Genomic DNA, 52,441 nt, shown 5'->3' with positions numbered 1-52,441 from the left:
GTATACTTTTAGGAAGAGGTTGACATGATTTCAAGGCTTTAATGTCTATTATCAAGTATATGTTTCAAAAAGGTTTTATAGGTTTTAAAGGAAAAAGTACCAAAAGACAAAAGAAAATACGATTGAAGAAAGATTCAGAGCTTAACAGTACGTGACACCTTTGAAGAACTTCCGAACACACATTTCGACGAAATTGATGTCTTTGTAAAGAAGGAAGTGTCATCTTTCTCCACAATGTAGAATCAAGTTATTTAGTCCATCCATCTGGAAGATATAGCCGATTTACCAGAATGTGTCGCAAACCGATGAGAAGATAAGTTTAAAGCCAAGTGAACTTTAATTACTAGCCCGATTAGCAATCTTCACAGCTGCCTGGTCCAAAGGAGTCACGAAGGTCCAGAACCTTCCTTCACCGCCCCATTCCATGAACAGAACATCTAGAAATGCTTTTTACCCTTACAAAACCCTAAGCCTTAAACACCCTATAAATACTCATCTAAACCTAGGGTTTAGTGTGTGTCTTGAAGCAACCCCTATGAGTCGACCAGAAGTAAAGCAGCCACGACTAGAGACCTCTCTCGTTCCTCTTCTTGAAGCCTTGGAGATCACCAAATTCTTTTGTTTTCTATTTCATTTGTTTTTGTACCTGAAGGAAGAAGATCTTTACAACTTTGTACAATCATTGAAGTAATATTTAAAATCCTTTTCTCTATTTATTCTTTTATGTTTATGGGTTTATTCAACTTTGCTTTGATAATTCCCTTAAACATGCTAGCGTATTTTTCTAGTTGGGTTTAAAGGGATAATAAAAGGGCGGGGGGGGGGATGATCTTAGTTTTATGTGGCACTTTTTAGGATTTGTTAGATTTCTATTTTATTTATTTTATACTTTAATTCTAAGTTTTTGCTTAATGCTTTAAGTTAGCCTCATGAACTAACTATGATCCATATTGTGTATGCTTTGCTAACAGCTTTCATGTGTAATTGACCAGCTTAGATGTCAATCGTTTCATAGGAAGCATATACCACTTACCTATGGAACTTCATTGATTAGAATTGGATCTGTTTTAAATGTTTTGATTTATGCGTCGTTGCATGTGATAGTTGAGTAACGGAGTATACAAATTTTAGACGGTTATCATGTGACCTATAAGTTAAATGTTCTTTCGTGTTTCGTAGTTGATTTGTGTGAAAGACCACACGAATACTGCAAGTACACAGTTAATCAGTAGTAATATTTAAGGATCGATCTCGCAAAGACGAATAAATCACGTTAAGAATTTGTTTAGAGAGGACTATGGCTAAGACAATAATAAGATGTGGGTTTTTGGTTGGGCTTGTCACGAAAGAAAATGGTAAATAAATGCGAATAAACTAAGAAATATCGATGGACGGAATGCTGGGCTGTAGGGAGTTCTCAGGGTATCAAGCACCGATCAAAGCCTAAAGGGAAGAGGTATGGAAGTTTGTAAGGCCCCGACCACCACCTCTCAGTGGGCCCCGTATCCACTCGCAATTCATGGGTCCACCTTCCTTAATGGGCCTCACGTCCTCTCACTAGGCCCGTGAGCCCATCAATATCCGATAGTCGGTTTGCTACGTCTGGGAAGTTTTAAAGACTTGTTACCGTCCCTACAAATCACCACATGATCTTTTCCTGTGTTTTTTCCTCACTCGCATAGTTCCGACAGTCACTTCCCGGATGGTCAACCATCCTGAGACTACTCCAGCATAAGCACGCTTAACTCTGGAGTTCTCTCAAGACCATTGAACGAAAAGATAAGTATAATTTGGTGAGATAGGTGGCCAAATCAATTCTTTTAAACTTCTCCGCAAACTGGGGTGTCACAATTCACCCCCACTAATAGATCACAACGTCTTTGTTGCACTCTAAGACCGTCACTCCCGACAGTGTGAGCCCACTCGACTCCACACTTGTCTTGGTTTGGCTCTGATACCACTTAGAACGCCCCGACTGCCACCTCAGTGACCCCACGTCCACTCCTAGTCCATGGTTCTATCTTCCTTAATGGTCCTCACGTCCTCTCACTAGGTCTGTGAGCCCATCCATATCCGACGGTCGATTTGCTACGTCCGAGAGATTTTAAAGACTTGTTACCGTCTCTACAAATCACCACATGATATTTCCCTGTGTTTTGTCCTCACTCGCACAGTTAGAATTATATTATCTATCTAAACTAACATATGAAGTTGATATATGTTAATTTATAAAGGTTATATTGTATTGTATAACAGATTTAAACCATTTTTCAGCTATAACATATGTTGTTCACGGGAATACTTATTTAGTTTAGATAAGAGTTTTTCTTTACTGTTATTTAGTTTAAATAAAAGTTTTTTTTCCAACTGTAAAAAAATATTCATAGATTAGATAGATATTCGTAGTCTCCTTATATCAAAAACTTTTATTTATATGCCTAATTGAGTGTATCAAACCTGATTCAACAACCAATTTTGAAGGCTTTCTTGGGGTAAATTTATATGATGGTTGAGTGAATTAACTTGATCTACAGTGAATTTATCCAAGTTCATCATCGTATTTTTTAATTAGAATAGTTGGAACAGGAACATTTTTTTTTTTTGAATTGAATGTACAATTTTATTCAACCAAAAAACATTTTATACAATGAATGCTTCAGTATACTAGACTGGGATTTGAATATTGAATTAGAAAACATTGAAAAGTTAGAAAACTAGCGGAAGTTGTCTTTAAGGAGGAGGATGGGTGGAGAACCATAGCTGAAGGCCATCTGCATATCGGTGGTCTCCCAATAATGATATCGAGCTGAGACGGTTACGGATGTTCTTGTCAATGTACTTGATGAGCAGAGCCTGCGAGCTGGAGGGGTCGCCATGTCGACGAGCGTTCCGTTCTCGCCACATATGGTACATAGTGGTTTGGAGCAGGTAGCGAAACAGGAAGAGGTGGAGATGCTGAAGAGCCGGACTTGTGAGCAGTGCAATCAGTTGGTGCCAATCAGCAGAGTAGTTCGTAGTGAGGAGTGGTTGAGCGAGACTCCGCCAGACTCCTCCAGTGAACGAACATGAGAAGAATAGATGATTCCTGGATTCTTCTGCATTGTTGCAGAGACTGCAGGTCACCTGTTGTCCTGAGTTCCATTTTTTGATTCTGTCACCTGTGGATAGACGATTGTGTAACGCAAGCCACATCATAAAAGAGTATTTTGGGGTAGAGTAGGGGAACCATACTCCCTTATACCAAGCCACTCGCATGTTTGGCCGCCGAACATTCTGCCATGTGTGCTTTGTGGAGAAAGGTTTTCTGTATTGATCACCTGAGGACCGCCAAAGATGAATGTCCGCTATCCCTGAATCAAAACTGGTCTGAAGAGTTTGAATCTCAGTCTCAATCACATTAAGGCAGTTAGTGCGATGCCTCCTAACCCTATGCGATTGCAAAACCTCACCCACTGTTGTCTGAAGTGGGATTCCCAAGTCTATAACACCTCGTGACCCCATAACATCAATGAGGCGACCCACTGTTGACCAGGAGTCATACCAAAAAGATGTGAGGGTCCCATTTCGGACATCCACTCTATGTAATGACTGTGCAACAGCCCTATACTTTAAAAGCTTCTTCCACATCCAAGACCCTGCAACAGACTGCTCGCGGACAGACCACAAGGAACCTGTTCTTATTAGGTACTGCCATATCCAAGAGACCCACAATGAAGGTTGATGCGATACTATCCGCCAGATTAGTTTCAAACAGCTAACCTTATTGGATTCCAAAAGAGACTTTACACCCAAGCCACCTTCCTGCTTCGGCTTACACACATCCGTCCATGCAATTTTTGCCTTATGCGTGTTCAAATCAGGTCCAGACCATAAGAAGGCCGCACAAAGCTTCTCAATCTCTTTGATACAGCCAGATGGAAGTCGATACGCAGAGGTCCAAAAATTGGAGATGCTAACAATGACTGAATTAATGAGAGCCAAACGACCAGCGTAGGAGAGAGCTCGTGTCGTCCAAGAACTCATTTTTGATCTGATCTTTTCCAACAATGGACCGTAGTCAGCAGTTGTCATTTGTTTAGTGAGTAGAGGTAAACCCAAGTAACGAACCGGAAGTTGACCTAGCGCAAACGGGAATGTAGTTGCAAGCTCCACACGAACCTCATCAGAGACACCAGCGAGATATAAAGTGGATTTCTCAAGACTGATCCGCAGACCCGACCGGATGGCAAAGGAACGAAAAAGTTCAATAACCCCCTCAATAGACTGTCTTTCCCCATCGACAAAGATCATTAGATCGTCAGCAAAACAGAGATGTGTTAAACCAATGGTTTGGCATTTGGGGTGATAGCCAATATGATGATCCACGGCTGCTTTATCGATCATGTGGGATAAGACATTCATGCAGATGACGAACAGGTATGGTGAGAGCGCACATCCCTGTCTCAAACCTCGAGAGCTATTAAAGAAACCAGCTAATTCACCATTAACTTGTACCGAGAATGTGGCCGTTGTGATGCAGAGCTTGATCCAGTGGATAAACTGTTCTGGAAAGTTCAAAGCTGCAAGTGTGTTCAACAAGAAATCCCATTGAACTGAATCAAAGGCCTTAGATATGTCAATCTTCATTGAGCATCGAGGCGAGACAGATTCTTTGTGATAATCTTTGACTATTTCAGTCGCTAGAAGAACGTTTTCCATCAACAATCGCTCCTTGACAAAGGCTGACTGATTCTGTGCAATGAAACGTGGAAGCAAGCTTTTAAGTCGATTTGCTAATATCTTAGAAATCACCTTGTATAAAACATTACAGCAAGAGATAGGTCGGTAATCCTTCATCTCTCCTGCATCATGTTTCTTTGGTATTAGGGCCAATATTGTTGTATTCAAAACACGTGGGAGGAAGCCTTTTAGGAAGAAAGATTGGACTGCAGCGACAAAATCTTTCCCAACAATGGACCAGGAGGCTTTGAAGAATTCACTTGTGAAGCCATCAGGACCAGGTGATTTGTTATTAGGCATGGTGAATAGTACCTTAGTGATTTCATCCTCTGTCACCACCTTCGTAAGCATGTCCTGATCAGCAGAAGAACAACGAAAATGCAGCAGCTCAGCCAGCGCCTCTGTGGACATACCGACAAAATCATTTGGTGTGTGACCAAGAAACTCCTTAAAAAAACGCTCTGCCTCATCCTTAATATCCGCTGGTTCCCTCAAAATCTCCCCAGAAGGACTGAGTAGCTCACAAATAGTATTAACTTGTTGTCGTTGCTGCACTGCTCTGTGAAAATAGGAATTATTCATATCCCCAACATTAAAGCAGTGAAGCTTTGATTTCTGCTTCAAGTAACCCTCTTCCAACTCTGAAAGATGCTTCCATCGCGTGTAAGCTTGAGTCTCATCCGCCATCGCTTGGGGTGAGGGAGTAGTAAGCGTAGCCATTTGTTTCTGACAAAGAGTCTCGTGAGCCTCACGGGTGCGAGCAGAGAGATTACTCAAACGTTCCTTCCCAAGAAGACGCAGAGCAGGCTTCAGTCCTTTAAGTTTTTTAGATAGACGATGTAAAGCTGAAGTAGAGGGGAAAAGGGGCGTAGTACTGTCCCAGTGATCCACCACAACAGAGGAGAACTGAGGCAACTTGGTGAGCACATTAACAAATTTGAAAGGCCTTCGACCCCCCAGAATAGGCGCTTCAAAGTTAATCCGGCAACGAGAGTGATCCGAGCATCCTCCTGAGTCAAAAACACTGTAGGAGCGGGGAAAAACACGGCACCAAGCATCATTAACAAGAACCCGATCCAACTTCTTACAAACCAGACCATTATCCCGCTTATTACACCAAGTGAAACAGGGGCCATGGTAGCCAAGATCCATGAACGAGCAGTGTCTTATCACGTCCTGGAACTCCCTCATACCCTGATAGTTAAGTTGTGTGCTATCAAAATTGGAGTGCTCACTACCATCAAGTATTTCATTGAAATCACCACAAAGGAACCAGGGGCGATTATGAAACAGGGGAGAATCATGATGATTGCAAATATCTTCCCACAACTCTCGACGCTCTTCAACCGTGTTAAAAGCATAAATGAATGAGCAAAAGAACTCCTCCTCTTGCCCTGGTAACAAGACTGAACAGGTGATCATTTGTGCACTCGTGAATACAGGGGTTAGACGCACATTCTCCCTCCAGACCACCCAAATGCGTCCTAACCGATGCGAACTATAGTTAGCTAAAGCAGACCAACCACGAAAAATAGAGGAAACGATAGACGATGCTCTTCTTTCCTTGACCTTCGTCTCCAGAAGACACCCGAATAGCATAGAACTGTTATTTATCCAACTACGAATAATGGAATGTTTGGAAGATTTGTTTAGACCACGGACATTCCAAGCGAAACTCGACATCTAATTTCGGCGAGGGGGACCCTTCTTACTCGAAACACCAGATTTAGTGTTCTGAGTACCTGAGTTAGGGATGACCTTATGCAACGTTTTGGAGTTTCGCGGAAGAGAGGGGCGAGTTCCCTGCTCTGCCAGTTTAGAAGGCTGATCACTCTCGGTAGACCCCGCAGCCTGCACAATTTCCCCCTCTTCTGCGGCCACTTCCTCGTCAACTGCCAAGACAGCGAACCGAGAAGGTGAAACAAGAGCTTTCTCCGATCCTGCCGGAGAAGGAACTCGAGCTTTGTTGGTCTTCATTGGAGAAACCTCCTGCCAAGATGCACCCAAGAGGTCACCAGTTGCCCCTGGGTTCGAGATAGTTCCACTGATTGTAGCCTCCTCTAAGTTCAAGACAGTTGACACTACCAAGACTGATGAAGGCAGAGTAGATACGGTTGGAGAAGGAGCTTGTTGAACGACCACAGAATCCTTTGGAGGAACAGTCACAACACTATTGAGCAGAACATCAGATTGTTCCAGTACTGGTTTTGTGGCCAAACAGTGGTAATCTGCATGACCCCACTTAGTGCAAATACAACATTTTGGGGGCAACCAGGGGTAGGAATATTCGACAACAGCATCAACTCCTCGAGCAGATTTAAACCGGAAGGATTTCGGCAAGTCTTTGGAGAGATCGCCATCCACAAAAACTCGGGCCTCCTCAAAACTCTTACACAACTCTGTTTCAGGGTGCAACCTTTTTGGCTCACCTACTGGACTTGAAAGGAAACTAATTCCTTCCCAAGAAAACATTGAATGGGGCACATTCTTCAACGTGATCCACATTGGCATTGTTTTGATCTCTGGTTGAGCATCCTCAAGGATCGGAGACCATTTAGAAACTAACATGGGCATATTAGCAATGTTCCACATACCACGCCGTAAAACCCTAGATCGCACTGAGCTATCGCGAATTCGGAACTTGATAACATTAGAGCTTACCTCATATGCATCAATCTTAACAGTTTTGTCCCCAAGAGGCCAGATTTTATTCACGATAACATGAACCTTAGCGATATGTGGAGCATTAGATGGGAAACGGCGGATAATCAGATCTTCCCACAAAGGAGAGGAACCTTCAAGAATTGCATCAGGGATCTGAACAACTTGATCCCCATCAACAACCGTGACACTGAAATCATGTTTCTTCAAACTGGGGCGGTTTTGAACTATTGCAGAATACGTGAGACTTGGTGACGATGTGGTGTCACCTCGAGAGCTGGAGGAAGGAGGTACAGCCTCCACCGGAGCTGTCATCCGCGAAGAAGACGGCGGCCAAGCCACCTAGACGGCGTAGAGTGCACCCTACGAAAAAACCCTAAATCGCTTTCGAAATCGCCTTGCCACGTCAGCTATCTGGAACAGGAACATTAGCATAAACATATTCAAAAAATTTACAAGACATGAGCAAATTTCTTTACCCATCATAAATTTATGATGTTGCCTACGGCTACCTTAGTTCCAAAGACCTGAAACATTTTGTCAACCTCGTCTGAGAGTACTGATTTGTTTGTCATAGAACATTTTAAATGATTTCTCTACGTCAATGTAACTCATTCTGCCAGGTTTGGAAAATCAGAGTTTTTGGGATAAAAGTTTTAGCAATAGAAACATTTTGCTTTTAGTTTTAGAAGCATCAAAATGTTTTTAGATAATCAACTCATTCAGGCATAATTTTTTTTATCTTATATCTATTTATAATCAATTTTCATAAATTAGGTTCATATGACAAGCAAAAAAATATCGTAGGCTTGTTTATCCAAAACTAAATGTACATGTACAATGAAAAATTAATTAATAAGAAAATATATTATTTAATTTTGTATTGTATTTAATAATTTATACAACATATACAATATTGAAGAAATATTTCATACAAGTCTGCACCTATTGTTTAACATAATTCTTGTTAGAACTTCTATGTTTTAAAAAAAAATTTGTTAGTTATGATTTTATATAATTCATCTTGAGATGTAAATTGCAAATAATAACATGGAGCAATATATAACTAGATCCTAATATTTTATTTAAACCGTATTAAACACATGTTTTCAATTAGGTTCAGTTGCATACTTTTAGAGACAACAACAAATTACAAGTACCTTCCTTCCCAACGGTTCAAACAAATATTAAGTCAAACAATTTTTTTTTTTGACAAGAGTCAACCAAAAGTTTAAACCACTTATAAAATTAAGTAAATATTATCAAATTTTGTAAAACTGTAATTGACCTAATTAAGATTTTGTCAAAGATTTTTGTTAATAAAATCAATGTAATTTACGTTAAAAAAATCTTAAGTCAAACAAAATTTTATGGTATATATTAATTAGATTTAATGCAAAGTTGATATGGTATTATTAACATTTGAAACTCATCTATATAAGAACAATCAACTCTCTTTTTACTCACTAAGTGGTTTTACTTACTAAGTGGTTTTACAAAATATTTCATAGTAATTCTTTTGTAAACTTTTTTTTTATAGAAAGATGACCCTTCCAAAATCTCATTTTGTTGCTCTTCTCTTGATCATTTCTCTCATCGTAAATGTTCAATCTACTCGTAAGATTTTGTATACGTATAGTCAAAATATGCAAATTTTTCAGTATACATATAATTATCATCATTTTTATAATTAATGTAATTATTATATATAATTATTATATTTTTGTAATTTGATTAATCTTACAGGGATTATAGATGATTCAGACGACGACTGTAAATACAGAGGACCATGTCACAAAAGGGAAGATTGTTTCCAAAGATGTGGACTAAAAGCACCTTCTCATGGTGCTTTGTGCGTACCTTCAAAAGTCAATCTGGAACGTGTATGTTGTTGTCTCTATTAATACGCAACTGGATATGATTGACAATGTTCAATACGGTTTAAATAAGATATTATATCATCTCTACTTATATTGTTTCATATTGTTATTTTTCCAATTTACATGTCTCAATATAGGTTAAAAGATATTTCAATCATAAACTAACTCAAAGAATAGGAGATCTAACATAAGTTATACTAAACAATAGGAGAAAAAAATATGAATATATGTGTTTTATAACTTATAATTTGATTTTTTTTCTTTTGTAATTTCATGTTTAGTTTCAAATAAACAATTCTATGATATTTTTTTTGTGTGCATACGTACCCAATATATGAAAATCAAATATGAATATGACTTAATAAATGTCTAGCATATAGTGTTTGTAAAAATTGAAAGCCATACACGTCTGTTTACAATTCAACAGATAAAAAAAAAAGAAAAAATTTATAAAAAGAAGATAATATAGAAAAAAAGAGAGAGTAAAATCAGTCGATCATATTCGATTAATACATTTTTAAAGTAAGATTTCTGACTGATTTTGAAACCAGTTTTACTAAGAGTGTAAAACTGATGAGTCATATATGTTGATAGGCATAGCAATTTTACCGATGAGTCACACACAACCACATAATATATGTCGTACTTCTAAATTCCTTAAATCTTATTATGTAATATGGTATATATTATATATATAGTATTCACAACCTCCTTGTGTAGTTCAAGCGACGCGTAGCTTGTTTATTTGGTGTAAGTTGTAATAATATTAGCCTTGTATGCCCTTGAATACATCTCGCTTTGTATTACATATTTTTGAAACGCTCACTCTATTTATTTGGTTTGGATTTCTTCGAAAACAAAGTCATCTGCATCATTTTTTATTTTAAGGTGTGCCAGATTTGTCACTAATTCTTTAGCTGTTTGAATAAATGAATCTTCTTTTTCTATCAGACAGGGTAAAAAAATTAAAATTTCTTCTTTGGTGCACGTAGCTTACATCTATTACTGAAAGGAAATAGTCTCTAACTTCAGCTCTCGCTCTATTTATGTCGTAGAGGAGGGATTTGCATTCAAATATCCATTCGAGTAGTTTAATATTTTCTTTTTTGATTTTGGCTCGGATTTGGATATACATTAAACACTCATTATATTATATATGTGTAATTGTGGGTTATATCCAAAACCTTAAAAAGTTCGTACGGGTTTGATATATTTTTTTTTACCTGAATCAAAGTAAAAAAAAAAATTCCGAAATTAATCCGAGTTCAACCAAAAAATATATGAAATGAGTCCAAATTGATTGATTGTAATCAAAGTACCTAACTAAACATGATAACATCATTATTTTATCCATTTTAGCTTGTTTTAGTATACTTTTAGGAAGAGGTTGACATGTTTTCAAAACTTTAATGTCTATTATCAAGTATTTTATTTTTCAAAAAGGTTTTATAGGTTTTAAAAGAAAAAGTACCAAAAGACAAAAGAAAATACGTTTGAAGAAAGATTCAGAGCTTAACAGTACGTGATACCTTTGAAAAACTTCTGGAACGCAAATTTTGAAGAAATTGGTGTCTTTGTAAAGAAGGAAGAGTCATCTTTCTCCTCGACGTAGAATCAAGTTATTTAGTTCATCCATTTGGAAGATATAGCCGATTTACCAGAACGTGTCGCAAACGGGTGAAAAGATAAGTTTGAAGCCAAATGAACTTTAATTACTAGCCCGATTAGCAATCTTCACAGCGGCCTGGTCCAGAGGAGTCACGAAGGTCCAGAACATTCCTTTGCCGCCCCATTCCATGAACACAACATACCTTACCTATAAGTTAATTGTTCTTTCGTGTTTCGTAGTTGATTTGTTTGAAATTTCACTTCAATCTTTTATCTCAAAAGACCACACAAATACTGCAAGTACACAGTTAATCAGTAGTAATATCTAAGGATCGATTCCACAAAGACGAATAAATCACGTTAAGAGTTTGTTTAGAGAGGACTATGGCTAAGACAATAATAAGATGTGGGTTTTTGGTTAGGCTTGTCACGAAAGAAAACGGCAAATAAATGCGAATAAACTAAGAAATATCGATGGACGGAATGCTGGGCTGTAGGGAGTTCTCAGGGTATCAAGCACCGATCTAAGCCTAAAGGGAAGAGGTATGGAAGTTTATAACGCCCCGTCCGCCACCTCTAATTGGGCCCCGTATCCACTCGCAGTCCATGGGTCCACCTTCCTTAATGGGCCTCATGTCCTCTCACTAGGCCTGTGAGCCCATCCATATCCGATAGTCGGTTTGCTACGTCCGGGAAGTTTTAAAGACTTGTTACCGTCCCTACAAATCATCACATGATCTTTCCCTGTGTTTTTTCCTCACTCGTACAGTTCCGACAGTCACTTCCCGGAAGGTCAACCATCCTGAGACTACTCCAGCATAAGTATGCTTAACTCTGGAGTTCTCTCAAGACCATTGAACGGAAAGATAAGTATACTTTGGTGAGATAGGTGGCCAAATCAATTCTTTTAAACTTCTCCGCAAACTGGGGTGTCACAATTCACCTCCAGTAATAGATCGCAACGCCATTGTTGCGCTCCAAGACCGTCACCCCCGACGGTGTGAGCCCACTCGACTCCACAGTTGTCTTGGTTTGGCTCTGATACCACTCAGAACGCCCCGACCGCCACCTCAGTGGCCCCATGTCTGTAACGCCACCAAACCGCAACCGTCACTTGGCCAGACAAACCGCAGAAATGGCCCGGGTGAGCGATACATAGGACAACCGCCCGCAACCCAGCCGAGGTTCCACCAGCAAATTAAGATCCCCAGCCGGACCGTCGGCAGCCGCATATCCGCTGCGTACGTCCCTTAGGCTTTGCAACCCTCGGAGCGCACGCGGCGTTGTGCTGGTCCGGACTAGACCGTACCATTCCACTTGTCCGATTATATGTAAAATATCACGATTTAATACATATATACTTGCAAAGTTCATATTCAATAAAATCAATCAAGCAAGTAGTTGGATCCATTCGAATAAAACATCAAGATCATGAAACACGGATTTGCAACACAGCACGAAAACACCCTATCCGGTTTCTAAATCCAACTCTACCCACTTACTTTCCCTGCAAGAAAAACAATGGAGGAGGGGAGTGAGTAATCTACGATTACTCAGTGAGTTGGGCATCTATCTAACATGCTATCTCCACTAACATGCTAAGATCTCATCCAACTACCCCAAACAACCCCAAGCAAATCACGCAATGTGGAAGCTTAACAAGTAAGCAAACAATCAACAATCAAGCAATCAACAAGTAATCAATCAACAAGCAACCTAGACAACAATCAAGACACTTGGATCATCTAAATATTTCCTCTAGTTGGGCCTCCACGCCACTTCACCCGCAATAACTGCCAGGTGGAACTGCTAGCGGTGCACCAAGAATCACTTGACCACCGTAGACTTCTCATGCAATAGGACCATCAAACGGATATCCATATCAACGCTTAAGTCCTACCATGAACCATTCTCACATGCCATAGCACCATCAAACGGATATCAACATCAACGCTTGAGGTCTATCATGGAGCAACTCACATCCTAAGGAAATCACTTTCTAAGAAACCTCTTTGATAACTCTCTAATTTACATGTTTTAAGCATCCTTTTTTGTCCATAAATTGCATTATATATACCCTAACCTTAGCATTTTTAGGTCATTAACTGTAGAAATTCGCATTTGGGCCATTTAGGGTGTTGCATTCTTGAATTTGCACATTTTGGATTAAACAGGTGCTTTAGAGCCTAAAATGGAGAGAAACAAGGTCAAATCCGAGCATGTACCCAAAGGAGCTATTGAGCAGGAAGAACAGTCCAAACCTCAACCCGATCGAAGAGGATCTAAGGGCAGGAAGAACAACCCGAAGACCTATCCGAGGAGTAACCTGACCTCATCCTTGTGCATCTCATCGAGCAGACCCTCAAGCAGGATTGGGCAGCTAGGTTAAAAGGGTTTCCATATATAAACCCCCCTCTTCTTCCTCTCGCCGAGCACGCCGCAGATACTCTACACAGAGAGCGAGAGCTTCTGAGAGAGATTTTGAGGGACTCAAATACCTTTTCTACTTTGTTAGGATTTATTTTCATTTCTTTAGCTATACTTCTTAGTTTTTGATTCTGTACTCTTCAACTTTTATCTTATTTTCAATACAATGCAATTTTCGTTTATCTGTGTTTTTATGTTTCTGCAATGAGATCTGAGTAGTGAAACAAAATTTCTAGGGATGGGATAGACAAATATATGTGTTCTTGATCGGTTAGGATGTCTTAGCTTGGTTGTTTATGTTATATAAATTTCTTTCTAGATTGGTGTTCTTAATGCTATTTTCAGACCGAGAGGTTGAGATTAGATCTAGGGTGTTTTGCCATCGAGAGATGTAGTTAAAATGCTTGAATCAATCAATGCTAGAGATTTACTCACTTAGCCTAAGAGATTAGATGTGTAAGGAGTTTATTGACAATAATGAACGGTTTGTATTTCCTGCTTGGTCATGTTTCTCCAACGAGAGTTGGGTAGGGGAGTGATCAAGGTTGATTGTTTCTATCACGAGAGTGTTATAACAAGATTTTAGAGATTCATTGTCTAGGAAATATTTGCTTGAGGCATGTAGGACATCCATACTGGTCAGGATTACTTATGAGTCGATTATCCCATCCTTAGGAGCTTTCTTGTATCAATCGTTTACCTTTATTTAATAACTCGGCCACTTACCCGAACAGGTACTCGATCACTTGCTTTGTGTATACCTTCGAGCTGTTCATACTTTACTTCTTGACACGATCTCTCCACCTGATCATGTGCTCGAATGCTTGCATCGAGTGGTTCTTGCTTATTTATTGTCTTTTAATTATTTTCGGATTGTTAGATCAAACCCCAATCTTGCTTGGCTTGACTTGCTTGCTTCTGAACATATCTTATCTTCTAGCATAACAACCATTTGGATTGATAACCCTTTGTACTACAACTGCATAGGGAATTGATACCCTGGGTGAAAATCCTGTTATCACTCTTCTTTGGGGTATCCTCTTGACTGTTTGTCGTATCGTCCCCTATGATACCATTGTTGGAATCGCCTTTATTGCAACATTGTTCGATTGAATTGCATCATCAAGCTTCTTCATCTCCAGCATTCATTGGGTCCATCTGGATCCCTACCTCTCTTGGTTATGAGTTCACTCTCACCATACCTCTACTCAACCTATCACCGTCGAGTCTATTTGATTTCTTTCTGGTACGCTTTGCTCCCACCCTGAACCTTAGAGCCTTTTTGTGGTCGTTAACATGACTTGCTTCATCTGAACTTCACCTTGCCTTTGCCTGCCACAGCATCCTCTCTTTCCAAGTTGGATTGTCCCTCCCGGATCAATCATTTGACCATTTCACATTTTGCCCTTGCAAAAATGTCTTCTCTCTTTCCTCTCCACAACTGATTGTCCCTCCCGGATCAATCGTTCGACCATTTCCTAAGGATTGTCCTCACGGCAATTCTCCTTTCTTGTCTCAGTACTCCGAGTGTCCTCCCGATCACTCTCATGCTGTCTCGTTTGACAGATCGCGTTTTTACGGTGTTTAGGTGAATCTTCAATCCATCATGCCAAGTCAAAGCAAGCTCAAGCATTTGGTTAGTTTTGCAACCTATATGCAACCTATACCAACATGCAAGCTACCACAACAACTACCACAACAATCATGCAAGGGAGTTAGCAAGCAATCACACAAAAGGGGTTAGCAAGCAATCACACAACACACAACCACACAAGGCTACACTTAGCACTTCTCCCTTGGTATCTTACAACAAAAGATAAAAGGGTTCTACTTGCTATCGGGTTCTATATCTAGTCCTCACAACCTAGATATCATATTACACACCAAAAAGGTAAGTTCTAACCTTCTCCAAAAGGTTTTACACAACACCCTATAACATGGCTAACAGGTGCATAGGGTTCTCTCAAGAACTTACACATCCTACAGTTGCACTCGCATCTTTCAGGCGGCTCGTCGGCACTTGGTTCAGCAGGCGGGTTCACATAAGTCGAGGCTACAGGCTTTGGAGCTTCACTTTCACTGGGTCCACCTTCATCCGCCCTTGCGGGTCTGGTCGGACAGTTTTGAATTTAGTGCCCAATTGCACCACATTGCGAACACACGACAACATCCCCCGGTCCTAGGGTGACCAAAGCTGCTCTCAAGCAATGTCGAACTCGGTGTCCAATCTCACCACACACCGCACATTGGGCCGTGTTTCTTATCTGCACTCGGGAAGCATTGGACACTCGCTTCCTGGCTTGTGCCCGGGACTTTATCATTCCCCTCCGTGATCGTATCTCTTCACGTTCCACGGGTCCAATGATATCACTCATAAGCCTAGTCTGCTTCTCGCTTCCTTGACCATGCTCCAACCTCACAATCTCTTTCCTTAGCCTTCATTCGTCGGCTAACTTCTCCACTAACTCCATCATCGAGTCTCTCAATAGACGACTCGCTTCCTCCACTTCTTCACAACTTGGTTCTTGTTCAGGGACTTCTTCCGGGTCTCCTTTAGGTTCACTTCCGGTGATCTCCTGTTCCTCTTCGGGTTCACCCCCGACTTCTCTTGATTCACCTTTCACGTTCAAGTTCTCCACTTGTTCTTGACTCACTCTCGGTTCAGTCTCGGCCATCGGTACAGGGAAACTCTCAGGTTCCTCTTCAGCCTCACCCTCATGTTCAGGTACTGGAACTCTCTCACTTAGTCTCAACCGTCTCATCAAGTCCTCATTGTTGATATCCATCTCGAGCAGCATCGGATCCCATTGACCCATCATCCTAGCCGCATCTCTTTGGTTTCCACCTCTTGTGCCTCCGCACTTTGGTCTTGAACTTGGTTTGCCTTTGTTACTAGGTCAGCAACCGTCTCTCCTTGATCTGGGACTGATATTGGTACTGCCACTAGTTTGGGTTGAGTTCCCTCTCTAGCCGCTTCTCTTGGCCTCCTTTTTGTTTCGACAATGAGTGTTGGCACACCTTCCTCGTCGCTAGACAACAACTCAACCACCTCTAGGTACATCTCCTAATTATCATCACTCGATTTAGGGTCTCCACCACCCTCTACCTCACTCGTTCCAGCACCGGCCTCACCGCCTTCGTTGTGCTCAGTCTTGCCGTTGGTTTCAACCCCAACCGGCTCCTCACCGTCAATCTCATCCATTATTTCAGACAACATACCCATGACTCCGGTTCTCATCTCCTCTCTCCGATCTTCCGAAATTGTCATGGTCAAATCGCGTCTATCTATGGTGATCTGAATCTGCATTGGGACTCGACCCACACTGCAGCTGCTTGGTCATTCCACCAATCATTGACCTCCTCGTCATCTCCCAAGCACTCAGAAAGATCAGTCTCTACTGACTGGTTCACTTCCTCACCATTCTCCACACCCACATTCACATTACGGTTGGACTCAACACGTTGGTCCACCTTTTCCTCATATCCATCTAGCAACCCATCTAGACTCCAATTATCAGGATCGATGGTCGCATGAGTACTGTCCGACTCCATCGAGAGAAAGCCATTATGATGAATTGGCTCCTTCTACCCTGGACTCTGTCCCCCTGAACCAATGCCACCATCCACGCTACCTGAAGAAATCTGCAACACATTCACAATAACAACAAGGTCTTTGCTAATTAATATAAGGCTCACTTACAACTAAACAAGCAAAAACCGGTTTCTAAGTGTTGTGTGCGACTCATTTACTCAATAAAACATTTGAAAAGCCCAAGTGGACATGAATTTTGCAACCCGCTCTGATACCACTGTTGTAACACCCCCGAACCGCATCCGTCACTCGGCCAGATAAACCGCGGAAACCGCCTGGGTGAGCGATACGTAGGATAACCGCCTGCAACCCAGCCGATGTTCCACCAGCGAATTAATATCCCCAGCCGGACTGCCGGCAGCCGCATATCCGCTGCGTACGTCCCTTAGGTTTTGCAACCCTCGGAGCGCACGCGGCGTTGTGCTGGTCCGGACTAGACCGTACCATTCCACTTGTCCGATTATATGTAAAATATCATGATTTAATACATATATACCTGCAAATTTCACATTAAATAAAATCAATCAAGCAAGTAGTTAGATCCATTCGAATAAAACATCAAGATCATGAAACACGGATTTGCAACACAGCACGAAAACACCCATCCGGTTTCTAAATCCAACTCTACCCACTTACTTTTCCTGCAAGAAAAACAATGGAGGAGGGGAGTGAGTAATCTAGGATTACTCGTTGGGCATCTATCTAAAAATGCTATCTCCACTAACATGCTAACATCTCATCCAACTATCCCAAACAACCCCAAGCAAAGCACGTAATGCGGAAGCGTAACAAGCAAGCAAACAATCAACAATCAAGCAATTAACAAGCAACCTAGACAACAATCAAGACACTTGACGCATCTAGATATTTTCTCTAGCTTGGCCTCCACGCCACTTCACTGGGAGGTGAAACTGCTAAGGTGCACCAAGATTCACTTCACCACCCTAGACTTCACATGCAATAGGACCATCAAACGGATATCCACATCAACGCTTGAGTCCTACCATGAACCATTCTCACATGCCATAGAACCATCAAACGGATATCCACATCAACGCTTAAGGTCTATCATGGAGCAACTCACATCCTAAGGAAATCACTTCATAAGGAACAACAACACATCCTAGCCCCCCCCGATCTTCTGTCCCATCCCATCCACACACTCCGCGTTGAAACCACAAAGGTAACCAACCAGACTCACACAACGTCCGAGTTGAAACTACAAAGGTAACCAACTGGACTCACACAACTTCCAAGTTGAAACCACAAAGGTAACCAACCGGACTCACACAACTTCCGTGTTGAAACCACAAAGGTAACCAACAGGACTCACACAAGCCGCATCGTCATGCGGTTTGGGCTAGTAGCTAGCTAGACACCGAAAATCGTCCTGCCATGAGATCCCTCTGGATTAGCTCAACGGACAATTTACCACTCAACACATGATGGGACCAGAGATCGCCTTCTAGCTAAGAACTGAGACTCCGACTCAAGCACAAGCTAGAACACACACTCAATTCTATGTCTAACCACACTAGAATTAAGAACACAATCACATAAAGCAAGCAAGAAAACAAGCACACAAGCAAGTAATCAAGCAAGCAATCAATCACGCAATCACACAAAGCTTAGATGCAAGGAAAATGCACATGCAACTTAAGTTAACTACACATGCATGCAATCCTAACATGCACCCAACCCCAAATTAAGTTTTAGGTTCATTTCTCCACATTTTAACTCAATACTTTGTCCACTTTCACACATGCATGCGGCTATTTCCTTCCTGGAGATTCTCGCATGACTCACAAAAATAATTCACCATGACCGATCTCACATCAAGTCCATGGGAATATTTTCTCAAGTTTCAGGGCCCTCATGCGGCTCTTTCTATCCCGGAGATTCTCGCATGGCCTCACCAAAACAGCCCATCCCGTAGACTGGTCTCACATCCAAACTAATGAGGAACTAAACTCAATTTTGGGGCTTTCATGCGGCTCTTTCCATCTTGGAGATTCGCTTATGGCCTTACCAAAATTCTTCTTCTCATGAATCGATTTCTCACCCAGTCTACGAGGAATTAACCACCTCAACCAATCATGCAAAAATTAAAATAATTAATTTTAATTATGCATGACTCTTCTCTTACCTCAAACTAAACATGCAAGGCATTTCACACTTGCAGTTAGTTTAAAAATTAATTTCCTCCATTTTAAAAATTCTCAAACCCCAAAAATTAGGCATGCAAGGCATTTCACACTTGCAGCTAATTTTTAAAAATGTCATTCTTCCCCAAGAATGCATAAACCCCTTCAAACTTAGCATGCAAGGCATTTCACACTTGCATCTAGTTTGAGAAAAATGCAAATCTACCCCAAAATTGCATTAAAAAAACCCAAAAATCCCTCTTCTCTACATGCAATCATCTAGATCTACATGCAACAAGGAAATCAACCACTCCACAAGGCCGATGCAAGAGCTAGAGAGATAATGCACCTCCTTAAGCAAGATTCCCAACTTGCTCTTCACAAACACAACCACAACTCTCAACACATCTACAACCAAAGCCTCAACTCAGCATAGCTTGTAGATCTTGGCCGATTGAGCTTCACCACACCACACCACACCATGTCAATCTGACAGCACCTCCACTAGCTCTTAAGCTCCAACCTTCCTCTAGATCTCTTCTTTCTTCTTCTTTTTGGTCAAAAAACAAGAGATTTTCTCTTCAAAAGTTTGAAAGAAAATTTGGCAAGATTTTGGTGTCTTAGAAAGGGTTTGGTCGCAAATGAGAGAGTGAGGGAGTATTTATAGCCCTCTCTCTCGTTCTCTTGGCAGGACAGGTGGCGAGTCTTGAGTGACAAATGTAACAATTTCTGCATGTAATTAACACACACTCTCTGATGTGACTGCCGGACGCGGTCACGGTACGTTCGCGGTACGGACGCGGCTTGGACTTACGGCCAACTTTCAGTCGGTGAAGCTTTTCACGGCCGAGGTTCTGGGCTTCGGTTCTAGGGAAGAATCAAACGATGGAGACGGAGTTTGAAGGAATTCAAACGAGCCGTTCGGGGGATACTTCAGGAAGCCACGAACGGTTCAATCGGTCAGTACGGATGCGGGACGAGCGGGTGGACGTCTTTGAGGGAAACGATAGCGGAATGATTTGAGATGATTCGAGGGGACTCGAGAGAGATGAAATAGGACAGATGGAAACGTAGTGAGGGGAAAACACGGATGGATCGATTGACGACACAAGAGGTTTGGCTCTCCTCTTGATACGGTCGCTAACAAGGGCGAACCCGGTTCGCGTCTTGTTAGGGTTTTCTCAAGGTTCAATCCCGGATTGAAGAAAGAGAAGAGTGAGACAAGTTTCAAGAATCTCTCTTGAGAAAAGTTTTATTTTCATACAAGTCTAAGGAGGAACAAGGGCTTAAGAAGAGTTTAAATAGCTAGGTCTAGGTAGGAGCTTAAGGACACGCGGATTCATCTTGATCCGCACATCGTCCTTTTGACGTGTCCCCTTTACAAAGAGAACACATCGCCACCTTTTGACTAACACGCTTAGCCACAAACACTCTCCAACGTTCATAAACATAGGATCAAAAGAGAATATTCTCAAGTTCAAAATTAAACCAAAAATAAGAGGGAAAGAGAGATAACCGCCTTGGCCTTGCGCGTGAAGCAACTTAGCCTTTAGGCGTTTTGCGTTTAGCTCCATGCCTCGTTAAAACCTCCTCCGGTAAACCCCTTGGGACAAACCCGGAGTGAGGAAAAAGAGTACACTTCCTCGCTTAACGACTTGACCGTCTTCACTCTTGGGTAAGAGTGAAGACTAAGCGGACTGAGCCTTCGGAGTCTTCGTTGGGTGGCTGGTGTCGGACGTAGGTTCGGACAAATAGGTTGAGCCGCTGTTTGGCCGCCTTTGCTGAGCTCTTGGAACGTGTGGTGGCTCCGGGAAGGATCGTTGGAGCCTTGGCCACGTCTGAAGAGGTTGCCCTGGTCGCGTCCGATGCGTCTTGGTCAGGCGTCTCGGTCGCGTCTGGCGTGTCTTGGTCTTCTTACCTGAGGTCGCGTCCTACGATCACATCATTCCCTCCCCCTTGAAAAGGTTTTGTCCCCAAAACATCTTCGTCTTCACCTACATCAAACGGAATGAGGTCAGTGACATTGAATGAGGTGGACGTACCAAACTCACCTGGAAGCTCAAGTCGGTAGGCGTTATCGTTGATCTTCTCGATGACTCGGAATGGGCCATCTCCTCGCGGGCTGAGCTTGTCCTTGCGTTTCTCCTGGAACCTCTCCGGCCTTAAGTGTAACCAGACCCAATCACCAGGTTTGAACAGCATCGGTTTACGTCCTCGGTTGAGGAAGCGTGCATACTGCTCGTTCCTTCGCTCTATGTTGGCTCGGACCTCCTCGTGCAAAGCCTTGACCATTCTGCTCGTGCGACTCCGTCTTGATTCTCGGCTTCATTCGGTGGTATAGGGAGGAGATCCAGGGGCGTCAAAGGCTTGAATCCGTATGCGACCTCGAATGGCGACCTTTTCGTAGCTGAATGCACCGCTTGGTTGTATGCAAACTCGATGATCGGAATGCACTCGAGCCAGGAGCCTTTGTTGCTGGCGATAGCTGTGCGGAGTAAGGCGCCTATTGATCTGTTGACGACCTCCGTTTGGCCGTCGGTCTGAGGGTGAGCCGCGGTGGAGTACAGTAACTTCGTCCCGAGCTTGCGCCAAATAGTTCGCCAGAAGTGACCAAGGAACTTGGGATCCCGATCGGATATGATGGTGCGCGGAACGCCATGAAGCCTTACAACCTGACTAAAGAACAAGTTCGCCAATTGCACAGCATCATTGTTCTTATTGCATGGAATGAAGTGAGCCATCTTTGAGAACCTATCAACAACCACCATGATACTATCTTTATGCGCCAAGAGGGGTAGGCCGAGGATGAAATCCATGGAGAGATCGATCCATGGTGCGGTGGACACGGGCAAAGGCATGTAGAGGCCATGCGGGTGAGTTGTCGACTTGGAGGTGCGACAAGCTATGCAACGGCCGACGTGCTTCTCTACCATACTTCGCATCTTTGGCCAGTAAAAATGCTCCTTGAGCACGGCCAAGGTCTTGGTGATGCCAAAATGACCCGCTAAACCTCCACTATGGGCTTCCCGCACTAGCAACTCCCGGATAGAACCATTTGGTATACACAGCCTTCGACCTCTGAACAGGAAACCCTCGTGAATGTAGAACTCGGTGTAGATTCCTTTCCCATGGTTCTGGAAGCAATCTCCAAACTCAGCATCTCCAGCATAAGCATCCTTGATGCTTTCAAAACCCAATACGCGCGCGTCCATTGTAGTGATTAGTGCATGCCGTCTTGACAAGGCGTCGGCGACTACGTTCTCCTTGCCCTTCTTGTACTTAATGACGTATGGGAACGACTCAATGAACTCCAACCATTTTGCATGACGTCTCTTGAGGTTGGTCTGGCCGCGGAGGTGCTTGAGGGTTTCGTGATCAGTATGAATCACAAACTCTCTCGCCAATAGATAATGTTGCCAAACCTCCATGGCACGAACGAGGGCGTATAACTCCTTGTCATACGTAGGGTAATTAAGCGTAGCCCCACTAAGCTTCTCACTAAAGTACGCCACCGGTTTGCCTCCTGAGTCAGGACAGCTCCGACTCCAACTCCCGACGCATCGCACTCAACCTCAAAAGTTTTGTTGAAGTCGGGCAATGTAAGCAAGGGTGCTTGCGTGAGGCGTTTCTTGAGCTCGGTGAACGCCTTGTCTTGTTCCTCTCCCCATCGAAACTCGCTGTTCTTCTTGATCACGGAGGTGAGAGGCGCGGCGATCGTACTGAAATCTCGCACAAACCTCCGATAAAAACTGGCTAGGCCGTGGAACGACCGGACTTGAGTGATGCTCGTTGGCGTGGGCCACTCCTCTATTGCACGTATCTTCTCTCCATCGACCTTGAGGCCCTGTGAACTCACAACAAAGCCTAAAAAGACCAATTCATCAGCAGCAAACACGCACTTTTTCAAGTTTGCGTAGAGTTGCTCTTCGCGGAGGGTAAACAAGACAACCTCTAGGTGTTTTACATGATCAGTCAAACTAGAGCTATATACCAATATATCATCAAAATAGACCACTACGAATTTATTGATAAACGACCTCAAAACATGGTTCATAAGACGCATAAAGGTAGAGGGGGCGTTAGAAAGACCGAATGGCATTACCAGCCATTCGTACAAACCCTGTTTTGTCTTGAAGGCCGTTTTCCACTCGTCACCCTCCTTCATCCGAACTTGATGGTAGCCGCTCTTCAGATCGATCTTTGAGAAGACACTGGTGCCGCTAAGCTCGTCTAGCATGTCATCGAGGCGTGGAATGGGGTGGCGGTATTTGATAGTGATGTTGTTGACGGCTCGACAGTCAACGCACATCCTCCATGACCCGTCTTTCTTCGGGACTAGTAGCACTGGTACAGCACACGGACTCAAACTCTCTCGGACGTAACCTTGCGCCATGAGCTCTTTGACTTGTCGCTCAAGCTCCTTCGCCTCTTCGGGGTTGACACGGTAGGCCGGCCGGTTGGGAAGCTGCGCTCCTAGGACTAGATCGATCTGTTGTTCGATCCCTCTGATCGGTGGTAGGCCTTCGGGGAGTTCTTCGGGGAATACATCGGCGAATCGCTTGAGGACGCCGCGTATGACCTCCGGTAAGGCTTCTAGTGAACCATCAAGACCTGAAAGCAATGCATCTCGAAACAACATCAAAATCACTTGGGCTGAGTCCTTAAGGGACTTTCTAACATCACCATATTGAATCAGGAAATTCTTTTTATCGTTCGAGTCTTTAGACAACTTGTCTTGCATTTCATGTACTTGCGTGGGGCTCAAGGGTTTCAAGCAAATACGTTTGTTGTCATGAACGAAAAAGTATTGGTTAGTATGGCCGCAGTGTGTGGTGCGCTTGTCAAACTGCCATGGGCGCCCCAATAAGAGGTGGCTAGCTTGCATAGGCACCACATCACAAAGAACTTGATCCTTATACGGACCGATATTGAATGGGACCGTGACTTGTTCCTTTACTTGGATCACGGTCTTATCATTTAACCATCTCAAGCGATAAGGGCGAGGGTGGTTTGTGGTTTCAAGAGAAAGTTTCTTGACAAGACTGGAACTTGCCACATTAGTGCAAGAACCTCCATCTATGATCAAGCCACAAACGCGACCACTTACAGTGCATCTCGTGTGGAAAATGTTGTCACGTTGGTTGGTGTCATCCGTAGCTACACCGGCGTTCAGGATGCGGCGTATCATGAGCAGTTCTCCGACCTCGGGTTCCGCAACAGCTTCTTCCAGCTCGGTTTCTCCTCGCACCATTTCTTCAGTGGCCTCATCGTCGGACTCGATCTCGCCAGCCTCAGTCAGTATCATCGTCCGTGCGTTCGGACAATCACGAGCGTAATGGCCTCTCCCTTGGCACTTGAAACATACAATGTCGCGGCTCCGGACGTCGGTGGTGTTGCGTCGCGGATCTTGGCGCTCATTGGTGGCCGGCTCCCTAGGTTTGAACCTTGAGTCCGCGCTGGTCGCCTTTGGTTTTTCCGGCAATCGGTTTGATGGCGACGCGTTAGGAGTCCAATTGGTAGCTCCTTGGGTTCGGCCACGAGGCGCAGAGGCGCTCTTTTTCTTGATTTGAGTCTCTATTTGCACCGAGAGATGCAACAACTCCTCAAAAGTTTGATAGGGTTGGCGCTCGACCTTGCGTGCAATGCGTTCTTGCAATCCGTCCAAGAACTGAGCCATGAGTGACTCTTCGGAGTCATCGACTTGCAACCGGTCGCGCAAGTGTTCAAATTCTTTGTAATACTCCTCCACGTTCCGTGCGCCTTGCGTTAGTCGCCTAAACTTCTTCTGGAGCTCGCGGTGGTAGTAGGGAGGCACGTAGCGCCTTCGCATCTCTTCTTTCAAGACCTCCCAAACAGTGATAGGTCGGTCGCGATTGCGTCGTTGTTCAGCCTCCAGTCGATCCCACCAGGTAAGGGCGTGATCGGTGAATTATGCCACCGCATATTGGACCTTTCGTAGCTCCGGATAGGCATGGCATGAGTATAAGTGGTCCATGCGACTTTCCCATTCAAGATAGGCCTCGGGGTCTGACTTGCCTGCGAACGTTGGTGGGACCATCTTGTGGTTCGGCTCATAACGTCTCGGACCTTCGTCGTCTTGATCATCATAGCGGTGTCGTCGTCTAGGCCTCGGTTCAAATTCCTCATCGGACTGATCACTCGCTGGCTCGCGTCGTGGTCGCCTCGCGGGTAACGGATCTTCGCGAGGAGGATTCATAAGTTCAATCCTCGTGAGGCGATCAGCTAGTTGCTCTAGGCCGGCTCGTAATGCGGCGAGGGTGACACCAATCTCTGGTGGCGCTGGTGGAATTTCTTCGGCCATCGTACGGACTGGTTGATGGTGACGTGGCGTGGCTCCGCGGTATAGGTTTGAATTTAAACCTCGCAAAAAGAAAAACCACACGTGAGTCTCACACGCTCAAGAGGACCACACAAAGATTCGTTCCACTATCAATGATTGAGGACAGCTATGACACATGCAATCCTATGACTAAAACAAATAAAGCAAAAGCAAAAGTAAAAGTACTACGCGACAAGAATTGCTTTATGCCTAAGACCGGAAACACAAAAACTAATCGCGAAACTAGCTTTATGGATCTAAAAGTGAACTCGCAAGAACACAAAGGAACAGAGATATGAACACAAAGAACAAATGCGAATTCTAACAACCTAAGCGGACGAAAGACAAACCTAAGCATGCACCAAATTAAACCAAAAAGAACAAGCGAGTCCTATGGAGCTAAAAGATGCAAGCTTTAAACTCAAAGATGGAAACTTTAAAGGAACAGAGAGTTCTGGAAAGAAACAACCTCGTAGGAGCTTTGAAGCTCTGATACCAAGCTGATGTGACTGCCGGACGCGGTCACGGTACGTTCGCGGTACGGACGCGGCTTGGACTTACGGCCAACTTTCAGTCGGTGAAGCTTTTCACGGCCGAGGTTCTGGGCTTCGGTTCTAGGGAAGAATCAAACGATGGAGACGGAGTTTGAAGGAATTCAAACGAGCCGTTCGGGGGATACTTCAGGAAGCCACGAACGGTTCAATCGGTCAGTACGGATGCGGGACGAGCGGGTGGACGTCTTTGAGGGAAACGATAGCGGAATGATTTGAGATGATTCAAGGGGACTCGAGAGAGATGAAATAGGACAGATGGAAACGTAGTGAGGGGAAAACACGGATGGATCGATTGACGAAACAAGAGGTTTGGCTCTCCTCTTGATACGGTCGCTAACAAGGGCGAACCCGGTTCGCGTCTTGTTAGGGTTTTCTCAAGGTTCAATCCCGGATTGAAGAAAGAGAAGAGTGAGACAAGTTTCAAGAATCTCTCTTGAGAAAAGTTTTATTTTCATACAAGTCTAAGGAGGAACAAGGGCTTAAGAAGAGTTTAAATAGCTAGGTCTAGGTAGGAGCTTAAGGACACGCGGATTCATCTTGATCCGCACATTGTCCTTTTGACGTGTCCCCTTTACAAAGAGAACACATCGCCACCTTTTGACTAACACGCTTAGCCACAAACACTCTCCAACGTTCATAAACATAGGATCAAAAGAGAATATTCTCAAGTTCAAAATTAAACCAAAAATAAGAGGGAAAGAGAGATAACCGCCTTGGCCTTGCGCGTGAAGCAACTTAGCCTTTAGGCGTTTTGCGTTTAGCTCCATGCCTCGTTAAAACCTCCTCCGGTAAACCCCTTGGGACAAACCCGGAGTGAGGAAAAAGAGTACACTTCCTCGCTTAACGACTTGACCGTCTTCACTCTTGGGTAAGAGTGAAGACTAAGCGGACTGAGCCTTCGGAGTCTTCGTTGGGTGGCTGGTGTCGGACGTAGGTTCGGACAAATAGGTTGAGCCGCTGTTTGGCCGCCTTTGCTGAGCTCTTGGAACGTGTGGTGGCTCCGGGAAGGATCGTTGGAGCCTTGGCCACGTCTGAAGAGGTTGCCCTGGTCGCGTCCGATGCGTCTTGGTCAGGCGTCTCGGTCGCGTCCGGCGTGTCTTGGTCTTCTTGGCTGAGGTCGCGTCCTGCGATCACATCACTCTCACTCACGCGCGCGTGCATCTTACTCTCTGGCGGAGATCACTTAATCGCGCGATACGTGGCGCTTGACTCGCATGCAGAGAGACCTTTCCACTTCCTCGTCCGTCTGCGTCTCTCTTGTGTTCCAAGCTCCCGCGCTTGTCCGCAAATCAAAACTGTGCGTCCACGGTTCATTTCCTCGTCCATCCCCGGTCCTCTCGATCGTGACTTCCGATTTTTCCTTGTCCAACTCTGGACTATTCGTCCGTGGCTTTGGACTTTCGCGTCTGTCTCCGGACCTTTCGTCCGTGAGTCCGACCACTCCGGTCCGTCTCGGAACCTCTTGTCTGTGACTTCGACCATTCCGGTCCATCTCGGAACCTCATGTCCGTGACTTCGACCACTCCGGTCTTACGGTCGTTTAACGTCCATCTCTCCATTTCCACGGCCAATTCCTTTTTGGACCATCTTCTGGATATGGTAACTTTTCTTGCAAGTTACTCGTACGATCTTCGAGAGTTCATTTTCTATATCTCCCCGAGGTATCCCACATCCTTCAGACACATCTTCTCCGTCCGGTCCGTACTTCTTGATACAGGTCATTAAAATGTCCACTCCAGTCCATGGTTCCATCTTCCTTAATGGTCCTCACATCCTCTCACTAGGCCTGTGATCCCATCCATATCGACGGTCGGTTTGCTGTGTCTGAGAGGTTTTAAAGACTTGTTACCGTCCTTACAAATCACCACATAATCTTTCCCTATGTTTTGTTCTCACACGCATAGTTAGAATTATATTATCTATCTAAACTAACATATGAAGTTGAGATTTGTTAATTTATAAAGGCTATATTGTATTGTATAACGGATTTAAACCATTTTTCAGCTATAACATATGTTGTTCACGGGAATACTTATTTAGTTTAGATAAGAGTTTTTTTTTTTGTCAACCATTGAGCCGCAACAGGCCGGCCCATTAGTCTAATCCCTACATTCGTAGGGAGCGAAACTCGATTCCGGGTGTGATGGTGCCTTATGCATTAAAGACTTACCTTTGGCCACTGCACTAAACTCACTTCACATATAAGAGTTTTTCTTTACTGTTATTTAGTTTAAATAAAAGTTTTTTTTTCCAACTGTAAAAAAATATTCATAGATTAGATAGATATTCGTAGTCTCCTTATATCAAAAACTTATATTTATATGCCTAATTGAGTGTATCAAACCTGATTCAACAACTAATTTTGAAGGCGTTCTTGGGGTAAATTTATATGATGGTTGAGTAAATTAACTTGATCTACAGTGAATTTATCCAAGTTGATCATCGTAAGTGCTTTTTTAATTAGAATAGTTGGAGCAGGAACATTAGCATAAACATATTCAAAACATTTACAAGACCTGAGCGTCTATGTAGCAAATTTCTTAACCCATAAATTTATGATGTTGCCTACGGCAACCTTAGTTCCAAAGACCTGAAACATTTTGTCAACCTCGTCTGAGAGTACTGATTTGTTTGTCATAGAACATTTTAAATGATTTCTCTACGTCAATGTAACTCATTGTGCCAGGTTTGAAAAATCAGAGTTTTTGGGATAAAAGTTTTAGCAATAGAAACATTTTGCTTTTAGTTTTAGAAGCATCAAAATGTTTTTAGATAATGAACTCATTCAGGCATTATTTTTTTATCTTATATTTATTTATAATCAACTTACATAAATTATTTTCGTAAGACAAGCAAAAAAATATCATAGGCTTGTTTTTTTTACGATGATATCGTTGGCTTGTTTATCTAAAACTAAATGTAAATGTACAATGAAAAATTAATTAATAAGAAAATATATGTCATATTGTATTGTCATTTAATAATTTATACAACATATACAATATTGAAGAAATATTTCATATAAGTCTGCATCTATTGTTTAACATAATTCATGTTAGAACTACAATTTATTTATTTTTTAATTTTGTTAGTTGTGATTTTATTTAATTGATCTTGATATGTAAATTGCAAATAATAACATGGAGCAATATATAACTAAATCCTAATATTTTATTTAAACCGTATTAAACACATGTTTTCAATTAGGTTCAGTAGCATACTTTTAGAGACAACAAATTACAAGTACCTTCCTTCCCAACGGTTCACACAAATATTAAGTCAAACAAAAGTTTTTTTCTTTTGGACAAGAGTCAAACAAATGTTTAAACCACTTACAAAATTAAGTAAATATTATCCAATTTTGTAAAACTGTAGTTGACCAAATATTTTGTCAAATATTTTTGCTGATAAAATCATTGTAATTAACGTTAAAAAAAAAATCTTAAGTCAAACAAAAGTTTATGGTATATATTAATTAGATTTAATGCAATATGGTATTATTAACATTTGAAACTCATCTATATAAGAACAGTCAACTCTCTTTTTACTCACTAAATGGTTTTACAAAATATTTCATAGTAATTCTTTTGTAAACATTTTTATAGAAAGATGACGCCTCCAAAATCTCATTTTGTTGCTCTTCTCTTGATCATTTCTCTCATCGTAAATGTTCAATCTACTCGTAAGATTTTGTATTCGTATAGTCAAAATATGCAAAATTTTCAGTATACACATAATTATCATCATTTTTATAACTAATGTAATTATTATAAATCTTATAATTATTATATTTTTGTAATTTGATTAATTTTACATGGATTATGGATGATTCAGACGACGATTGTAAATACAGAGGACCATGTCACAAGAGGGAAGATTGTTTCCAAAGATGTGGACTAAAAGCACCTTCTCATGGTGCTTTGTGTGTACCTTCAGGAGTCAATCTGGAACGTGTATGTTGTTGTCTCTATTAATATGCAACAAAAATATGATTAACAATGTTCAATACGGTTTAAATAAGATATTATATCATCTCTACATATATTGTTATTTTTCCAATTTACATGTCTCAATATAGGTTAAAAGATATTTCAATCATAACTAACTCAAAGAATAGGAGATCTAACATAAGTTATCCTAAACAATAGGAGAAAAAAGAATGAATATATGTGTTTTATAACTTATACCTTTGATTTTTTTTTCTTTTGTAATTTCATGTTTAGTTTCAAATAAACAATTCTATGATATTTTTTTTTGTGTTCATATGTACCCAATATATGAAAATCAAATATGAATAAGACTTAATAAATGTCTAGCATATAGTGTTTGTAAAAATTGAAAGCCATACACGTCTGTTTACAATTCAACAGATAAAAAAAGGGAAAAAATTTATGAAAAGAAGATAATATAGAAACAAAAGAGAGAGTAAAATCTGTCGATCATATTCGATTAATACATTTTTAAAGTAAGATTTCTGACTGATTTTGAAACCAGTTTTACTAAGAGTATAAAACTGATGAGTCATATATGTTGATAGGCATAGCAATTTTACCGATGAGTCACACACAACCACATAATATATGTCGTACTTCTAAATTCCTTAAATCTTATTATGTAATATGGTATATATTATATATTTAGTATTCACAACCTCCTTGTGTAGTTCAAGCGACGCGTAGATTGTTTATTTGGTGTAAGTTGTAATAATATTACCCTTGTATGCCCTTGAATAGCGGTGGACATTCGGGTATCGATTCGGGTTCGGTTCGGATAATTTTGGTTTCGGATAATTCGGGTTTATAATTTATAGAATCATATAGGTATTATGGAAAATTCGGTTCGGGATTTTTCGGGTTGGTTCGGTTCGGATATTTTGGAATACCGAAATATATCTGATACTTTAATAGGCCTCACGTCCTCTCACTATGCCCGTGAGCCCATCTCTATTCGACGACCGGTTTGCTACGTCCGTGAGGCTTTAAAGATTTGTTACTGTCCCTACAAATCACCACATGATCTTTTCCTGTGTTTTGTCCTCACTCACATAGTTCCGACAGTCACTTCTCGGAAGGTCACCCATCCTAAGACTACTCCAGCATAAGCACGCTTAACTGTGGAGTTCTCTCAGTACGTTTGACCGAAAAGATAAGTTCACTTTGGTGACATAGGTGGCCAAATAAATTCTTTTAAACCTCTCCGCAAGTCTCTGAAACCGGGGTGTCACAGAAGATATAGCCGATTTACCAGAACATGTCACAAACCGATGAGAAGATAAGTTTGAAGCCAAGTAAACTTTAATTACTAGCCCGATTAGCAATCTTCACGGCAGCCCGGTCCGGAGGAGTCACGACGGTCCATAACCTTCCTTTTCCGCCCCATTTCATGCACACAACATCTAAAAATGCTTTTACCCTTACAAAACCCTAAGCCTTAAACACCCTATAAATACTCATCTAAACCTAGGTTTTAGTGTGTGTCTTGAAGCAACCCCTATGAGTCGACCAAAAGCAAAGCAGCCACGACCAGAGACCTCTCTCGTTCCTCTCCTTGAAGCCTTGGAGATCACCAAAATTCTTTTGTTTTCTATTTCATTTGTTTTTGTTCCTAAAAGAAGAAGATCTTTACAACTTTGTACAATCATTGAAGTAATATTTAAAACCCTTTTCTCTATTTATTCTTTTATGTTTATGGGTTTATTTAACTTTGCTTTGACAATTCCCTTAAACATGCTAGCGTAGTTTCCTAGTTGGGTTTAAAGGGATAATCAAAAGAGGGGGGGGGGGGAGGGGCGATGATTTTAGTTTAGGTGGCACTTTTTAGGGTTTATTAGATTTCTATTTCTATTCTATACTTTAATTCTAAGTCTTTGCTTAATGCTTTAAGTTAGCCTCATGAACTAACTATGATCCATATTGCATGTGTATGCTTTGCTAATAGCTTTCAATGTGATTGACCTAGCTTAGATGTGAGTCGTGTCATAGGAAGCATATACCACTTACCTATGGAACTTCATGGATTAGAATTAGAACTGTTATAAATGTTTTGATCTATGCGTAGTTTCATGTGATACTTGAGTAACAGAGTATATGGAGCAGGAACATTAGCATAAACATATTCAAAACATTTACAAGACATGAGCGTCTATGTAGCAAATTTCTTAACCCATCATAAATGTATGATGTTGCCTACGGCTACCTTAAGGAGTCGACCAGAAGAGAAGCAGCCATGACGAGAGATCTCTCTTGTTTCTCTCCTTGAAGCCTTTGAGATCACCAAACTCTTTAGTTTTCAATTTTATTTGTTTTGGTTCCTGCAGGAAGAAGATCTTTACAACTTTGTACAATCATTGAAGTAATATTTGTAACGCCCCAACCGCCACCTCTTAGTGAGCCCCATATCCAATCCCAATCGATGGGTCCACCTTCATTAATTGGCCTCAAATCCTCTCACTAGGCATGTGAGCCCATCCATATCAGAAGGTTGGTTTGCTACGTCCGGGAGGTTTTAAAGTCTTGTTACCGTCTCTACAAATCAGCACATGATCTTTCCTTGTTTTTTGTCCTCACTCGCACAGTTCCGACAGTCACTTCCCGGAATGTCACCCATCATGAGACTACTCCAACTCAAGCACGCTTAACTCTGGAGTTCTCTCGGGACCCTTGACCGAAAAGATAAGTGCACTTTGGTGACATAGGTGGCCAAATCAATTCTTTTAAACCTCTTTGCAAGTCTCTGAAACCGGAGTGTCACAATTCACCCCCACTAACAGATCGCAATGTCCTTGTTGCGCACCAAGACTGTCACCCCCGACGGTGTTAGCCCCCTCGACTCCACACTCGTCTGGGTTCGGCTCTTATACCACTTGTAACGCTCTGACCTCCACCTCTCAGTGGGCCCCATGTCCAATCCTAGTATGTGGGCCAACTTTCCTTAATGGGCCTTATGTCCTATAACTAGGTCCGTGAGCCCATCAATATTCGATGGCTGGGAGGTTTTAAAGACTTGTTATCATCCCTACAAATCACCACATGATTTTTTCCTGTGTTTTGAACTACAAATTTATTATATAGGAAAACTTTGTGATAGACAGGTTTTCACCCAGGGTATCAATTCCCTATGCAGTTGTAGCACAAAGGGTTATCAATCCAAATGGTTTTTATGCTAGCAGATATGATGCAATCAGAATCAAGCAAGTCAAGCCAAGTAATAATGGGGTTTGGTTCTAACAGTCCTAATATAAACAAAGTAAAGAATATAAACAAGTAAACCACACGACATAAGCACTCGATGCAAGCAGTCGAGTACAGGATCGAGTGGGATGATCGAGTGTGCAAGTAAAATATGAACAGCTCGAGGTATTACTCGATGCAGGTTATCGTGTACCTGATCGGGTAAGTGGTCGAGTAAGTAAAGAAAATGCAAGAAATGAAATACGAAAGTTCCTAAGGATGGGGGTAATCGAATCCTAAGTGTTCTAGACCAGTATGGATGCCTTACATGCCTCAAGCAATTATTTCCTAGACAATGAACCTCTAAAACCTTATCATCACACTTTTGCACTAGCAACAATCAACCTTGAACATACTACCACACTGTCGCACTAGCAATATGAACAAGCAGGCATTAAGAACAATTCAATTTTGTCAGTATACATAGACTTATCTGATTTTGTCACTCAAAGTTAAGTATACCTCTAGCATTGACCTAATCAAGCATTTTATCTACTCCTTTCGGCTTGTAGCATTATAAACGCCCTAGATCTAATCTCAACCTTTCGGTCTGTTGACCGCATTAAGAACATCAACCTAGAAAGAAATTTATCAATCATAACAATCAACTAAAGCATCCTAACCGATCAAGAACACCTAATCATCTATCCCATCCCTAGAAACTTTACTACACTACTCGGACATAGAAACGAATGACAAAGCCATAGAAATAAATGAAACTGACATTATTAAAGAGATAGAGTAGAGTAGAAAAGAGTATGGGATAAAGATCTATGAAAAACTACAAAATAAAAGTACAAAAACAAGAAAATATGTTGAGTCGCTCAGTTCTCTCACAGAAGCTCTCACTCTCTGGTTTGAGGGTCTGCGGCATGCTCGTTTTCGAGCTAGGGAAAGAGGGGGTTTATATATGGAAACCCATTTGATCTAGCTTCCCAGACCTGCCCGATGGTCTACTCGATGGGGTACACGAGGGTTGAGTCGGGTAACTCCTCGGGTGGATCTTTGGGTTGCTCCTCGCGCTCTTGGATCCTCTTCGATCGTGTTGGGGTTCGGACTTGTTCTTGTAGCTCGATGGCTCCTTCGGGTACATGCTCGAATTGTCCTTGTTTTCCCCCATTTTTGGCTCTTTAGCACTTGTTTTCATCCAATATATGCAAATGCAGAAATGCAACACCCTAAATGCTCTAAAACTTGATTCTTACAGTAAATGACCTAAAAATGCTAAGTTAGAGGTATGAACAATGCAAAATATGGATAAAAAAAGGATGCTAAAAACATGTAAATTAGAGTGTTATCACTTTGCATCCAAATAGAGTATTTAAAACCAACTGAACAACAAACTTGTAACTTACCGATGTGTAAATTTTATTTTTGATATGAATAGGCACCCCACCAGAATCTCTCCATTATCCCCTGTACAAAGCTCAGATTCCAACTCTTGAATCTTGGACGACACCTCACTGTATAGGGACTCGGACTTGCCATCCGTAAATGACCCATCAGGCTTCTGATGTGTCTCTTCTAGGATGCAAAGGAAATCAGGAGTTAACTCACCAGTTATCTCAGACTGAAAAGGAAAAAAAAGAGTTGATAGACAAAATAAGAAAAGAGTTCATAAGGCATAATCTTAAGAAAAAAGAAAACTTAAATAATTACACTTACATGTTTTCGAGCAAGAGCTTTAAAAGAAATTTGGCCTGAACGGTGCTTGTATATTCCGGTGCCATCCGGATCGTGATATCGAGCATTATGACTATGGTTACTCTTGATTTCTAATTTTGGATCAAGCCAATACCGAACAAGACCATCCCATACCTGAGGATCAATCCACTGTGGCTTTGCCTCATCACCTTTTAGCTTCCACTTTAACTTCCACCTAGACACTTGATCACACATCCTGTCCTTCAACTTATCTTCAAACTCCTGCCTAACTCTAACGTTTATGGAACGGTGCCAATTATACATTTTCTTCCAAATATATATATATATATATATATATATATATATATATATACTATATATATATTATTCTACTAGATTATGACCCGCTGTACACCGCGGGATAAGTTTTTTTTTAATTTTTTGTGTTAATGTACTATTTTAATACTAATTTTGCTAATATATTTTTTGTTAATTTTAATATATAAACCGTGGTATATCGCACAATAATTTTTGTTTACTACAATCTTAATTAAATCAGTTTGATTCGACATATTTTATATTGGTGTTGTTAAAACATTAAAATGGGAATTTAACCCGTATTGAAATATCATATTATTGATAGTTTATTTTTTAGTATTATTAATTCAATCATGTAATGTCATATAACCCGTCATGTAATATAACTCGTTTGTGTAATTTGAAAATTTAATATGTTTAAATATTTATAATTTTAAACTTGTTATTAAATTTAGATATATCAGTTATAAATTATAAACTTCTTAAAATTTTGTAATTTACTATATACAGTAAATTTACTATATTGTATATGTATGTTGAACACACACTTTTTATATTAATTGAGTAATATATGTTTGTTTAAAAAAATTCAAATCACAATATATGCAGGAAAAATACACCTTTTTATTAACTTTATGTATTATATGATGATTCACTATATTTAAATTTTAAAATCAAAAAGAGATGATAGGAGAATAATCTTTTTTAATCTGGAATAAATCTTCTAAATATCTATATTAATTATTAAACATTATATTTATGGATATTTAAAATATTTTAATTGTGTTTGGTTATAAGGATAGTAGAGATTATTAACTAAACTAGTTTGGATATGAATATAAACATTAAATAACATTCAATGTAAAAACTTTCCAAATAATATTTTTGAGCAAAAACTGCTGCAAAAATACTAGTATAGATGTTTAATCTCTTTCAAAAATGTTTTGTACAGTAGCCGCAACAGAGGAATCTTGGTCAAACCTTCAAAAAAATACAAGTTGAATGAGGATCCATGAAAATCAACATTAGAATTACATTCTGGAATTAAAAACTTAAAACTAATTTCTTACCAGAGCGTTCCTAGAGGTCAGCATGGATCCAGCTTCGTTAAACTTGCACGTCCATGACTATCGAGTAACTCCTCCAATGTTAGGTTGTTGAGACGTGCAGATGCTCCTGAAGAAGAGGAACGAGCGGGTGGAGACTTACCATTTTCTAGAGCCGTTGCAGTGCCACCACACAGAGGGTAGGGGCGTATGATAAGAAGGAGTCTGAGGCAGTGGTTGCAACGTTTCACGGCAGCTATTCAGGACCGAGTGCGTGTTATGAGAACCGGACGGAGCCCGTATACGGTGAGAACCAGTGGGAACGGGTACACCTTGATCCGACAGGAACCTTGTGTAATTTTTCCCTTGAAACATCTACAAAAAAAAAGTAAATCAAAACAAAATCGGAGTTAGGGTTATAGAACTCATTCAAAACAAAACAAATTGAAAGAATAAGGAGATTGAAACAGAGAAGAAGAAGAAGAAGAAATCATAACAATAATAAATCGAAACAAACAAATCCTAAAATTTAAAGAACAAGGAGATTGAAACAAAGAAGAAGAACAAGAAAAAATCATAACAAAAAATAAATCAAAACAAAGATTAGGGTTTATACCTTTCAGATCGAGGGTTTGATTTGAAGGAAATCAGAAGAGAGGAGGTAGAAGGTTAGGGTTGACTTGACAGAAATCGAGAGACAAGATTAGGGTTTACGATTCAAGAGCGAAATCGGGAGACGAGAGAAACGGAGAAGAAGAGACCGAAAGCAGAAGATTAGGGTTTAGCTTTGACAGAGAAGACAAATATTTGGGTTAGACGGAGAATATAAAGAGATTTGCAGCAACTGGATTGGGTTTGAGCTTCTATATAGACATTTTTATGCCTCACAAATCACTCGCAAGATTTGCGACGTATTAACTAGGGAGCCTCTCAAAATCAGTCGCAACACACTAACCTTGTGAGGGAATAACGAGGCCAAATAAGCAGTCACTCGCAAATCCCTCGGAAAGTTTTAGTGTTTAGGGTTTACGATTTTGTGAGGGATTACCGAGACCCAGTAAGCATCACTCGCAAATCTTTCGCAAAACATTAGTGTTTAGGGTATACGATTTTGCGAGGGATTAACGAGATTTCATCGCAAATCTCTCGCAAGTTGTGAGTCCTTTGCGAGGCCTAGTTAGCAATGCATCGCAAACTGTAACAACCCGTCCCATGGATCCCACTAGCCCTCCGCTAGCTTGCCTCCATAGGCCCCAAGCTAGCCCTGCAGGGCATCGATCCTAACCCCTCACTTAGGGCCTATGGGGGCAGCTTAGGGCCTATGGGGGCAAGCTAGCGGGGGCTAGTGGGGTCTACGGAACGGATTGTTACACAAACTCAACGCAAATCCCTCGGAATTTTATAAATCTTTATTTTAAAAAAAACAAAAACTACAATTACTCAATCAGATTCATTTTCTGAATTACTATAACGTACATTATCATCCTTAAAATCTACTCCATCATCAAATTCTTCGAATTCATCTTATTCAACCTCTTCTTCAGAGACATCATCAACATCTTCCACTTGTCTGATCAATGTGGATAACATCTTATGTTGATATGTTTGGAATGAAAATTTCTCCGACTCTTTTTTGTTGCAACACGACTTGATCATCAACTAACCCGATAATACGGCCTCGAGGATTAACTTTGATGACTGATAACCACATTTCACGTCTTGGCCGCAAACGAGGATAGGAAAGAAAGTGTGCTTGTGATGCTAGGATGAAAGGTTCAAATTTGGCGTATGATATGTTCGCATTAACATCTACACCTCCCAAGTTATTTATTCGCACGCCTACTCGGGGTGATGAATCATACCAATTACACTTGAATAGTACACATCTCAGATTCAAAAGGCCTGGATAATCAACTTCTAATATTTGTTGCAAAACACCATAGAAATTGTTATCACCAGCTTGTACGTAGATTCCATAATTTGCTATAGATTTTTGACTTCCATGTGCATACGGATGAAAAGTTTAACCGCGAGTAAAGTACATCGGAGCAGTAGTGATCTTTGCTCTCGGTTCTTGAACGAGCTCATGCAACCAAAGAGGCAATGGTTCATTTCCACATCCATTTTGAACCTATATAAAAAATTAAGTTTATTTAAATTAATTAATAATTAAAATACATATATTTAAAATTTAATTTATTTATGTACTTATAAAATTAGCAAAATCCTGCTCTTTGTAAGCTTCATAGTCATCTTTTTCTAAATTAGGATATACTTCACGAATCTCCATTTTGAACATTCTAAAAAAAAAATATTTGTTAATTTATTATCTTAGAAAATAAAATGAAAATTTAATTTTTTAAAAAGAATATCTCTCAAAAGGATTGAACATAATCTAGATTCCGCAAGATGTAATTGTGAACTGCTCGACAATAGCTATAATCTTCCCACCAAACTTCCTTTAACTTTTCAGCGTGTCTTCCTATCTGGAACATCGGCAACATTATATGTAGGTACAACGCCTCTGTCGGCATATTGTTGAGTATGTGTTTTTTTGTTCCCACGGTGGGGCTAAAGTAGTATGATGTGAAGTGAGACAATTCCTCTATTAAACTTCCGGCCACTATCGATCCCTTTGGCGATTATCCGTAAGGGTCGGATCGGTAAAAGGTATTACAAAATTCAAGAATACTAGTCCCGTGCCCCACCATAATAAATATATAAGAACCTCACAAAAGTTTGATAATTGTATGCGCCTTAAACAGTCAAACTCCACATAAAATAGACTCAAGCGTTGCGAATAACAATAACTAAGTGAATCTAGACATGTAATGATATTAGTGCCGGCTTAACTAGGTGGGCGGGCAGTACGACCGCTCCGGGTACATAAATTAAAGGAGTATATATGTATAAGAAAATGTGTAAAAAAAAATTTGTAAGTTAAAGAGGCATAAAAAAAAACTTTGTAAGTTAAAAGGGGCAAAAAAAAATTTGTAGGCTAGAAAGGAGCATAAAAGAAAAAGTATATGAATCAAAGAAAACCAAAAAAAAAATCAGTAAGTTTTTCTATAGGTTAAGGGATATCTTTTTTTAGTTTGCCCAAAGATATATAATATGTTTAAGCCGGCACTGAATGATATCCATTAATTATTATAATTTATAGAACAATGATATCAAAATACAGAGAAGTGGAATTGAGGTGGTCGAGGTTGAATGAAGTAAAGAAGCACACTAATCTATTTTTCATCATCACGGAGATTGAATTTCCCGGAGCCATAGCTGCCCAGCCCACGTAATAGATGCATGTATGGGAAATTAAAGAAACGCACCACCGAAGCATGAAAGAAAGAACCGTATGGGTTGTCGTCACCGGCGTTGCAGACATGAATCCACCGCGCTTAGAAAGCTTCTGAATCGGAGAGCAGGCCACTCAGCCTCAAGATCGTCGCCGGAAACAATCGGAGAGAGTTGTAGCCTCACGTCACAAAGTTGTGGTGGATTAAAAAAAAAAAAAAAAAAAGTTGTGGTGGATTCATTAGAGAGATTCAAATTTCTTCGAAACCGGTTCGGTTCGGTTCGCTAACCGAGAGTAAATGTTTTTTCTAACCGGTTCTGTTCAGGTCACTAATAATGCTTCATCGGCTTTCGTACTACTGTTCTGGTTTCCAAATTTAAGTGAGACTAGTATTGAAATTTCTATAGAATTTTGTACCGGTTCCCCCTTTGATTTGCTTAATGTTTAGGGGTTTTAATATTTAGGTTTTTAGTATTTTGTAATTATTACTTTTTTCATAGATAAAATTTTAAATTAATTTAGATTAATTTCTTTTTTTTTTTGGTAAGGAATTTAGATTAATTACAACAAACTTTATATAATTTAGATTAAATTATAAACTTTGTAATTCTCGCGAGAGATATATTCTTAGCTCCGTTGATTTTATATTCTACTCCCAAAAAAAAAAAACTTTCTCACGAATCTGGTCCACTGAGAATATGGAAGAAAGATCGGGAACGAAGAAGCTACAGTGCCAACGTATTGGCTGCAACGCCATGTTCACCGATGAAGATAATCCTGAAGGTTCTTGTCAATTCCATGCTTCTGTACGTCTTCTCTTTCTTTTCCAACTACTCTTCCCCTTTTGATTGATTGGTGTCCCTTCTTATTTATTCAATTCGGATCACTTTGGGTTTTAATCGGAGCTGTGTTTCTGAGGAATCTGAAGAATTGTGGATTTCTTTTATCATGTTTGAAGTTGAGAAGAAGATGAAGTGTTAGATTAGGTTTTGATTAGCTGTAGATTCATATAGGTGTAATTAAGTGAAGCCTTGAGAACTGCTTTGATTCTCTAATTTATCAAATTTAGTGAACCTAAGTGAGCCTCGTTGATACAAAGGAAACAAAACTATGATTGTGTGTCTTTGTAGAAATATGGATCTTTTGACTTCGTTTAGTAGCTTAACCGACCTATGCTTGCTTGCTATACTACTTTTGTTTTCTGTCATATTCATCTAAGCTTTTAATGTTCATGTTCTTGTACTATCTTTTTCTCGGTGTGGCTGTGGATCTTCTTTTCATCAACTACCGGTTTTTGTTCAAGCAGGGAGTAAGTCAAATCTTCAATTACTGTTTATGATTATGCTTTTTGTTTCACAATCAGAGAATTAAAAGCTATGATGAATGTTCAAACTCGCAGCCGTTTTTTCATGACGGAATGAAAGAGTGGAGCTGCTGCAAGCAAAGAAGTCATGATTTCAGTTTGTTCTTGGAAATCCCTGGGTAATAATAATATTGCCTTTCCATCATCTTATAAGCTATGCTGTATCTCTCATGTAATGCAAACAACACTGATACTTTTTTTTTTTTTCATTTTTTTTTTGCAATGAAGATGTAAAACAGGTAAGCACACAACTGAGAAACCAGTCCTGGCCAAACCGGCTCCAAAACATCCTGTCACGGTTCCTACTTCATCTCCAGTTGCCAATGCTGCATCAAAAAACTCTTGCTCTAGATGCCGGCAAGGCTTCTTCTGCTCAGACCATGGTTGGTATCTTACTCTCTCTCTCTCTCTCTGGTTTAAATTCTTGTTACACATTGGTGAATGCAGGAAAATCTCTATCTTACATTGTATCCTTTATCACTCACACAGCCTCCCAACCCAAAGAACAGACCAAGCAGACCCTGAACACACCAGTACAAGCAGAAGAAGAAAAGATTGAATCCATAGCACCTCCAATTAAAAAAGTTGTTATAGACATTAATCAACCACAAGTCTGCAACAACAAAGGATGTGGCAAAACATTCAAAGAGAGAGACAATCACGAGACTGCATGTAGCTATCATCCAGGTCCTCCTGTCTTCCACGACAGAGTGAAAGGGGTGCGTAACACCTAATCTTCGCTCAGTCAGCTTCTTTTGACCCTTATTGAGTTTGTGTTTAATTACATCAATGTTTTCTTTGTGCAGTGGAAATGCTGCGATGTTCACGTGAATGAGTTTGACGAGTTTATGGAAATACCGCCTTGCACTAAAGGTTGGCACAGCAGCAACCCCTCTCAGGCCGTCTGATATTATTTTTTCCCCTGAAATTTTCAATACAAAAGTTTATCACCTTTTAGTTTGATATAAGAACCTTTCAATTGACAGATATATGTAATGATTAAATGCTCATGTACTGTGTTCTGAATGCTTCCATTAAGGTCAAGTTCGGACGAAGTTTTGGATCATGATCAGGGGTTTGATTGTTATTTTCAAACCATGAGGATCTTTCAATAATTTCACCAATATTAAAAGGGCTATTTAGTTAACTATACAAACGTAGAGGCAAATTCCTAATATTCAAAAGTAATTTGCCAATTTATCTCAAAACTTTTGTATTTATTCAACACTTTGCCACACATTTTTGTCTTTCTCTCTCTCTCTCTCTCTCTTTCCACTTCGTTACTCCCAACGAACGGTTCGAATCTCTTCGACGCCGGAGACAACTCAGGCGGAGTAGTTTCCGATGAGGCTGATAGTACCTCTCCGTGGCGTAATCCAAGGCCGTGGCGGTCTCTTCGTCGGCTCTCTCATCCCTTGTTGTCTCTTTTACTTTCTCCAGCTTTACCTGAAAGGACGCCGTCCTCCTCCTTCAGACCCGACGGAGTTACCGAGAACGTCATCACGGTCTAATCTCTTCTCCCGCGGAAACTCAATCGGACGAGTTCGAGTCTCCTCTCGAGCGGCTCCTGTGGCGAAACCTTCCGATTCGCCTTACTATATTGGATTGGAGAGAGTCAAAACGGATCCGTACGATCGGATTTTGAATACGAATGGAATTATTCAGCTTGGATTGGCTGAGAGTACGGTGAGTGTTGTGATTCTCTTTTGATCTTTGTGATTGGTTTTAGAAACTTATTAATGGAGATTGCTTTTTTTTTTTTGTGTGAGTTTTGTAGCTGTGCTTTGACTTGCTTCAGAGATGGATGTCTGAGAATTTGATGGAGTCGATAATGCAATCTGATCATGGTGAATTCGATATTAGTAGTATCGCTATGTATAAACCTTTTGAAGGATTGCTGGAACTCAGAGTGGTAAGTGTAGATATAACCATTTTGTAGTGTTCTTTGCTTTGACTACAGAACTGTATTAGATAATTCGTTTGATTGATTTAGTTCTTTGTAATTTTCTTGATGGTGTGTCCAATGTCCCAAACACTGAATTGAATCTCACTGGCTCTTCTATTTGCTATTGTTTCAGGCTTTTGCTGATTTCATGTCACGGATAATGGGAGGTAAGGTGTCATTTGACCCTTCAAACATGGTTATAACAGCTGGTGGGACTCCTGCTATAGAAGTGTTGGCCTTTTGCTTGGCTGATCATGGAAATGCTTTTCTGATTCCGACGCCATACTATCCGGGGTAAGTTTAGCATACACTTCTTAGCTTTTTTACATCTGATGAAAGTGTTTGATTCATCAACCAGTATACTAAGGGGATTGAATTTGCAGCTTCGAGAGGGATATTAAATTTCGGACAGGAGTGGAGCTTATACCAGTACACTGCCGTAGCTCTGACAATTTTACAGTCACAGTTTCCGCATTGGAACAAGCTTTTAATCAGGCTAGAAAGCGAGGAAGCAAGGTTTCTGGCATCCTATTTTCAAACCCATCAAATCCTGTTGGAAATATACTATCGAGGGAGACGCTTCATGCTATTTTAGAATTTGCTCAAGAGAAAAATATCCATGTTATTTCTGATGAAATCTTCGCTGGTTCTGTTTACGGGGACAAAGAGTTTGTTAGCATGGCAGAGATCGCTGACTCTGGGGAAATTGATAAGAGTAGGGTTCATATCATCTATGCCTTATCAAAAGACCTTTCAATCCCTGGTTTTAGAGCTGGAGTTATCTATTCATTTCATGAAGACGTAGTAAATGCAGCGAAGAAGCTGATGAGATTTTCATCAGTGTCAGTTCCAGTCCAAAGGATACTTATCTCTCTGCTATCGGATGTAAAATTTATTGAGGATTACATGACAACACACAGGCAAAGGATCCGGAATAAGCATATTAGATTTGTTGAAGGTTTGAAACAATTAGGGATTCCTTGTGCTGAGAGTGGTGGAGGGTTGTATTGTTGGGTTGACATGAGCAGTTTACTGACATCCTACAGTGAGAAAGGAGAACTCGAGCTATTTGAGAAGCTATTGAGTGTTGCTAAAATTAATGCTACTCCAGGAACAGCCTGTTTTTGTATAGAACCGGGTTGGTTTAGGTGTTGTTTTACCGCTTTAGCTGATGAAGATATCCCAGTGATTATGGACAGGATGAGACAGCTTGCTGAATCAATTAGATCTTGAGGTAAAATTTGATTTTTTGGTTACTGCGGTATTGTTTTTTTATCGATAGGTATTGTTTTGGAAAGTTTGTTAGAGATTTTAGAAGATAAGAAAGAGATAAATGATATGAGTTGCGTGTTCTACATCACAAAGAGTCTGGCATTCAATCGCCTCAAATTTACTATACTGCATTTACAAGTTTCTTGTCTATGAAAAAAAAAAAAAGAAAACAACTTCTGAAATGTTTGGGGATGCAAATTGTGAGCACCTTTGTAAGAGTTTTCTTCTAAATGAGCTTCAACCTTGGTTGGTATTTTTTCCACTCAAGTCCTTCTATCATTTTGATGCCCGGTACAAAGAGGCAACAGCTATCAGCTCCATTCTTTGTAAATTCCTGCTAGTTTGGCAAGTGTCAACAATTTAGAATCTTAATATTTTTTCATGATGGCTTTGGAAGAGACTATGAGAAAAGATATTTGAGAGGTTTTACCGTGTAAAGATTCTTCTGCTTTCTCATTTCAACAGCTCTTCTCATATAGCTTCTCCTTCGGCTCATCATTATTAGCTCCCCAAGTGTCTGTGGCGTCCTCACAGGAAAACCAATATTCATGTTGTCAGATTCTGTAGTAAGCTTCACTTCTTCATGCAACGGATGAGTAGAAACCTTAACGTCCTCAGAATCAGCAGCTTTGACCTTTTCTGATGGAAGAAGACGTGGAAAGAGCTTTTCCAAGAACGAAGCTCCCACAAGACTGGAAGCTCCAGTCATGTAACTGCTCGTACTGTCATCAGATTCATAAGCTGGCGACGATGGCATTGAGGTAGTCTCTCTTTTCAGATTGTCATCAAATTCATCCATTGCCACCACAGTACCGGATATCGAAACCGAGCAGTTTGTCTCTAATAGAGACGGCACAGAGCTGAAGGAATCACTGCTTGCGTCATCAAAGATATCACTGCTGGTTTCAACCTCACCGTACATGGGAGGAGGTGGCAGCGGTTGATCCAACGGCTCAGGTGGATTGAAATCAACAAAAGATACAAAACAAGGGTATGGTTGTCCAGGCGTTTCTTCCCAATCGAACGGAACTGAAGTAACCAGCTTAACCGGAACTGGAACTGGAGGCGGTAATGGAGTTGTCGTAGTGGTTTCTGATGGTGGATGTGGAAGCTGGGGTGGGTCATTTGAGGAATCAGGGAGAGGTTTTCCAGGCGTTTCTTCCCAGTCGAACGGAACCGAAGTAACCAGCTTAACCGGAACAGGAACTGGAGGCGGTAATGGAGTCGTCGTAGCGGTTTCCAATGGTGGATGTGGAAGCTGAGGTGCGTCGTTTAAAGAAGCAGGGAGAGGTTTTCCAGGCGTTTCTTCCCAACGGAAAGGAACCGATGTGACCAGCTTAACCGGGACTGGGACAGGTGGGGGAAGCGGAGGAGGAGAAGGCACGAAGGTGGCTAATGAAGGTTGCCAATTCTTCTTGGGGTAGCCAGGCCTCTCTTCCCATATGAAAGGAACAGAAGGAGGCTGCCTCAATTGTTTTCGAGGTGGCTTTGTTTCTTTGTGTTCCATTTCAGACATTTGTTCGTCTCTTCTACATGGTCTTCTTTATTTATAGTTTTTACGAGTTTCGATTAGTCAACGAGATATTGTGTTAATAACTAAAACCACTTTGGTTCAAAGTGTGCGTGTTTAAGGCCAACTATTTTTTGTCATGAAGATTCACCTAAACCATTTGGTGCCGTGTCACCAAACTAGCAGATCCACTTCATGCTGACTTTATAAACTCTTTTTATTTTATGTCATCATTGTCTGTTCCACTTAAACTCACAATCTAATCCATTAATCTTATCTTCAGAATTTTGTTTCAATTGAAATAACTCTTGTCATGTCAACATTTGGAGTTTTTGGTATAGAGTATGAACATAGTGGTCTTAAGCCCAAACTCAATTTTGATTTCTCATTTGGGAACACTAGCTTCTTATTTTTCTTTTTAGTTCAATCATAAATCAATCAATTTATAAGCATATACAAGTGTTTCTTTCATACACCAACCCATTAAGGCCACTGTCTACGACTACGGGTAAGGCCATTTAAGCTTTGTTGCTCTTTTCTCTTTATCTGGTAGTAATACTTTGCTGTTGCAAATATTTTTGATTTGTCAACATTCTTGTGTCTCTGAAATTCTATAGGTACATGGTTAATAACACTATCTTGTGTCTGTCCCTCATGTTTTCGATCTTAGAAAAATGTTCATAATCATTGTTGTGTTTACCTCTTCATTTGTCACTCATTATGTGTCTATGAAATTCTAGGTGTGTGTACCAAGTACTTAATTTATCTAATGATGCTCAAATAACACCTTTTGGTACGTGATACAAATTTGGTACTACGGGAGTTTGAAAAGTGTGGTATAATCTTGAAATATTAATGGTCCACGGAATGCCAACTGGATGCACATCCTCTACCAGGTTTCTCTTCTTCCCTTCAAATCTTCTCTATAAAGAAAACAACGGAACTGAACAATGGTCTATGTATATGATGTAGAACCGATCTGATCCACATAAAGCGCTGAACAAAGCTGGGATGATGATAAACGGAGTGGTATTAATAGGAGTGAAGCCATTAGACCTGATAGGCTGATACAGAAGCAAGCGTTAACTTGCTGATCATGATAACTGCTCTAAGAGTCAGCGGATACATGCATGCTTGAAGACACGCAGCAGGTCTTATAACCCACTGATAAAACATGGGATCACTATCAAACTTATCCATGATAATGGGAGTCAAATAAGTTTTGTCTTAGATTGTTTGTGACATTTATTAATTAAACCAACTCTTTAGGTTTTTTTTTTCTTGAAAATTAGCATAAATGGTGATAAAATGACGCGAATAATTCAATACGAAACTTGACAAATATTAAAAGAGACGACAATGTTTTATAAGTTCTTACAAATAAACAAACAATAATAATAATACTGAAACAACAAAAGCATAAGAAAGAAACATACGTGACAATTACCACAGCATCCCCATATTGAAAGGTCTTTTCTGCCAAGAGTGAGGCTCCATAAGTATGTGAATGATCTCACAAGAAAGCATTGAGAAGCTCCATAAGTATGTGAATAATCTCACAAGAAAGCATTGAGAAGCAAAATCTATGGCTGTATACAGCTCAATTTCCCTAAAACTAATCCATCAAAGTATTATGAAAACACAAAACTTGGTTGACTCTTGATCTCTAGCATGAGCTGGACCCATCTAACTATTGATTAGTACGTTAATAATGTAAAGTCAAATCAAAAATTTAAAGTATATTAGGTGCACTTAATATATTCGACATCTAATTCTATTCTCTAGATTCATTTCATCAATATTCATATTGAACTTTTCCTAAAAGTTTTATATTTGTTTTCTAATATCGGCTCCTCCCAACCAACGGAGTAAAGCATTGATACAACTTTCCCTGAGGAATCCATAAGTATAAACTACTAAATACACCCACTTAGGGTTCTATATAGGGACAATTTTTGCATATGAATTTTACTATGTTTTTTTTTTAAAAAGCAAAGGTTTCCCAACTTGAATCCACCAATAAATTTTTATTTAAAGTTATTGGTAAATTTTAAAAATAATTAAGATAGTTTAATACATGTGTGGTTTGACTAAATTGAATAATTCATTTTGTTCTTATCATCTTCAAATCATACAAAAACACACTTTTGAGTTTGAATCTAGAGACTATTACAAACAACTATTGTGCGATATAAGGCCTGGTTAAATGGTTTAACCCTGCTTTCATACATATTAATATATTATGAAGAAAAATACTTTTATATAATGTATATATGTAAATAATTTTACCCACCAGTTTGTGCTACAAAAATTTTCATTTTTTTTGGACAAAACAAAAGTTTCCATTTTTAAGAACCGGTTTAATCCAAATACCATTTCCTATAACCTCTAATAAACATGTTTTCATTTGACATTTTATATCTAAGACTTAGCAAAACAATCACTCAAATTCATTCCAATATATACATTGTTTTACACTCATCACATCATCTTTCTTATATATAGCTTTCTCTCTCGAGTCAAGAAAATTAACCCCACCCAAATCACTTTTTATCATTTTCATAATTTGTATTATCAAACTAAACCCCAAGAAAAAAAATATAAAAACCAACCCACCAAAACAAGAACAAAACAAAAAAGGACAAAACTCTACAGTAAAATTAGCTGTGATTATGAGTAAGAGGAGACTGTAGATTGAACAGAGCTTTTGCAGTCATCTCTCTTTCGAATCTCCAGATGTAGTTTAACCCAACAAGAAGCTCTGTTATGGCTGCTTCTGTCTTAACTTTATCTGCAAACACAAGTGTCTGAACTAACATCACTCTGTTCTGGCTATTTGCTGATGTCGCCATGTGTTGCTGCTCGAAGCTTCTCTCACTCTGCCACCTAATCATATTCTGCGCCAATGGTAACAACCACCGTAAGATCCGACCTAATGCCGCCTTCCACTCCGTCGCTAAACCACCATCCGTCGCCGTGAAACCTACTCCTTTTAGCCTCGACCTTAGCGACGATCTCACACTCGCCGGCAACATTGAATACAGATCGTCTCTCGCGTCAAGACCTACAAGCTGAGGTTGTTTGATCATCTTCTCCATCACGACTATCAGATTCGCGTAGTGAAGCGCTACGCCAGCTCCGCCGAGAGTTGTCTCCGGTGGTTTCAAAAGTCTTGAGCTTTCTTCAAGAAACGCAGAGGACGACGCCGTTTTGACTCTCTCCTCGTCGTTTGGGCTCGGGTGAACAAGGTTCATAGAGGAAGAAGAAGAAGAGAGGGAACGAGGGAGAGAAGACACGACCGTTGGACCCATGTAGCTAGTGGCTGCGGCTGAGGAGAAGACGGATTTGAGTCTAGCGAGAGCTGTGAATACCGATCTTGCGAGAATCAACACGACCGTGTCGAAGCTTTTGTTCCAGAGAGATCGATCTTTCAGATACTTGACATGTTGTTTCTGTCTCTCAATCTTGTTCTGTAGATCTATCACTTTCATCACATCTTTCTTGTTCTCGTAGTCGTCTCCTTCTTCTGTGAATTCGATCCCAATCTGTAAACTTTGTTTTCTCAGGGAGTTTTCTAATATCGTCATCTCTTCCATCTCTCTATACAAAGCTGTTGTCACACTCACGTATCTGTTTCCATTAACAAAACAAAGAAACAACTCAATCAATCTCTCTGTTTTTACTCTGTTTTTGTATGTTTTTGTATGTTTAGTGTTAAGAGATTTGGTTTACCTTTCGATTTTTTTGTTCTTAGCTTCTGTGTCTTTAGAGCTCATGGCCCAGCCATGAGGATCACGACCTATGTCAGCGAACTCATGGAATAAGCGGTGGAAAGAACGGAGGCTTGGGGTGGTGCAGCGGTGGCTCAGCCTTGAAACAGAGTTAGCTGCGTGGGCGAGACTATCTGCGAGCTCAGCACAAACGAGGCTGAGGTGGAATGTTTCATCTCCGGTGACGATTTTGGTAAGACCTTCTAAGGAGAGAGAGTGGTCTCGGAGACTGAGGAGATTAGCGTCGGTCAGAGAATGAGTGAGGTGAAGGATTTTGGTCATGACACGTGAAACCTCGAACGATAAAACTCCAACGGAGGAAGTGTTGGTGCTGGTATTGATCGGAGGTGATGATCGAAGGGGTCGAGTCCGAGAAGAGGGTTTGGATGAAATAGCGTTTTTGAGTTTTATTAAGAAAGTTTCGAGAGCCATTTGTGTGATTTAGGAGCAAAGCTAAGGAATGATTGATTTGAAGAAGTAAATGGAGATAGTGTGAGATAATGAGAGAGATTATAATCTATAGTTTCATTCTTCTAGGGGACTAAATAAAGTTGAAAGTGTGAATGGCTCGTGGGGTGTTCAATCCATCATTACACTTTAGATTTTTAAAATTTTTGGTATCAAGAATATATTATTTATGGAAATAATGCGTTTTGTTATTCGTTTACATTATTTAAATGATTGGGAGGAATGTAACAGAAGATGTGTATGTCAACTAGAGTCCTCCTCTTCAGCAATTCTTATTCTTTTCATTATCCATATGTACACATACATTTTCTTGTTTGTGAGTCTGACCAATATTTTATACCATATTTGTTTCTTTCTACAGAGATTTGTAAATCTTATTTGATCAAAATTTTATCCAAAAGATAGAATACAAATACTAACATTGTTTTGTATAAATTCTTCAAAAATCAATATTCTAGAAACTATTTTGACGTGAAAACAAAACATCAAATTTGTGATCATATATAGTCCTAGAAAATGCTTGACAATTACACCAATGTATCAAGATTCAAGACTATGAGTTAAGGAGTTGGAGTTCGAAAATGAGGTAGAGCAATACGGCACATGAGGAGCAAATAAAGGCGTAACAAAGGCATGACCATAATCATAATGAGATAGTTTAAAATACTATATTAACGACAATAATAATTAGAATAAGATTGAAGGATGCATGCGAATGCCAACCAATGGTAAGGCAACCATTTGTGAGGAAGACAAGTATTGTCGTTAATTGAAGAGGCACAATCCCATGCCTCCATTCCTTTCTCTCTCTCATCTTTTTTATAAATTTTCTTTACAAAATCCAAAACTATTCTTGTTGTTATTTTTTTTTCTTTCTATATACTTTTATTTTTTCTTTTTGTTCATTTTGGGTATTTTATGTATATTTCGAATGAAAGAAACCAATCTTTATGTTTCCAAAAACTTACATTGATAATTTTGGTAAGATAATATATCGAAGCTAATATACTAGAAAATACTATAACTGAATTTCTGGAACTTGTTGTTGAGTTTTTCTTTTAATTTGTTTTTGTTACGATAATTTAATAGATGTGTTTTTTATGTCCATTTTCATCTTTTCTTATCTGTAATGTTGATTTCAGCTTCGACAGACAAAATACATAGCTATATATATTAAAGATGATATATATCTCTTATTACAAGAATATTATAATTCTGAACTCAAAATCTATTATAGAAATTTTGTTTTCTATATGTTAAAAAAGAGGGCCATTAAAAAAAGAAAATGAAACTTACAATAAATTTTCTCATGTTGTGTGAAGATTTTATCTAAAAATTTGCCTATAAACATCGTAATATAAACATGTGTTTGCGGACAAACTATATATAGATGCATGCATGTTCATACTTTAATAATTGTCTCAATCAACATTTATGTCTCTTCATGAATCCATTCTATATTTCTTTCAAACCAGAATGCATGCATCATGATCATCTAAATTAAGAACCATAAAGACAATTTCATAAGATTTTTAGTTTCAATTCATCAGTCTTGTAATTTACACTACAAGCAAGTTACACTAATGGAACGGATCCACTCGTGAATCAATAATATTTTGTAGGTTATGAAACTTTCATGCAAATATTAGAAATTAAAGGAAAATCTAGAGCAAAAAAATAAAACTTTACAAACTAGTCGAACTTTTTTGTTTTGGGGGTTGTTCCTAATATTTGCGTGAAGTTATTTTTTTTTCAATTATTGGGCCATAACATATCAATCTATTAATCAAATCCCTATATTCGTAGGGAACATGACTTGATCTTTAGTGTGATGATGCTTTGTGAATTAAAAACTTACCATTAGTCTTTTTTTTTTGAACAACCATTAGTCATGACACTAAGTCACTTCAATTTGCATGAAGTTATTATTAATAACAAAAATAAAATAAAATTGTATTAATCCTGCTGATGCACCGGGATTTGTAGTGATTGGAGAAAGAGACATCCCGTCAAATTAGCATGAAAGCCCCCAATACACAAACTACATTTTACATTAAACTGTGTGTATATATTATAAACATGCATATCTTTAGACATCCCACTTGCTTAATCAATCTTGCAAATGTACATAAATGGTCAACTGAATACTTTCATACTTTGAAATTGCAGAGTTGAATGAGAAGGAAGCTTCGTGAGAGAGATTGGGTTATGAGATTTGAGGACGCACATCCCTAAACGGTGGCATTTTTGTTTGCTTTTGACCCGATTCACGATTTTAGTAAAAGCCTTAACCATTCTTTGATCATCTCAAGTAATTTTGTCTGCCATTATATATTATATTATATAAGTGTAATTTTACAAGAAGAAAGAAGAACAATTTGATGTCTTACTTAAAACGTGTTTCATCCAAAACAGTCTTCACACGCCGCAAATCTTACATACGATATTATGGACCATATAAATAAACATAGATTTCACATTAAAATGAGTCCATTACTCTACACAACGATTTCACAAAATTATTCTGTGGCATTGGATATCGCTCTACTCTACACACATTCACTTTCTAGTCTTCACATGCATAAAATTTGAATAAATTGAAAAATGTTAGTAACATTTGATATGTTATTAACACTATTTTTCTAATAGATACTAA

The 52,441-nt window shown here is 40.0% G+C and overlaps 5 protein-coding genes across 10 annotated transcripts; 3 read left to right on the top strand and 2 right to left on the bottom strand.

Annotated features, from left to right (window-relative positions):
• The first annotated feature begins 8,859 nt into the window (after window positions 1-8,859).
• LOC147948908 (putative defensin-like protein 270) lies at window positions 8,860-9,347 on the top strand. Its single transcript, XM_087477494.1, has 2 exons — window positions 8,860-8,997; window positions 9,127-9,347. The coding sequence occupies exons 1-2, from the start codon at window positions 8,925-8,927 to the stop codon at window positions 9,282-9,284; spliced, it is 231 nt and encodes a 76-aa protein (XP_087333620.1). The 5' UTR covers window positions 8,860-8,924; the 3' UTR covers window positions 9,285-9,347.
• Window positions 9,348-39,300: 29,953 nt separating this feature from the next.
• On the top strand, window positions 39,301-41,886 carry LOC104726411 (cysteine and histidine-rich domain-containing protein RAR1). Of its 3 annotated transcripts, none has more exons than XM_087486263.1 (5): window positions 39,301-40,263; window positions 40,857-40,939; window positions 41,049-41,203; window positions 41,310-41,539; window positions 41,627-41,886. In XM_087486263.1, exons 1-5 carry the CDS (start codon window positions 40,156-40,158, stop codon window positions 41,726-41,728), a joined length of 678 nt encoding a protein of 225 aa, XP_087342389.1. In that variant the 5' UTR covers window positions 39,301-40,155; the 3' UTR covers window positions 41,729-41,886. The 3 variants fall into 3 exon arrangements, with proteins under 3 accessions (XP_087342389.1, XP_087342395.1, XP_087342392.1); XM_087486269.1 differs by having other exon boundaries at window positions 40,069-40,267; XM_087486266.1 differs by having other exon boundaries at window positions 40,087-40,766.
• A 160-nt stretch (window positions 41,887-42,046) lies between these two features.
• Window positions 42,047-45,687, top strand: LOC104726389 (putative aminotransferase ACS12). Of its 4 annotated transcripts, none has more exons than XR_015580819.1 (6): window positions 42,047-42,506; window positions 42,598-42,732; window positions 42,899-43,059; window positions 43,149-43,999; window positions 44,503-44,590; window positions 44,729-45,687. XR_015580819.1 is itself a non-coding variant. In XM_010445239.3 (5 exons), exons 1-4 carry the CDS (start codon window positions 42,165-42,167, stop codon window positions 43,996-43,998), a joined length of 1,488 nt encoding a protein of 495 aa, XP_010443541.1. In that variant the 5' UTR covers window positions 42,047-42,164; the 3' UTR covers window position 43,999; window positions 44,503-45,687. The 4 variants fall into 4 exon arrangements, 2 of the variants coding, with proteins under 2 accessions (XP_010443541.1, XP_010443549.1); XR_015580818.1 differs by having other exon boundaries at window positions 42,054-42,506; window positions 44,503-44,587; window positions 44,729-44,780; XM_010445239.3 differs by having other exon boundaries at window positions 44,503-45,687.
• On the bottom strand, window positions 44,092-45,553 carry LOC104726403 (uncharacterized). The gene is made up of 2 exons (XM_010445259.3): window positions 44,468-45,553; window positions 44,092-44,371 (listed from the first exon to the last, which is right to left on the bottom strand). The coding sequence occupies exons 1-2, from the start codon at window positions 45,551-45,553 to the stop codon at window positions 44,264-44,266; spliced, it is 1,194 nt and encodes a 397-aa protein (XP_010443561.1). The 3' UTR covers window positions 44,092-44,263.
• A 2,288-nt stretch (window positions 45,688-47,975) lies between the features above and the next one.
• LOC104726380 (protein PSK SIMULATOR 1-like) lies at window positions 47,976-49,945 on the bottom strand. Its single transcript, XM_010445229.3, has 2 exons — window positions 49,280-49,945; window positions 47,976-49,177 (listed from the first exon to the last, which is right to left on the bottom strand). The coding sequence occupies exons 1-2, from the start codon at window positions 49,747-49,749 to the stop codon at window positions 48,208-48,210; spliced, it is 1,440 nt and encodes a 479-aa protein (XP_010443531.1). The 5' UTR covers window positions 49,750-49,945; the 3' UTR covers window positions 47,976-48,207.
• Between the last annotated feature and the right edge of the window lie 2,496 nt (window positions 49,946-52,441).

Source organism: Camelina sativa, chromosome 2 (genome assembly GCF_030686135.1).
Source record: "Camelina sativa cultivar CO46 ecotype springtype chromosome 2, ASM3068613v1".
Taxonomy (NCBI): Eukaryota; Viridiplantae; Streptophyta; class Magnoliopsida; order Brassicales; family Brassicaceae; genus Camelina; species Camelina sativa.
Note: the sequence above shows the minus strand (reverse complement) of the source record. Positions and strands in the feature narration are given on the sequence as shown.

What these genes read in the sequence shown, in the direction of transcription:
- LOC147948908 (XM_087477494.1), top strand. Translation starts at nt 8,925, where the DNA reads ATGACCCTTCCAAAATCTCATTTTGTTGCTCTTCTCTTGATCATTTCT. An exon ending in CGTAAATGTTCAATCTACTC is followed by an intron (nt 8,998 to 9,126) that starts GTAAGATTTTGT and finishes TTAATCTTACAG; the next exon opens with GGATTATAGATGATTCAGAC.
- LOC104726411 (XM_087486263.1), top strand. Translation starts at nt 40,156, where the DNA reads ATGGAAGAAAGATCGGGAACGAAGAAGCTACAGTGCCAACGTATTGGC. An exon ending in CTTGTCAATTCCATGCTTCT is followed by an intron (nt 40,264 to 40,856) that starts GTACGTCTTCTC and finishes TCAAACTCGCAG; the next exon opens with CCGTTTTTTCATGACGGAAT. An exon ending in CTTCTTCTGCTCAGACCATG is followed by an intron (nt 41,204 to 41,309) that starts GTTGGTATCTTA and finishes TCACTCACACAG; the next exon opens with CCTCCCAACCCAAAGAACAG.
- LOC104726389 (XM_010445239.3), top strand. Translation starts at nt 42,165, where the DNA reads ATGAGGCTGATAGTACCTCTCCGTGGCGTAATCCAAGGCCGTGGCGGT. An exon ending in TTGGATTGGCTGAGAGTACG is followed by an intron (nt 42,507 to 42,597) that starts GTGAGTGTTGTG and finishes TGAGTTTTGTAG; the next exon opens with CTGTGCTTTGACTTGCTTCA. An exon ending in CCGACGCCATACTATCCGGG is followed by an intron (nt 43,060 to 43,148) that starts GTAAGTTTAGCA and finishes TTGAATTTGCAG; the next exon opens with CTTCGAGAGGGATATTAAAT.
- LOC104726403 (XM_010445259.3), bottom strand. Translation starts at nt 45,553, where the DNA reads ATGTCTGAAATGGAACACAAAGAAACAAAGCCACCTCGAAAACAATTG. An exon ending in AGCAGAAGAATCTTTACACG is followed by an intron (nt 44,372 to 44,467) that starts GTAAAACCTCTC and finishes CCAAACTAGCAG; the next exon opens with GAATTTACAAAGAATGGAGC.
- LOC104726380 (XM_010445229.3), bottom strand. Translation starts at nt 49,749, where the DNA reads ATGGCTCTCGAAACTTTCTTAATAAAACTCAAAAACGCTATTTCATCC. An exon ending in AAGAACAAAAAAATCGAAAG is followed by an intron (nt 49,178 to 49,279) that starts GTAAACCAAATC and finishes TAATGGAAACAG; the next exon opens with ATACGTGAGTGTGACAACAG.